This window comes from Nicotiana tabacum, chromosome 18, assembly GCF_000715075.1.
Source record: "Nicotiana tabacum cultivar K326 chromosome 18, ASM71507v2, whole genome shotgun sequence".
Taxonomy (NCBI): Eukaryota; Viridiplantae; Streptophyta; class Magnoliopsida; order Solanales; family Solanaceae; genus Nicotiana; species Nicotiana tabacum.
Genome location: NC_134097.1, coordinates 15,926,791 through 15,998,879, shown reverse-complemented (window position 1 = coordinate 15,998,879; position 72,089 = coordinate 15,926,791).

The window sequence follows — 72,089 nt, the reverse complement described above, 5'->3', positions numbered from 1 at the left end:
TTTCTGTATTGACTTGGCTCCAGATACTCAGCCTATATCTATCCCACCGTATCGCATGGCTCCGAAAGAATTGAAAGATTTGAAAGAACAATTTGAAGAGTTACTAGCCAAAGGGTTCGTCAGACCGAGTGTATCTCCTTGGGGTGCACCAGTATTATTTGTGAAGAAGAAAGATGGCACAATGGGAAAGTGTATTGAGTATCGCCAGTTGAACAAAGTTACTATTAAAAACAAGTACCCGTTGTCGTGTATTGATGACCTATTTGACCAGTTGCAAGGTGCTAGGGTGTTCTCTAAGATCGACTTGAGGTCGGGTTATCATCAGTTGAAGATTCGAGATTCGGATGTTCGAAAACTGCTTTCCGTACTAGATATGGTCATTATGAGTTTCTGGTAATGTCTTTCGGTTTAACTAATGCCCCGACAGTGTTTATGGATTTGATGAACAGGATATTCAGGCCATATATTTATTCATTTGTCATTGTCTTCATTGATGACATTTTGATCTACTCGCGCAGTAAGGAGGAACATGAGCAGCATATGAGAGTAGTGCTTCAGACATTGCGAGAACAAAAGCTATATGCTAAGTTCTCTAAATGTAAGTTTTGGCTAGAGTCTGTAGCATTTTTGGGACATATTATATCGGGCGAAGGTATTAAAGTTGATCCCAAAAAGATTGAGGCAGTTCAAAATTGGCATCGTCCTACTCCGGCGACTGAGATCAGGAGTTTTCTGGGTTTAGCAAGTTATTATCGTCGATTCGTGGAAGGCTTTTCATCTATTGCAGCATCTTTGACCAAATTAACCTAGAAGGGTGTTCAGTTCCGATGGTCCGATGATTGTGAGTCAAGCTTTCAAAAGCTCAAGACTGCATTGACTACATCACCAGTGTTAGTGTTACCTTCTGGTTTGGGAATGTATATAGTGTATTGTGACGCTTCACGCGTTGGCTTAGGTTGTGTACTTATGCAGGAAGGGCAAGTTATTGCATATGCTTCACGTCAGCTGAAGTGCCCCACGAGAAGAATTATCCAGTACATGATTTGGAGTTAGCTACGATTGTTCACGCTCTTAAGATTTGGAGGCATTATCTTTATGGGGTGTCTTGTGAAGTTTACACTGATCATCATAGTTTGCAGCATTTGTTCAAGCAGAGGGACCTAAATCTGAGACAGCGCAGATGGCTTGAGTTACTAAAAAATTATGATATTACTATTCTATATCATCCGGGCAAAGTAAATGTGGTCGCAGACGCCTTGAGTAAGAAGGCGGAGAGTATGGGTAGTTTGACTTTCATTTCAGCAGAGGAGAGGCCATTAGCTTTAGATATTCAATCCTTGGCTAACCGACTTATAAGGTTGGACATTTCAGAGCCCAGCTGAGTTCTTGCATGTGTTGTAGCTCAGTCTTCACTATTTGAGCAGATCAAGGCTCGTCAGTATGACGATCCACACTTAATGGTTCTTCGAGGAACGGTACTATGGGGTGGTGCCAAGGAAGTTACTATTAGAGCGGATGGCGTTCTGCAACTCCAAGATCGTCTATGTGTTCCTAATGTGGATGGATTGAGGAAAAAGATCCTAGAGGAAGCACACAGTTCTCGGTATTCTATTTATCCAGGTGCTACGAAGATGTATCGTCTACGAAGATGTATCGTGACCTGAGACAGCATTATTGGTGGCGACGGATGAAAAAAGGACATTGTTGAGTATGTAGCTAGGTGTCTAAATTACCAACAAGTTAAATATTAGCACCAGAGGCCAGGTGGTCTACTTCAGCAGATGACTATACAAGAGTGGAAATGGGAACGCATCACTATGGACTTTGTAGTTGGGTTGCCGTGGACCTTGCGGAAGTTTGATGCAGTTTGGGTCATTGTTGACAGGTTAACCAAGTCGGCACATTTTATTCCTATTGTGACCACGTATACTTCAGAGAGGTTGGTTTAAATTTATATTCAGGAGATAGTTCGGTTACACGGTGTGCCAATTTTTATCATATCAGATAGAGGTCCTCAGTTTACTTCACATTTCTGGAGAGCAGTACAGAGTGAGTTGGGGACCCGTGTAGAGCTCAACACAGCCTTTCATCCGCAGACCGATGGACAGTCAGAGAGGACAATTCAGATTTTGGAGGATATGCTCAGGGTATGTGTGATTGACTTTGGAGGTCAGTGGGATCGTTTCTTACCTTTGGCCGAATTTGCTTATAATAACAGTTACCAATCCAGCATCGAGATGGCTCCATTTGAGGCTTTGTATGGTTGGCGATGTCGTTCGCCCATCGGGTGGTTTGAGCCCGGTGAGACTAAGTTATATGGTACTGATTTGGTGAAGGATACCTTGGAAAAGGTAAATTTGATTCAGGAGCGACTTCGTACAGCATAGTCCAGACAGAAGAGCTACGCAGATCAGAAAGCGCGTGATTTATCATTTATGGTAGGTGAAAAAGTCCTCTTGAAGGTTTCTCCGATGAAGGGAATTATGAGATACGGGAAGAAGGGCAAGTTCAGCCCAAGGTTTATAGGCCCATTTGAGGTGTTGAGACGAGATGGAGAGGTTGCTTATGAGCTTGCATTGCCTCCCAGTCTATCGAGAGTGGGGTTCTAAAAGTTAAAATGACCGGTTGGGTCATTACATTCTCCACCTCTTAAACATACATTCGTCCTCGAACTGGTTTAGAATTGTACCTGGAGTGCTGAATAAGTGTGGATATGCTCCGCATGTTTTCCTCGGCCTTCTAAGTCACTTCCTTGACTGGTTGGCCCCTCCACTATATCTTTACTGCAGAAATTCTCTTGGACATCAACTGGCGAACTTGTTTATCAACAATGGAAAATGGCTCTTCTTCAAAACCAAAACTCTTATCTAGCTGAACTGTGCTGAAGTCCAACACATGTGATAGGTCGGCATGATACTTTCAGAGCATAGATACATGGAAATAAAACTTTCCATATGTTCTTTTAATGATTTATGACTTGCGGGGATGGTTGGTTCGGGATTTGGAAGTGTTTGGATTGAAATCGGAATACTTGGTTCCTTAAGTTAGCCTTAAAGTGCTATGTTTGACTTCGGTTAACAATTTGAGAAAATGACCCCGGAATAGAATTTTGACGATTCCAACAGCTCTGTATGGTGATTTTTGACTTAGTAGCGTGTTCGGAATTTTATTTGGAAGTTCGTAGTTAAATTAGGCTTGAAATAGATAAAATAGGAATTTAAGTTTGGAAGTTTGACCAGGAAGTTGACTTTTTGATATCGGAGTTGGAATCCAGTTCTGAAAATTTTCATAACTCCGTTATGTCATTTATGACTTGTGTGCAAAATTTGAGTTCGGACTTGAATTGATCGGTTTCGGTACATAATGTAGGAGTTGGAAATCTTAAGTTTCATTAAGCTTGAATTGGGGGATGATTCGTGGTTTTAGCATTGTTTGGTGTGATTTGAGGGTTCGACTAAGTTCGTATGATGTTTCGGGACTTGTTGGTATAATTGGTCGAGGTCCCGTGGGGCTCGGGTGAGTTTCAGACAACTAACGGATCCCTTTTGGCCTTTGGAACACTGCTGATAGCTGCTAATATTTTCTTCTGGTATCCTTATACGTGATCACGTAAGTTGGTCTGCGATCGCGTAGAGTAAGTTAGGCAGAGGTGGATTTGTTCTACGCGATCGCGTGAATGGGGTTGCGATCGCGTAGGATTTGCCAATGTGTGTATCGCGATCACGTGTCATTGTATGCAATCGCGTAGGGGAAATTTGAGAGGAAGTTGGGCCACGTGTTAAGCTACACAATTGCGTGAAGACGGATGCGATCACGTAGAGTCGGAACCTGGTGCATCGCGATCGCGTGGGACTTGATGCGGTCGCGTAGGGTTAATGTTTGGGCAGAAAAGTTTGTTCTACGCGATCGCGTAGAAGAAATCACTGGGCCGAGAGTTTAAGTTCTGAAAATGGGACTTCGTTTCATTTTCCATTTTTAACGATTTGGAGCTCGGATTTACGCGATTTTTGGGAAATTTTAAGATAAAACAACGGGGTAAGTATTCTTAAATCAATATTGGTTAAATTACCCGAATCCATCACTATTTTTATCATTTAATTAGGGAATTGAGTTGGAAAAGTTTAAAAACCCTCTTGGATAGATTTGACGATTTGAGGGCCGAATTGGTATCGGAATTTAGTGATTTTGGTATGGGTAGACTCGTGGTTGAGCGGCTAGATTCGAGCCAGACAGAGTTGGATAATCATGGGAAAAGGCCTTCTAGTGGATTAAATTGGAGCAAGACGAGGTAAGTCTCTTGTCTAATCTTGTGAGGGGGAAATTACCTCATAGGTGATTAAAATTAAATAATTATTGCTAATTGTGGGGGCTACGTACGCACGAGGTGACGAGAGTCCGTGCGTAGCTACTATTAATGCTAAAGTCCGGGTAGTTTAGGACTCAAAGCATGAATTACTTGTGTAAATTATATTCTTTGTTTAATTAATATTATTTGATATATATATATATATATTGTGAATTGTTAGATAAAAAAAATTAAAAGATGGAAATATCATATAAAAATATTAAAGGATGAAAATCTCATATATACTTGATTTTTCTTTTTAAATTAATTAATTGCTAAGAGAAATTGTTCTTCCTCCTGAATTTATCTTATAACAAATATACTCTCATTACGGAGGTACATAAAAAAATGTCCTCCTTTCTTCTGGAGCGGTCCGAACGCCTCGGCAGGATAGATGCATCTATGGATCGTGCCGCACGTCCCTCGATAGTGTACACGACACTATGGATCGGGCCGTACGTCCTCGGCAGAAATCATGCTTAATAATAATAATTACACGATACTTTAATTATTATTTGAGCTTGCGAAGCTAATTGATATATTGGAGAATCCTTGAAATTTTATGAATTATTATTCCTGCTTGTTAAGGAATTAATTGTTATTCCTGTAAATGAGATTAATTGATAAATTGGAAATTATTTGAATTTAAGGAATTTAATTAATATATTGAGAATTGTTGCATTTGAAGGAATTTGATTATTTCCGTTGCTTAAATAAATTATTGTAAATTTTGTAAATCATGTTGATTTAAATATCCTAGTTGTATTTCAATTATTATTATTGACCCATAGTGAGTGTCAAAGTCGGCCATCTCGTCTCTACCACTTCGAGATTAGGCTTGATACTTACTGGGTACACATTGTTTACGTACTCATACTACACTTGCTGCACTTTTTGTGCAGGATCTGAGACAGGTACTAGTGGAGGACCTATCATCACATACCCACGTCATCCAGAGGCATAGTGGTGAGCTGCCTTTCTGAGCCGTTCTGCAGCTACCAGTGTCTCTTCTGATATTTATATTCTGTCTATTTTATTTCAGACAGTATTTGGAGTTTTGTATAATCTACTAGATGCTCATTCACTTGTGACACCAGGTCTTGGCACACACATTGGTAGAATTTGGGTTTTATTATTTTTCTTGGTTTTAAATTTTTTCAATGTATGCTTAATTTATTAAGTTGGCTTGCCTAGCCGTAGTGTTGGGCGCCATCACGACCTATAGGTGAAATTGGGTCGTGACAGCCCGAGCAGCACCCAAGGCCACCGAGGCCTAGTCCAAACATGCCAACAAGTTTGTAAACATAAAATGGACTCGCTCACACCCTCGGAATGCGGAAAATAACATTAAAACTAAAAATCGCAACCCAAAACTAACAGAATCAACTTATGAACTTCAAATTCTTCCAACTTACTCCAAACAAGCCGATTCATACTTAAACTACTCGGAATGACACCAAATTTTGCGTGCAAGTCTTAAATCACCATACGGAACTTTTCCCAGGATCGGAATACGGAAGGACCTCGATAACACTAAAAACTACTCCAAACCAAATTTAAAGAACTTTAAAACCTTCATTGCGCCAACTTTGGACTTTGTGCGCTGAAACGCTCCCGAGTCATCTGAAACCCAATCTGAACATATATCCAAGTCTAAAATCATCATACAAACCTATTGGAACCGTCAAATCATGGTTCCGAGGTCGTTTACTAGAAATGTTGACCCAAGTCAAACTTACCCCTTTAAAGCCAATTTTTAAGGAACTAAGTGTTCCGATTTCAACCCGAACCCTTCCAAATCCCGAACTAAACGTCCCCACAAGTCATAAAATAGTAAAATCACATACAAGGATCTATAAAGAAAAACGATCGGTCGGGTCGTTACATATAGAGTTAGTAGAATGGGAAATAACTAGAGTTCCAATATTATACTCTTCCTTGGTGGAAGAGTTCTAGTTATATTCAACTTTTAACTCTTCCCTTATCTTGGATGAAGTTCTCTTCGAGTAAGGAGTCATTCTCCTTATCATTTATGCAACCTTTTAGATAAGAAGATATCAGATATAACAACTTAAGCTTATCTCCTTCACGTGCATTCCTTATGCTCGAATCTCCCCGTATCTGTGTACACTGTGTATGGACCTGGTTCATGCTTAAGTTTATTTGTCATTCATCAAAACAAACTTCACTTGGGCTAACGAATTCCCCCTTCTTGATGACGATAAACTCTGTACTTTACATAAGCATAGCCCCTGTGTCAACTCAGCTCAACATAAACACAATGTTAGAACACATTTCATTTTAAAGTCACAAATCATCAACGACCAGGTTCATTAGGTTATAAACATCACATTCCAAAGTAAGAAGCACTTCATTAGGTTATAAACATCACAGTCCAATGTAAGAAGCACGAACTATTTCCCCCTTTTTGGCATCATCAAAAAGTTGCATAATTATGTTAGATAACCAGATCTTAATAGAAATTACTCATAGCCACTGGAGCTACATCAAATGCAATCATGGAGTCAAGCATCAATTATCAATCTAATGATATTAGTCATCTAAGAAGCATCAACAAACAGTTAGAGTACAAAAACAGTTGATTATCATTGATACTAATCATCCATAAAGCAAAAACAAAAATAAAAATACTGGATCATGAGCAAAAAGAACAAAAAGAAATCCCATCCGGGTCACTGGCTTGTCTAACTAGGCTAGAAATGTTTCAAGGCTGGGAAGGACCAGGTTCTTGGTTTCTGGCCTAAAGTAGCTTCAACAATCATGAAGAATGCCATCATTCTTCTCCTTCTTATTTACAAGTTCAGCCTTGAGAGCATCCCTCTCAGTTTCTACTTCAGCCAGCCTCTTCTTCAGTCTCTCAATTTAAGCATCCCCAGCCCCATTTTTTTGCACCAAAGCTCGCACTTTGCAGTTCACAGGTACCTTTTTGGATGAACTGGGTTCTTTGGGAGTGGTGTGGACTTCATAGTCACAAGCAGTCAAAGTGTTTTCCCTAAAGCGATCCTTGCTTGTACCAACTTCCCATTTCTTGATGGGTCCCTTGAAGTGTGCAAATACAGCCGTGAGAATGAAACCATAGGGTAAAGCATGAGTTTTGGTGCCAGTCAGAACCCTATCAAGAAGCTGGATGATAAATGCAGGCCAATTTATTTGCCTTCTATTGTCCAGACATTCTATAAGGACCAGGTCCATGAATGTGGTAATGTGCCTCCTTTCCTACCTAGTCAGCACAACTTTGTTAACAAATTCGAACAAACTTCCTTGTAATGGCAAGGGAGGTAGGTAGATTCTATAGACTTGGACATTTCAGTTTCTTATAATCATTGTACCCTTTAGCAGGTACACCTAAGATCTCTCCCAATTCCTTGTCATCAAAACTCACTGTCACCACACTGGTGACTCTGCCATATTTGATCTCACAATTTGCTATGAGCTCCATAATCTCAGTTCTGGCAAGCTTTCCATCCATCTAAAGGACCATGTCCTTCCAACCCTGCAGTTGTAACTTTTCTAGCAGCATTATCATGCCTCCTCTTCCAAGTCCCTGAGGAGTTTACCTTTGAAGATGGTTCTTTTCCCAAACATAACCATCTTGTCCTTCTCTGCATCAAATTCTTCTTGTTTTTCACTTTCTTTTTCTTCCACCATTTTCACATTTCTAGACTTCAAGGTAGACCTGATTCTTCTAGCCAAGGTAGAGGGCTCTTCAGACTTTGTCTTTGAAACAGACTTCTTTGTGGAAGACTTGATTTTCTTTCCTTTTTGAGTTTCAACCTGCATTTATTCTGCCTCCTCTTCATCATGAAGAACCAGGTCCATCTCCTCAATTTCAACTGCCTCAACAGGCTCAACCACCCTCTTCTTTCCCTATGCATCAGCTTTTCTCTTACATTCTTCTAGGAACTTTTCCAGTTCAACCTCACTCTCCTTCTTCTGACTCCTTGTAGGAGGAGTCTCTACAGGGATAGAAGAGGCAACCTTTCTCTTCTTGTTTGCCCTACCAATACCAGGGACTTTAATTCCTAAACTCTTTTTCTTTATAGGATTATAACTGTCAGACACTTTTCTCAGTAGGTCCTCGAGGGGTTCCTGCACAGATCGAACAAGTTCTTGAATATTCTTCCCTAATCTAACCAACCCTCAGCATCTTCTCCAAACCTAATTCCCCCTTTTTCTCTCATACTTTCTTTTTTTCTAGCAGATTTCTCACTCCATACTACCATAGCTCATGTTTCTTCAGTCATGCCAACATGAGTAGGTGAAGATTCAACCACTCCTTTTTCCATTCCCATTCCCATCACATCGCCTTGATCACCCTCACTCTCTTTTTCTTTATTCTTTTTATTTTTACCACCCAATTTTCTAGACTCAATTGTTTCAACCCCAGCCACGATTCCTACAAACACAAACATATTTTCTAGATGTTACCTACTCTGTTTCAGATGAAAAAATTTCTTCCCCTCAGTTGCAGACTTGAAGGAATCTTCAGATTTTTGGGGTTGATCTGCCTGACTTGCCTTCAGTTGCTCATTGATTTTCTTGATTTGTTCTCCTGCAGCAACTACTTTTCAACCAATCATCTTAAATCTACCTTTCTTAGAAACAGGTGTGGTTGACGGTGTGGTTAAAGGAGTGGGTGTGGATTCTTTGGGTGGTGATGAGGGATTTTTAAAAGTGTTAGCCATTGATGGTTAAAGGATGAGATAAGATCATTATGTATGTTTGGAAGATGAGAGAAATTAGAGAGAATTATTTGGCAGCTGTGAATTAGAAGTGAAGAAATGACTTAGGCCAAACCAATTTAAAGAGAGATACTTTGATTGGGTAAAGACATCTTTTTCAGAAGTTCAGGAGTCTAATCCAACCGGGAGTCAGTTTGAAAAGACGTTGAGGACTCTCCCTAGAATCTAGGCACATATTGCATTTTTGGGACTTTATTTGGATGAAACTGGTTCATTTTGTATAATCGCAAGGAGGTTAGGATTAAATGGGACTCTCATTTTGATCATAATCCAAATATAATTATTTCAAAATATGCTAGGTGGAGAGTACGTACCATGTAATTTTGATGAACCAGGTTCTTCACTGAGAAATCTCTTGTGTAAGACTGAATTTTCCAAGAAAATAAAGATAATATCATTAGAGATTAATAAGACATTTTATCACATGGCACAAAATTTTGCTGATGAAAGTATGAGACTTAGCAAAATCTAATCTAATTATGTACAAAAATTCACAAATTTCCTAACCAAAATTTATGAGTTGGAACTTGTTCCTTTTAGGTGATCTCAATCATCCCTAATTCTAACATGTTCCTTTCAAAGTGATCTCTACTTAGAGATTTTGTGAAGATGTCAGCTATTGCTTATCAATAGCACAAAATTTCAGAGTGATCAAACCCTTTCCATAGTTTTCCCTCAAAAAGTGATGCCTAACATCTATATGCTTAGTTCTTTTGTGATGAACCGATTTCTTGGTCATACTAATTGTACTGGTGTTATCACAAAAGACGGGAATACAACCCATATCAATCCCAAAGTCCATTAATTTCTATTTTATCCACAATATTTGAGCACAACAGGAGGCAGCAACAACATACTCAGCTTCAGTAGTAGATAAAGCCACCGAATTTTGCTTTTTGGTAGCCCAAGACACAAGACATGAGCCAAGAAAGTGTGCCATACCTGAGGTGCTCTTTTCTATCCACAAAAAAACCTGAAAAATCAGTATCAGCATATCCCACTAAGTTGAAATTACTACCTTTTGGATACCATAGACAAAGGTTAGTGGTGGATTTTAAGTATCTCAAGATCCTCTTAACAGCAGTCAAGTGAGACTCCTTTGGATTTACCTGAAATCTAGCACAGAGGCCTACACTGAAAACAATGTCAAGTCTGCTAGCAGTGAGATATAACAAAGACCCAATCATTCCCCTATACGACTTCTGATCAACAGATGAACCAGGTTCATCTACATCCAATTTTGTGGCTGTTGCTATATGAGTATCAATTTCCTTGGAATCTTCCATTTTAAATATTTTAAGCAAATCTTTTACTTACGTCTTCTAATGGATCATAGTTCCAGTTGAATTTTGTTTAATTTGTAAGCCTAAAAAAAATTAAGGTCACCCATCGCACTTATTTAAAATTCACTCCCCATTAGTTTAGCAAATTATTTACTTAATTTATCAGTAGTTGCTCCAAAGATTATATCATCAACATATATCTGAACTACCAAGAGATCTTTAACTTTCTCTTTCAAGAATAAAGTATTGTCAATTTTACCTCTCTTGGAGCCATGCTCAAGCAAGAATTTTGATAATCTTTCATACCATGCTCTTGGAGCCTGCTTGAGCCCATAAAGTGCCTTGTCAAGCTTGTATACATGATCAGGACATTCCTTGCTTTCAAAGCCTAGAGGTTGCTTGGCAAACACTTTTTCCTTTAGATAGACATTGATGAAGGCACTCTTGATATCCATCTGATGGAGAGTGAATTCCATGTAAGCAGCAAAGGCTATAAGGAGTCGAATTGCTTCCAATCTTGCAACTGGAGCAAAGGTCTCATCATAGTCTATGCCCTCCTCTTGACTATATCATTGAACCACCAATCTTGTCTTGTTTCTTGTAACTATTCCATCTTTGTCAAGTTTGTTTCTAAAGACCCATTTTGTGCCAATTACAGATCTGTCCTTGGGTCTTGGTACCAGATGCCAAACTTGAATTCTCTCAAATTGGTTGAGTTCATATTGTACTGCATTCACACTGTCTGCATCTTGCAAAGACTCAGTAACATCTTTAGGTTCAATAGGAGATAAAAAGGCATCAAAAGCACAAAGATTCTTCAAAGAGGATCTGGTTTTGATTCTAGAGGTTGGATCAGTAATTATATTCTCGATGGGATGAGAACTTTGATACTTTTAAGGTTTCACAACCAGATGGATTCCCTTAGATGTTCCTTCAATGTTGTGTTGCTGAGGAACAAGTTTATAAACAGGTTCTCTCAATGTTTGAGGATCAATTTCTCTTTATTCTGTCCTCCCTATCAAGTTTCCCTAGGTGGAAGGACCTGTTCCATTACCTGTTCCTTCCTCTGATGCAGCTTCAGTCTGAGCTGTTGTTTCATTTGAGTTTCTTACCAGCACAATTGCTTCATCATCCTGTTCCTGCCTCTCAGAAAGAATGTTAGTTTCATAAAAAAAAAACCACATGTACACTTTCTTCTGAACACATAGTTCTTTTATTATAAACCTTATAAGCTTTACTATATGAAGAATATCCCAAGAATACTCTCTCGTTACTTCTGGGATCAAACTTACTTAGGGAGTCTTTACCATTAATGTGCACAAAGCATTTGCATCCAAATGCCCTAAGAAGGGATATGTTTGGCTTTCTACCTTTAAGTAACTCATAAGGAGTCTTCTCAATAATAGGTCTAGTCATGCTTCTATTTATGATGTAACATGCAGTATTCACAGCTTCTGCCCAGGAACTATGGGGCAGTTTACTAGGAAGAAGAATAGTCCTATCCATTTCTTCCAATGCCCTTTTCTTTCTTTCAAGTATTCTATTTTGTTATGGAGTCCTAGGAGAAGAAAAAATATTCTTTATGCCATGTTCAACACAAAATTTAGCAAATTTAGCATTCTTAAATTTAGTACCATGATCAGACATAATTGATGCAAGTTGATTAGCTAGTTGTTTCTGAGTTTTTCTAACAAAAGAAGTGAAAATGTCAATTGCTTCATCTTTAGATGTTAAATATAATGTCCAAGTAAACCTAGAGTAATCATCAACAAGCACCATCACATATATATTACTACCTCTGTTCAATGTTCTCATTGGTCCACAAAGATCCATATGGACCAGTTTCATCGTCCTGGTGGTGCTTACCACTTTCTTGCTTTTGAAAAAGGATCTTACCTGCTTCCTCTTTGCACAAGCCTCACAAACTTTATCTTCCTTGAACTTAATGTTAGGAAGCCCTATCACCAATTTTTTGGAGACTAGTTTGTTGAGTTGACTTAGACTGGCATGTCCAAGCCTCTTGTGCAAGAGGAGGAAATCATTATCCAACACACTTAAGAAAGTCAGTTCATTATCTAAAAGTGTGGATAAATGTACAACATATATGTTGCTCACTCTTTTCCCTGCAAAACTATCTTGTCAGTGGTAAGATTAATCATAAAGCATTTTGTAGAAGTGAATGCTACCATGTTACCTCTATCACATAATTATGATACACTTATTAGACTGTATTTTAGTCTATCTATCAAGTAGATGTTCTCAATAGAGTGAGAGTCAGTCTTACCTACTTTTCCAACCCCAATGATCTAACCTTTCTTCCCATTTCCAAATGCGACATTACCTCCTTTAAGGTCCTCAAGTGAAAGGAACTAGTTCTTGCTTCATGTCATGTGCTTTGAGCAGCTATTATCCATGTACCATAATTGGTTGTTCCCCTTTACTTGGAACTGCAAAAGGAAATCATGGGTTAGTCTTAGGAACCCAAACAAGTTTGGGTTCCTTTCTATAGGAAAAAGGATGAATCAAATTCTTTTTTGCCCAACTTGGTAACCTATTCTTCCCTTGGACAAATTCTTTGTTCTTTTGACTTGCCTTTTCTTTTGCGATGCATTCACTTTTATAGTGACCTATTTTACCACAGTGTGTGCAAATCGTGTTCTCAGGAAGTGTGAGGTGCTTGCTTTTGGGATCCCACTTAGGTGCCAGGTTCCCAAAGCCGAGTCCTCTCCTGTTGTTACTATGGTGTTCTTCTAGCCATGAAAGTGCATCGGATAACCTGTTCCATTTACAAGTTCTGTCTAGCTCATGCTTGACCTTGATTAGATCCTCCTTTAGGATTCTTACCTACTCATCCCTTTTATACAACTCATCTTTCATTTTCCCTAAATTTTCTTCTAGAGTGGGTTGTGTGTGATCAACTATCTTTTTACCTGTTCCTAATTTCAGTTTTATATTTTCAGATCTAAGCTCTAGGACAGTTGAGTCAAGTGCATGAACCTGATTCTTCAACACAGTATTTTCACTTACAGTTTCACTAACCCTATGTTCCAGGTTTTAGCACTTAGCCTTCAAAATCACACATTCTTTAGATGACTGTTTCTTTTCATTGCTTCATAGGCAATAAGATTTCTAATTAATTCATCCTGTGGGAAAGTGGAAATATTATTTGATTCCTGAATGGCAGTGATTTTTCTCTCCCAAGTTATAAGCAAAATCCTAGTCAGTATCTTCTCGACTCTATCTTCTCCAAGAATAATCCTTCCAAGAGGCTTTAGCTCATTTGTCAATGTAGTGAACCTTGTGTACATCTCTTGAATGGTTTCTCCTTCCTTCATAGCAAATTTCTCATATTGAGAATACAGTAGAGTTCCCCTGGATCTCTTCACTTGAGGTGTTCCTTCATGAGGCACTTGCAATGTGTCCCAAATTTGCTTAGCAGTGGTACAACTTTGGAGTCCGTTGTATTCATCTGGACCAAGTCCATAAACAAGCCATTTCTTGGCTTTGGCATTCTTCTCCCATTTCTTCAAGTCCCCAGCAGTGCAATCTGCTCTGGTCTTTGGAACATCTACTCCTTCAAAAAATTTCTTCAAGGTAGCTAGCGGACCATCTGTGATAATGTCCCATAGCTCATAGTCCTCTCCTATAATGTAATCTTTCATCCTGTTTTTCCACCAAGAGTAGTACTGGCCATAGAGAGTGGTGGCCTAGCAGTGGATCACCCTTCCCAATTTTTAGGTGGTGCACTCATGTTGATCTTCTCCTAAAGTGTAATCCTATTCAAGAAAAATCCGCTCTGATACCAATTGATGTTTTATACTTCAATGCCACACAAGAGGGGGGGAGGGTGATTTGTGTGGTGTTCAATTTTTGCGTGCACTAATTATAGAAGAACCTGGTTCTTCTATGTGTTCCTTATACTACTATTGCGGAAATAGTAAATACAAAAAGTAAAGAACACAAGTATTTTTATGTAGAAAATACCTAGCTCAAATGTAAAAAAACCACGACCTACTACTAAGTAGGATTTTTCCCAACACTTCACTAAATCACTGAGCCAAAACAATATTTACAAAACTCTTTGTAAACTTAAGGATTACTTCTAATCCCGTTGTATCAACCAACCTCTAACTGTTGCGACAACTTCAAGTTAAATCTAACTTTAATACACATAGTACCTAATACAATTGCCTCTAGGTAAAGCTGAAAGGTGCAATTTGAAAACACCTACTACAATGAAACTAGAATAAAAGACAGACACTTGAAACTGGTTCTTCTATCAAGTTCATGTAGCTTCAGGTTCACAAACTTGAATCATACAAGAGTTGCTTGCAAAATGCCTTGCTATTTTTCTCTCAACTCACGTTTAATTTCAGTATTTGTGCGTACCTGTAATATAAAAATATCCTGTAATTTATAGTGTTAGTAGAATAGGAAATAACTAAAGTTCCAATGCTATACTCTTCCTTGGTGGAAGAGTTCTAGTTATCTTCAACTTCTAACTTCTCCCTTATCTTGGATAAAGTTCTCTTCTGGTAAAGAGTCATTCTCTTTATCATTTATGCAACCTTTTCGATCAGGAGATATCAGATATAATAACTTAAGCTTATCTCCTTGACGTGCATCCCTTATGCTCGAATCTGTCCGTGTTTGTGTACACTGTGTATGGACCTGGTTCATGCTTTAGTTCCTTTGTCAATCATAAAAACAAACTTCACTTGAGCCAACAAACCTATTAATAAGTTCCAACCATATGTAAAATGTATCGATTAGCATACGAGGATGATATGCATGATTGTTGCATGTAAGAATTCATGAATATGCGTAGCTCCTTTCAAATCAGAAACCCGTTTATTTCTCACAACCTACGCATACACGGTCTAAGATAACATGAATAATTACGTGATTCCGCAGGGAACAAAACCAAATGGCACATCTGCTGGCAAATGAAGGAGTCAGTCTATTCTGTTTAATTATCCAGCAGTTCCTCCGTTAATTGCTTTTGCTATGTCTGTAAAAGCAGACAAAATAGGAACTTCTTTTGTTAGAACTTCTGATAATGTACTATATATTTTAGATGATCATAGTACTAATAATATCGTTACTTTTGTAATGATGCATAAATATTATATTATCTTTTTAGCCTAAAAAAAAGAAGAAGAAGTCATCCTTGGCTATTAAATAAGATCTTCTATTAATTTTAGATCCTCTACCCCAACCCCCAAACCTCCATCGATGTACTGAATTCACCATAGGCAATGGAAGAAGAGAAGGCATTGCAGAAAAGAGAAGAAATTCTCAAGTTAGCCATAGTGACCTGCCTGAAACCAAGAAAGAAAGGACTGTATCTCATCAATATATATATATATATATATATATATATATATATATATATATATATATATATATATATATATATATATATATATATGGGGTCTAAATTCTATTAATGAGATTTCCAAAATGGTTCAGGCAAGTCATACTTGGCTACCAAATAAGACTCCTTCCACTATGCTATACCTCTCTTCTACCTCTTTCTTCTCTCTTGATAAATTCAATTGAACACCACCAAAAAGATGAAAAACGGATATCGTCGGAAACATTTTTGGCAGACATTCTGAGGGGATGCCCGTTCAAAAATGCCTTTCTGGCGAGCCAATTTCCGAGGGGATACTCGTTCGGAAATTAACATTTTTAGTAGTGATAGAAGAACAAAAAGTCTAGCATAAAAGAGAAGAGCATGTCAAGTTAGCCAAGGAAATTGCCTGAAACCAAAGCAAAAATGGTGTTACCAAAAACCTTTTAAAATAATGGTCAATGTATCTGCTTCTACATTCTCTTCTCTCGGGATCTGTGTGATCGACCACTCCCTGAATTGGGTAAGCAAAGTTTAAACTTTAATCACATACTGTTGCATGCATTCCTTCTTTGTGAAGGTTTATATTAAATATCAAATTCGCTAATTTCAACTGCCAATTTGGCCAACCGGCCTGACAATTTAGGTTTGTAAAGGATATTCCGCAGGGAAAAGGTTGCCACAACGGCTATCGGGTGGCACTGAAAATAAGGCCTAAGCTTCCGAGAGGCGACTACGAGAGCTAATACCAGTTTTTCGAGATGCGGATAACGAGTTTGCACTCCTGAAAAGTTTTTGCTAACATGATAGACATGCAATTGCGTACCTTCATCCTCCCAGACTAGGATGGTACTTACCGCTACCTTTGAGATCGCTAAGTATATTAGCAGATGTTCACCTTCCCCCAGTTTTGATAGTAGCGAGGAGCTTGATAGATAATGTTTTAGGTCTTTCAAGGCTTGTTGACATTCCGTAGTCCATTCGAAATTGTTCTTCTTCTTCTGAAGTGAGAAAAAGTTTTGACATTTTTTGAGGATCGTGAGATGAACCAGCTTAGAGCGTCCAATCTTTCGGTTAGCCTTTGGACTTCCTTTATGCTTGTCAGCTGGTCTAGGATGTCCTCGATGGCTTTGATCTTGTTGGGATTTACCTCGATCCCCCTTTGTTTAACCAAGAAACCCAAGAACTTACCAGAGCCAACCTCGAAATGTGCATTTTTTGGGTTGACTTTCATGTTGTGCTTCCTCAGGATATCAAAGGTTTCCTGGAGGTGTTTTAAATGGTAACGTGCATTCGAAGTCTTGACGAACATGTCATCTATGTTGACTTCCATTATTTTACCTATTTGTTTCTCGAACATCTTGTTCGCGAGCCTCTGATAAGTGGCTCCAGCATTCTTAATCCCGTAGCGCATCACATTATAATAATATGTGCCAAATTTCATTATGAACGAAGTCTTTTCCTGATCCTTCGGGTTCATCTTATTGATTGTACCCGGAATAGGCATCGAGCAAACTCATTAACTCATGCCCGACCATTGCATCAATCATTTGATCAATGTTTGGAAGTGGGAACGAGTCTTTTGGGCACGCCTTATTTAAGTCTTTGTAATCTACATTGACACAACGTTCATTTCTCTTGCTGTCGGTTGATTTCCTCTTATTTGCTTAATTCCCTCTAGGGTCGAGAATTTCAGCAGTTGGTGATATATTGATGGTACGACCTTCATCTCATGTAACCATGGTCCTACCAAGAATTATGTTGTAGCCTATGTCACCGACCACCACTTCAAATAAGGTGGTCTTTGTAACCCCTTCGGCATTCGTGGGCAGCAAGATCTCCCCTCACGTTGTCACAATTGCCAAGTTGAACCTGACGAAGAGTTTTATTGGCGGAATGATACTTCCGGTTAATTTGGCTAGCTCCAACACTCTCCATTGAATGATGTTGGCTGAGTTTTCCGGGTCAACCAAAACATGTTTAATCTTAAAATCCAGAACATTAAGAGAAATTACCGGGGCATCGTTATACGACAGAAGAAGCCCTTTGGCGTCTTCCTCCGTGAAGGTGATGTCGTCTTTAACGACTTCCCGGAGTCTTTTGTTGTGGGTCACTGATACCTTCATTGTCTTGGCTACTAATAAAGTTACACCATTGATTTCATTCCCTCCGAAAATCATGTTGATAGTTCACCGAGGAGGGTCTTCCCCTATCTTTGAGGGTTCTCCTTTGTCCCGGTTCCGTCTGTAATTGTTCTTAGTTCGGATGCTCAAGAACTCCCTGAGATATATGTTCTTCAATATCATTGCCACCTCCTCGCGCATATGTCGGCAGTCCCTAGTCTCGTGGTCGTGATTCCCATGATATTCACACCATAAGGTGGGATCCCAAAATTATAATCTGTTAGCTTGGGAAATGAGGAATCTCGGGTCCCCGGTACCTCTTTTTCTTGTAGTGACCTATTGTTCCGGTCGCGATCGGTTCTTTTATCAGGAGCGAACCTATTGGAGGACCAGAACCATTTGCTGGCGTGTCCTTCGGCTCTCTCATAAGGCAAGAATCGACCTTTAAAAGACTGTCGGTCTTCTTCAAAATCATCCTTGAACTTATCCCGGTTCTTGTCTCGGTCCCATCCCTTGGTTGATGTCGGGAACCCGAGCTCATCATCTTCTACCCTTATCTTTGATTTATAATGGTTATGGACATCTGTCCATGTGGTCGCTTTGAACTCAAGCAGGCTTTCCTTCGACTTTTGGGAGGCATCGGAGTTTCTCAGGTTTAGACCCTTTAGTGATTGTGTCAGCTGCCCATTCGTCCGGTACAACCAGTAACAACATCCTTTCTTTCTGGAATCTGATCACGAACTCTCGCATCAATTCGAACTCACCCTGTGCGATCTTGAATATGTCTGCCTTCCGGGCTTGGACCTTTCTAGCCCTGGCATGTGCCTTTATGAATGAATATACGAGCATTTCAAAAGAACCAATAAAATGCTCGGGTAAAAGAGAATACCATGTCAGGGTCCCTTTTGTAAGGGTTTCTATGAATTTTTTCAGTAGAACCGACTCAATCTCATGCTGAGCCAAGTCGTTTCCTTTCACTACAGTTGTATAAGTTGTAATGTGCTTCTGAGGATCTGAAGTCACCTTGTACTTTGGTATGTCCGGCATCTTGAACCATTTTGGAGTCAATTTCGGTGCTGCGCTCGGCTTAAACGGTAATTGGGTGTATTTCTTTGAATTTGGACCCTTCAAAATTGGTGGTGCGCTCGGAATTTGATCCATTTGGGTGTGAAACTCCTTCGTGTTCTGATCCATCCGCTCGTTCATTTCTCTCACGAATCTCGTGAGTTTGGTTTCGAAGGGATCATTATCGTTGTCATTACCGGATCCGCTACCGGTTCCCCTTGCTCCGTCGAAGCCGACCTCACCTCTCAGGGTATTATTATCAACTTTTTGAGATGTTTGATTTGTTGGAGCGCCGGTAGGAACTGGGCCTCTCCCATTTGAATTGTTGGAAGCACATGATAATGCCTGCTTTAGTTCCGTCATGACCTGGTCCTGCCTTGAGAGATGGCCCATGATAGCTTTTTGTTGTTCTTTCAAGATCTTTACCGTTTTCGCAACATGCACGTCCTCCGTATCATCAAGAGTTGTCTCCTGCACATGTCAGGGATATTTACTGCCATGGACCGGAGTTTCGACGTCCCTCTTGTTGCGGGTGTCACTGATTGAATCCTTATGTTGAGGTAGATTTTCGTGTGCCTTAATAATGTGTGCGATGTTGACATCGTTAGCTGCCAATTTTGATTTTTTGCTAAGAAACAAAGAATCAAACGAGTTAGTAATAGATGCAGGGATCAACTCAATTACGCAACTGTCTAAGTCCCACGGTGGGCGCCAAACTGTTTACCCGTAAAATGGTACAATTGAATTTGTTGCATGGTTTATAGATAAACGAACTGATTTGACCCAAAATAATAAATAAAGTAGATTAAAAATAAGACTTTGCATTAAAATTAAAGGAAATGGCAGGCTTAGCTCCGGGAGCGATGCTTTTGAGGATAGAAATAAGAGCAATATAAACAAAAAATAAAGTTGTGTTATTTAGCTTGAGAATAGAATGTAGCATAAGTTTTGCCAAAGATTTCGTATCCCTACAATGACTGTTGAAACTACTATTTATAGCTATACCTAGAAAACAAGATGCTAGGATCAAGCCCCTCTTAAATGACAATAAAGGGGGCTATTGATAAATATGTAACGGTAGGCTATGAATGCCAAAATTCTCTTCAACGGCTGCCTATTTAATACTAGAGAATATTCTTCATTAAATACCATCTGGTGACAAACATTCAACCCGCTCACGTTGATCATTTTTCCCTCGGGGTTTAACCGGTGACAACTGCAGTTGCTATTCCCGGTCTTGGTTCTCACTTGATTTCTCTGTCATCTGTCTCCGGTTCCACGTGTCGCTCTATCATTCGATCATTTAATATATGCCAATTTTACCCTATACAGTACATATTAAGGGGAGCATCAGGCCTGGGGTTCATATTTGTCATAATACAAGCTCATGGCACGTATGTCTGGTTTGATCCAACAGACCTTATGAATTTATTTCTTGTGCTACGTCATCATTGAGTTCAAAAGTGGACCTACCATATAGTGACATATTCAAAAAGTTGCCAGCTTAAAAACTTGACCCCATTCTCATCGTCCCAACGTCTATCACGGGCATCACATTAGTAGAAAAAAAGGTTAAAAAAAACAATTCATTCTGTCAATTTTCGTCATCGATGTGCCACTAAAAATTCATATTTACGGTGCTCGTCTGTTTTAGAAATTGAGTCAATGCGAAACGAATAAATTAAGGAATAATGTCAAATGACTTCTCTTCACAATACGATTTATCACCATGTCGCAAGTTGAGATTTTTCTATAGGGTTTAGATTAAATGATCAGTGCAAGAGATGGATATTTCAATTGTAAGATTCTATGTTTGAAATATTTTCAATGTGTTATTGAAATTATTTGGAATTTTATAGTTTTTGGAGTTTTTCTTTCATATTACTCAATCCAACGGGGTTGACTGATTTATTCTAAGGTTTTTTTTATATAAATTGTCGGCTAAATTCACTGTTTATTTTTTTTAGCTGGTATACATAGACTATAGATTGATTATACATAATTATACACATACTATACATAAATTATACATATATTATGCATCAGTTGACTATTTTTAGTTTAAGCGATTTTGTGGACTCTTTGAAGGTCAATGTTGAAGATCCAAAGTAGGGAATTGTATCAGATGGCTTGATAATACAGTTTTAATGGATCACATAAGGAAAAACATGGGATTTTGTATAAATAGTCGGCAAAATATATTATTTAGTTTTCCTAACTCGATGTATAGATTATACACGAATTATATGCATATTATACATTCATCGACTTTTTTAAGTTTAAGCGGTTGGGTGAACGGCTATTTAGGTTAATTTTTCAAACAAAATCGTTGCATAACTATTGCAGCATTTAGTTAGCAGTATTAAATAGTATCAATATTAAGTGTGAATCTATGTGTTAATTTATGCAATATAAGAAATTTGACAGAGATTAAACTATTTAATGATATAATACCCTTTGTAAATTAAGTAACTCATGCATAAAATCCTCCTCTTTACTAATCATTGCATAACAACCTTTTCATTATCATAGTTTTGCCTCGGCCTATTAGCTAATTAGGAGTCGGTCTTTTCTGTTTATCTAGCAGTTCCACCGTTGTTTGCTTTAGCAACTGTAAAAGCAGACAAAGTAGGAACCCTTGTTTGTTAGAACTACTAAAGTCCTTGCTAGAACTTCTGATAATGTATATATTTTAGATGATCATAGCTCTAGTAATAGCGCTACGTACCTTTTGTAATTATGCATAAGTAATATATTATCCTTTTAGCCAAAAAGAAAAATAGAAGTCCTCCTTAGCTATCAAATAAGATGTTCCATAGGCAATGGAAGAAGAGAATGCATTGCATGAAAGAAAAAGATTATCAAGTTAGTGATCTTTCCAAAATGGTGCAGGCAAGTCATCCTTGGCTACCAAATAAGACTCCTTTCACTATGCTACACCTCTCTTATATCTCCTTCTTCTTTCTTCGTAAATTAACTTGAACACTACCAAAAAAAAAAGCAAACCGGATATCGTCGGAAACATTTCTGACGGGCGACGACCCAATTTCCGCCCCACTTGAAAACGAGGTCAATCATTCTTAATATCTGATCGAATTTTCACATAAGCACTAATAAAGAAAAGAAAAACAAAAGTAATAAGATATAGTGTTTTCTATATGTCTAATGGGTATCAAAATTGTTCTATAGAAGCTTTTACATGGATGCATGCACTTGTATGAACTCAATTTTATACTAATTTATTTTTAATATTGACACGCTCGACATAAGTAGGATCAGTGATGAGGTTAGGAAAACAGAAAATTCAAAATATAAAAAAGTAAACACTTGAAAAAGTTATCTGAATTTAATGTCTACTACGTTAACTTAAAAAGTAATTTTGACCTTATAGTATAATATAATTTTTCGACGAAGGGAAATCGAATAAACTCCCTTGCGCCTCCACCAGCTCCACACTGAGTAGGACAAAAACTGTAGGAGGTAATAATCTTCAGAGTGAAAGAATAATTTCATTTGATATTACTACAGTACTTGTTATTTTTACTCAAAACGAAGTCATGTCCTTTTCTATGTTTTGAGAAAAGCTATGTATTCTTAGGTGGTGCTAAAAAGAACCGAGCTAGCTTTTTAAACCCAAAAAGATGTCAAATTAATTCAAGAGAAGATGTTTAGGATACACTACTAGAAATCCGTTAAAAATCGACCAAAAAAACCGACCAACGTTGGTCGGTAATGGCCAAAATCCGACCAAAACGCGACCATTTACGTGTGGACGGTATATTTGTGGTCGGAAAGGCATACCGACCAAAGTACCGACCAACTTTGGTCGGTCAATTAAATTCAAAACAAAATAAATTGCAAAAAAAACCGACCAAAGTTGGTCGGTTTTTTAATTGTGTAATAAAAAGATTCACCATCTGGGAATCGAACCGGGATCTGTACTGTGGCAGGATACTATTCTACCACTAGATCATTGGTACATTTTGTTTTAAGACTGTCTTTTATTTGATTTATACTCTTGAATTGTATTTTCGCACGAAAATAACCGACCAAAGTTGGTCAGTTTTATTAAAAAGCAAAATTACCGACCTTAGATTATGTGGACCCCACTTACCTCCGTCTTCATACTTTGATGGAAAACAAGAATAATTGCTTTCAATATACATAGTGTTGCTTACAGTCATCTCTAAGCATTTAAACTACTATGACAGTTCAAATAGCAAGCTAGCATAGGAAAATTGGCATCTCAAATTTTGTGTTTTTTTTTCTCCTTCAACCTCAAAAATTTCCGCTACCATTTTCATCACTGCTACTGCCACCCCATAAGAACTCCGTCTACCTCCTCCACGTCTACTGTAGCTGCCTCCACCACCACACAAAAAAGCATACCAAGCAAATTCCTTCAATTTGTCTCCCTAATAAGCCCATCCGAAAATTTCTTCTCCACTATCTTCATTGTAACCATAAAGGAGGATTTTACATCTTTCAAAAAGTCTACAGAAATTTCAATGAAACAGAAGTTAAAAATAAACTGAAAAAGCTCCAGTTATTAATGAAATAAAATTACTACCATCTCCGGTTTACCTTTTTATGGAAAAAATTCAATTTTATTTGTAAACAATCTCATCACTTCTCCCTAAATCTCATCAGCCGCCACCTCCCCTCTTACCCGTAACCCCCTTCAGCCACCATTTCTATCACTTCCTAAAACCACCATTATAATCGTACGGCGAAATCCACAGCACCATAGCCACTTTCTCACCTTTTTCTTTCTCCCTCAAAAGATTATTTCTTTCGCATAACTAACAACCATAGATGGTCGTCGATCTCGTCGCCTCATTTATACCTTTTAATCTCCTTACCACCATTGTAACCACCCCAAAATTACCTATCTAAGAAGTCATTATATTTTGACAATGGGATCCGACTGCGGAGTCACCCTTGGCTATCCAATAAGTCGATCTTCTTTTCATCTTAGAACCCCTTTTTCTATTCATCTCTCAATGTATGGAAGACGAGAAATTGGTCTTACATGAAAGAGAAGAGCTTGCCAAGTTAGCTAAAGATGACCTACCGAAAACCAATATAAGAAAAGGACACCATCAATGGTGTAAATACCTCTCCAAAGGTTGAAGGCAAGTCATCATTGGCTACCAAATAAGCCTCTTTTCATCATGCTAGACCTCTCATCTGTCTTCTGATCTCTTGATAAAGGGTAACCTAGTAGACAAAGTATTCTGCGTTCATGCAGGGTTCTAGGGCCACCACCCCAACGGGTGCAATGTAGCCAGCCTATATTGTCGCAAGCATCGTGGTTGATTCCACGGCTCGAACCCGTAAGCTATAGGTCACACGAGTACAACTTTACCGTTGCTCCTAAGTCTCCCTATTCTCTGTCTTCTATCTCAATCTCACGATAAAGAGAAGAGCATGTCAAGATAGCCAAGGAGACTGCCTGAAACCAAGCACAAAAAGGCTACCAATACTAAATGGTGTAATCAAAACACCTTTCAAAATAATGGAGCAGGCAAGTCATCCTTGGCTACTAAACAAATATGACTCTCCTCTTCATGTAAGATCTCTCTTCTTTATTGAGATCATGATTACCATATGGCAAGTTAGCCATGTATTTATAGTCATAGCCAAAATAGTAATGGAGAACTAAGCATCTTTCTAGCATATAGCAGCTGCTTTATGTTTTTTCCCTTTTATTTCTTTGACTTTGTTCTCTTCAGCCACATTATCTGACTTCCCAAAGAGGAATAAGTTGTTTTCATTTGCAAGGGCACTTGCCCTCCGTTTATCTCCAACCAATAATTTTAGGGGGAATGTAATCCATACCATAGAACGATATGTCGTCCACCTATAACGGGTGCTCTAATAGCCAAATAGGTTTAGACTATAACATGTAGGGTTCGTCAGATATACCAACGCCGCTAAATAATTCCAGTCGTAGTTCAATTAATCTTTCTGCTTCCTCTATAAGAAGATACCTCGGCGATATAACAACGTATTTTTATTAGTTCTAGTCGCAGACAGAATGTAAATTAATCGGCTGATGACATGATAAAAAAGAAGATAAGTCCTTGGGAATATTGACTTTGTTATTAAAAGAATCTGGTAAATGGAATGTTGATCAAATCTATAAAATTGAAGAGTGCCCCAAAATAAATGGAAAAGAAAAATAAAGTTTCCATGCCACTACACAAGGTATTGGGAGTGACACATCTATATATGTTCATTGATGTTTATTGCAAAAGAAATTTAAAAGCATCTTTATTATAGAAAAAGTCTTGTGTCAGACCCTTTTAACATGAGACTTGGGGGTAATCAGATCTATTTGTCTTGCCTTACTTGAAAACAAGGTCAATCAATATTCATATATTATCCAATTTTCAACTCCATATTATAAAAGAACTAATAAAGAATAGAAATTAGGAATCAAAATTGTTCAATAGAAGCTTTTACATGGATATTGCACTTGTATGAACTCAATTTTATATACCAATTTTTTTTTTAAATAATATTTACAAGCTCAACATAAGTAGGATTAGTGGCAGTGTTAAAACTTTCAATAATTAAGGAGATCCAAAATATAAAGAAGTAAACATGCGATCAAGTTATCGAGATACACCATCTACTATATATGTTAACATAAAAAATAATTTTCATCTTGTAATATAGTGTAATTTTTCGACGGAGGGGATTCAGATGTATTCCCTTCCGCCTCCCGCAGCTCCATACTGTGTAGGACGAAGACATGTAGGAGGTAATAATCTTCAGAGGGACAGAACAATTTCATTTGATTTTTTTTTTGGTGCAATAATTTCATTTGATATTACTATAGTACTTACTATTTGTGCTCAAATTGAATCATGTTTTTTTCAGTGTTTTGAGAAATGCTATGTATTCTTAGGTGTTGTGAAAGAAGAACCGAGCTAGCTTTTTGTCACGACCCAACTCCATATCAGGTCGTGATAGCGTCCAACACCGTTGCTGGACAAGCCAATAGTGAACAACATAGTGATTTCCCATTTAGCTTTACTTATTTTAAAACATTTGGTAAATAAAGAATTTTGAAGGCAAACAAACGAAAACATCTAAAAGCAATTATAACTATTGAATTACAACCCAAAAGTCAAAGTCTACTAATACGTGCCAAGATCTAGTGTCACACGTGTGTGGGCAACTAGTAGAATATACAAAAGATGACTATCCTACTGTCTGAAATAGAATAGATAGATAAAAACAAAAGTGAAACTCCGGCATGCTGCTGAATGACTCAGAAGGGGCAGCTCACTGTGAAGTCTCAGTCCAAGATCAAGTATGCGTGCCGGGCGGGTAACTAGATGCACCAGCCTCAGATCCTGTACAATTAAGTACAGAAGTGTAGTATGAGTACATAAATAATATGTACCCAGTAAGTATCCCGCCTAACCTAGAAGAAGTAGTGACGAGGGGTCGACTTGACACTTACTAGGCAAATAATAATATAATTAAAGTACTATGCTAAGCATGGATATGATGAATGATACTATCAGTTCAATAACAGGAAGAGATAAGTCCTTCTTTCATAATTATAACATAAATTTCAGTAATACTATTTAGAAACTTACATTTCAAGGCATTTAAGCAGAATAAATCATGGAAACTTTCCTAATAATTAGCATGCGCAATTATGCCGGGGTCGTACGGCCCGATCCAATAAAAAGTTTAAACTGTGCACTGCCGGAGGGTCGAACGACATGAACCATAGATGCATCTATTTACTACCGAGGCGCTCGGCCCGATCCACAAATAACAATTATTTTTAAGAAAACACAAGTTTCTCATTTACAGTCAAGTATCTCATACAAACTTTCAAGTAAGTGTATTCAACCTCGTAAAATTCTTTTATCAGTTTCTATCATGACTAAGTGATTATATTAGCAAGTAAGGGCATAAATATTCCAAGTATAGCATGATACGGGTCCTAAACTACCCGGACAATAGCATAATAGTAGCTACGTACGGATTCCCGTCACTTCGTACGTACATAGCCCCCACAATTAGGTACAAACATTTATTTAATTCACCTATGGGGTTAATTCCCTCTTACAAGGTTAGAAAAGAGACTTACCTCGCCTCAAAGTCTACTTCCCAATTCAAGAACGCGCTCAAACCTCCAAATTTGATGCCAAACAACTCGAAGCTAGTCAAACATTACATAAGCTAATCAATCTATGGTCAAAAGTTCATAATTCCACCATTTAAGTGGTTACCCAACCTAAATTGCAAGATTCCTAAAATTCACCCCCAGGCCTACGTGCCCGGATTCTAGAAATGTTTAAAGAAAGTTGTTACCCATAACCTTAGGAACATAAATATGTAATGTTTACAAAATTTCATAACAAATTTCATGGTTAAATCTCACTTTTATCAAAAAACTAGGTTTTCATCTAAACCAGTAATTTTCACTAATTTACATGTTATAACCTACCCATAAACCATGTATTTAACTCATATTTGATAGGAATTACTTACATCAACTAGTTTATGGAGATCCCCTCTCTAACTAGCTCCAAAATCGCCCCCAAGAAGAGTAAGAAGTGAGCAAAAGTGCTCGAACCCCGATTTAAAAATCACTTCCCTTCAGCGATTTTCGCACTTGCGGTTCAATTGGCGCACCTGCAATTCCGCTTCTGCTTTGTGTTCCAAATTCCAACTTTGTCCGAGCCTCGTCCGATTGACACTTAGGGCCCCCGGGGCCCCGTCCGAACATACCAACAAGTTTGAAATCAGAAAACGGACTCGTTCGAACTCTCGGAACGCCCAAAACAACATTAAAATTAAGAATCACACCCTAAAACCAATTGAATCAAACTTAAGAACTTCAAGTTCTTCAATTACTTCCAATGCGCCGAAACATGCTTACACTACTCGGAATGACACCAAACTTTGCGCGCATGTCTTAAATGACATTACGGAACCATTCCCGGTCTCAAAATTCCGTTTGGACCTCGAGAACACCAAAATCCGCTCCAAACCAAATTTAAAGAACTTCAAAGTTCTTCAGGAACCAACTTTCACTATTGGGCGCCAAAACGCTCCCGGGTCATGCAAAACCCAATTTGAACATACGTCCAAGTCCGAAATCATCATATGAACCTATTAGAACCGTCAAATTCCGATTCCGAGGTCGTTTACCCAAAATGTTGACCAAAGTCAAACTTGGCCTTTTAAGCCAACCTTAAGGAATCAAGGGTTCCGATTCCAACCCAGATTCTTCCAAATCCCGAACCAACCATCCCCACAAGTCATAAATCTTATTTAGGGGAACGGGGGTTCTAGAAACAAAAATAAACGGTCGGGTTGTTACATTCTCCACCTCTTAAACAAATGTTCATCCTCGAACAGGTTTAGATTCATACATGAAGTGCTGAATATGTGTGGATATCTGCTCCGCATGTCCTCCTCGGACTCCAGGTCGCCTCCTTGACTGTTTGGCCCCTCAACTAAACCTTTACCGTAGAAATCCTCTTGGATCTCAACTGGCGATCCTGTCTTGCAACAATGGCAATTGGCTCCTCCTCATAACCCAAGCTCTCATCTACCTGAATAGTGCTGAAGTCTAACACATGCGACAGGTCGGCATGATGTCTCCGGAGCATAGACATGTGAAAAGCTGGATGAACCCCTGATAGGCTGGGAGGTAAAGCAAGCTCATAAGCAACCTCCCCAACTCGCATCAACAACTCAAATGGGCCTATAAACCTTGGGCTCAACTTACCCTTCTTTCCAAATCTCATAATACCCTTCATCGGCGAGACTTTCAGCAGAACCTTCTCGCCTACCATAAATGATACATCAAGCGCATTCTGATCCGCGTAACTCTTATGTCTGGACTTCGCTATGCAAAGTTGCTCCTGAAACAACTTTACCTTTTCCAAGGCATCCTTTACTAGATCAGTACCATATAATCTAGCCTCGCGAGGCTCAAACCACCTGATGTGAGAAAGACATCTCCGACCATATAAAGCCTCAAATGGGGCCATCTCGATGCTTGACTGATAATTGTTGTTGTAAGCAAACTCAGCCAAAGGCAAAAAGAGATCCCACTTTCCCCTAAAGTCAATCACTCATGCTCTCAGCATGTCTTCCAATATCTGAATTGTCTGCTCTGACTGCCCGTCGGCCTGTGGATGCAATGTTGTGCTGAGCTCTACACGGCTCCCTAACTCACTCTGTACGGCTATCCAGAAATGTGAAGTGAACTGAGGGCCTCTATCTGATATGATGGAAACAGGCACACCGTGCAACTGAACTATATCCCGAATATAAATATGGGCCAACTTCTCTAAGGTATATGTAGTCACAACCGAAATGAAGTGTGCCAACTTGGTCAATCTGTCGAAAATGACCCAAACTGCATCCTTCTTCCGCAAGGTCCGCGGCAATCCAACTACAAAGTCCATAGTGATGCACTCTCATTTCCACTCAGGTATAGTCATCTGCTGAAGTAGGCCACCTAGCCTTTGGTGCTCATACTTGACCTGCTGGCAATTTAGTCGCCTAGCTACATACTCCACTATGTCTTTCTTCATCCGTCACCACCAATAGTTCTATCTCAGGTCACGATACATCTTCGTAGCACCTGGATGAATAAAATACTGAGAACTGTGTGCCTCCTCTAGAATCCTCTCCCTCAAGCCATCGACATTAGGAACACATGGACGGCCCTGGAGTCGTAGAATACCATCATCTCCAATAGAAACCCCCTTGGCACCACCCTGTAGTACCGTCCCTCTAAGAACTGCCAAGTGCGGATCATCAAATTGTCGAGCCTTGATCTTCCCTAATAATGAAAACTGAGCAACAACACATGCAAGAACTTGGCTGGGCTCTAAAATATCCAACCTCACAAGTCTGTTAGCCAAAGACTGAATGCCCAAAGCTAGTAGCCTCTCCTCCACTGAAATAAATGCCAAGCTACCCATACTCTCTGCCTTCCTGCTTAAGGCATCCGCGACCACATTTGCCTTCCCCGGATGATAAAGAATGGTGATGTCGTAATCCTTCAGTAACTCGAGCCATCTACGCTGCCTCAAATTGAGATCCCTTTGCTTGAACAAATGCTGTAAGCTGCGATGAACGGTATAAACCTCACATATCTTAAGAGCATGAACAATCGCGGCTAACTCTAGATCTTGCACAGGGTAATTTTTCTCATGAATCTTCAGCTGACGCAAAACATATGCAATAACTCGCCCCTATAGTATCAATACACAACCCAAGCCAATGCGTGAAGCGTCAAAATATACCGTATACTTCCACGAGCTGGAAGGCAACACTAGAACTAGTGTTGTAGTCAAAGCTATCTTGAGCTTCTGGAAGCTCGCCTCACAATCATTGGACCAACAAAACGGAGCACCCTTCTGGGTCAATCTAGTCAGAGGTGCTGTAATGGATGAGAAACCCTGCATAAACCGGCGATAATAACCTACCAACCCCAGGAAACTCTTGATCTCGGTCACCGAAGTGGGACGAGGCCAACTCTGAACTGCCTCAATATTCATGGAATCCACCTTAATACCTTCTCCTGATACAACATGGCCCAAGAATGCCATAGACTCTAGCCAAAACTCACACTTCGAGAACTTAGCATATAGTTTCTGTTCTCGCAAAGTCTAAAGTACCACTCTCAATTCTTGCTCGTGCTCCCCCGGGATACGTGACTAAATCAAGATGTCATAAATGAATACAATAATGAAGGAACCAATATAAGGCCTGAATACCCGATTCATCAAATCCATAAATATCGTTGGGGGTATTAGTCAAGCCGAAGGACATCACTAGAAACTCATGATGACCATATCTGGTATGGAAGGCAGTCTTCGGAACATCTGAGTCCCGAATCTTCAATTGATGGTACCCTGATCTCAAGTCGATCTTAGAAAACACCCTAGCACCCTGCAACTGGTCAAACAAATCATCGATTCACGGCAACAGGTACTTGTTCTTCATGGTAACCTTGTTCAACTCGCGGTAATCAATGCACATCCGCATATTTCCATCTTTCTTCTTCACAAATAACACTGGTGCACCCCAAGGTGATACACTTGGTCTCACAAACCCCTTTGCTAACAACTCCTCTAGCTGCTCCTTCCACTCCTTCAATTCTTTTGGAGCCATACGGTACGGTGGGATAGATATAGGCTGGGTGGCTGGAGCCAAATCAATAGAGAAGTCAATATCACGATCTGGCGGCATGCCTGGAAGGTCAGAAGGAAACACATCGGCGAACTCCCGGACTACTAGCACTGAATCAAATGTCGGAGACTCTGCGGTGTCCCAAACATAATCTAGATACGCCAAACAACCCTTCTTGACCATATGTCGAGCCTTCAGAAAAGAGATGACTCGACTAGTTGTACTAACCAAGGAACCCCTTCCACTCCAATCTCGATAATTCCGGTATCGCTAAGGTAATAGTCTTGGCATGACAATCAAGAACGGCGTGTTATGGGGATAACTAGTCCATGCCCATGATGACCTCAAAGTCGATCATATCAAGCAACAGAAGGTCAGATCTAGTCTCGTAACCACAGAACATGACCACACAGGACTGGTAGATCCGGTCGACAACCACAGAATCGCCCACATGAGTGGACATATAAATATGAGTACCCAAGGACCTACGAAGAATATCCAGAAAATGAGCGAACAGAGATGACACATATGAATAGGTAGACCCTAGATCAAATAATACCGAAGCATCCCTACCACATACAAAAATAATACATGTGATCACGGCATATGAGGTCAATGCATCTGGTCTGGCCTGAAAAGCATAGAATCTGGCTGGAGCGTCAGCGGGCTGACCCCCGCCTGACTGAACAGTAGTTTCCTGGCGTCTACCTCTAGGATGGCCCCTACAAGCCTGCCCTATGCCTCTGCGCGGCTGGACAATCGGTACTAAAATCATGGGCTGTTGGCCCTGCTGCACTGTCTTACCCCGAAGCCTGGGACAGAATCTTCTCATGTGACCGAGATCTCCACACTCAAAATAGCCCCTCGGTGCGGCGATCTGCTGCCCTGATATCTGACCCTAATGGCCTGTCGATCCATTGGAAGAAGCCTGAATAGCCGGTGGGCGGTATGAACTCTCTGGCATGGCACTAAAATAGGAGCTGGAAAAACTCTGGTGACCTGAGTACCAACGGGAAGAACCCTGGATGGCTGGGGGCGGTAAGAACTCTCTGGTGTGGCGCTGAAATAGAGGCGCACTTGAGCACCTCGAAGAGGTGGTGGTGATGAATATGGGGGCTTGCTAGGCTGACCCCTCCCAAACTGACCTCTGCCCTAGTCGGGGTAGCTCTAAACTCTCTAGAGAAATGATCCCTCTTGTCCTGCTGCGTCTGCTCTCTCTCTCTCTGACGGTAGCCCTCAATCCTCCGGGAAATCTCCACTACCAGCTGATAAGAAGTCCCCATCTCAACCTCTCAGGCCATATTGGCCTTAATACCGGAGTGCAGCCCCGCAACAAACCTCTGCACTCTATCTGTATCCGTAGGACATATCATAAGTGCATGGCGAGACAACTCATAAAACCTCACCTCGTAGTCAGTCACTGACATCTGACCCTAATCAAACTGATACCGCAACTCTTCCGTCTCCGAGGGTGGAATATACCTATCCAGGAAAAGCTGTGTGAACTGGTTCCATGCCATGGGAGGAGAACCCGTTGGTGTGCCATGAAGATAAGACTGCCACTATCTACGGGCCCTGCCCTCCAGCTGGAAAGTAGTGAAGTCAACCCCATGAGACTCCAGTATCCTTATGTTGTGCAGTCTGTCCCTGCACCAATCAATGAAATCCTGGGCATCCTCATGAGGCTCGCCTCCGAAGACAAGAGGGTGTAACCTAGTCCATCTATCCAATAACTTATGTGGATCACCATCCGTAGTCAGTCTAGGCTCAGATGCAGCCGCCGTAACTAGCAGGGCTCCGCCCACAGGTAGTGCACCCGGAGTCTAATAAACCGCAGCTGCATGTAGTCAGTCTAGTAGTAGGGGTCTGTGCTCCCCCTCCTGCCTGAGATGTGGCTGGGTCTGCTGGAAATAAACCAACCTGAGTCATGGTGTCCATGAACCGCATCATACGGCCCATGACCTCCTGAAAGCCCGGTGTTGTCATGAAATCTACCGTGGATGGCTCTGACTTATGAGACCTACGTGAACCTAGTGCTTCGATACCATATTGTCATGACCCAACTCCATGTCAGGCCGTAATGGCATCCAACACCATTGCTGGACAAGCCAACTGTGAACAACTTAGTGATTTCCCATTTATCTTTACTTATTTTAAAATATTTGGTAAATAAGGATTTTTAAGGAAAACAATCGGAAACATCTAAAATCAGTTATAACTATTTAATTACAACCCAAAAATCAAAGTCTACTTATACGTGCCAAGATCTCGTGTCACAAGTGTGTGGGCAACTAGTAGAATATACAAAAGATCACTATCCTACTGTCTGAAACATAATAGATAGATAAAAACAAAAGTGAAACTCCGGCATGCTGCTGAATGGCTCAGAAGGGCCAGCTCACCGTGAAGTCTCGGTCTAAGATAAAGTACGCGCGCCGGGCGGGTAACTGGATGAACCAGCCACAGATCCTGTACAATTAAGTATAGAAGTGTAGTATGAGTACATAAACAATATGTACCCAATAAGTATCCCGCCTAACCTCGAAGAAGTAGTGACGAGGGGCCGACTTGACACTTACTAGGCCAATAATAATATAATTAAAGTACTATTCTAAGCATGGATATGATGAATGATACTGTCAGTTCAACAACAGGAAGAGATAAGTCCTTCTTTCATAATTATAACATAAATTTCAGTAATACTATTTAGAAACTTACATTTCAAGGCATTTAAGCAGAATAAATCATGGAAACTTTCCTAATAATTAGCATGCGCAATTATGCCGAGGTCGTACGGCCCGAGCCAAAAAAATATTTAAAATGTGCACTGCCGGAGGGTCGAACGGCGCGAACCATAGATGCATCTATTTACTACCGAGGCGCACGGCTCGATCCACAAATAACAATTATTTTCAAGAAAACACAAGTTTCTCATTTACAGTAAAGTATCTCATACAAACCTTCAAGTAAGTGTATTCAACCTCGTAAAATTCTTTTATCAGTTTCTATCATGACTAAGTGATTATATTAGCAAGTAAGGGCACAAACATTCCAAGTGTAGCATGATACAGGTCCTAGACTACCCAGACAATAGCATAATAGTGGCTACGGACGGACTCTCGTCACCTTGTATGTACGTAACCCCCACAATTAGGTACAATCATTTATTTAATTCACCTATGGGGTTAATTTCCTCTTACAAGGTTAGAAAAAAGACTTACCTCGCCTTAAAGTCTACTTCCCAATTCAAGAACGCGCTCAAACCTCCAAATTTGACGCCAAGCAACTCAAAGCTAGTCAAACATTACATAAACTAATCAATCTGTGCTCAAAAGTTCATAATTCCACCATTTAAGTGATTACCCAACCTAAATTGCAAGATTCCTAAAATTCACCCCCCATGCCCGTGTGCCCGGATTCTAGAAATGTTTAAAAAGAGTTGTTACCCATAACCTTAGGAATATAAATATATGATGTTTACTAAATTTCATATCGAATTTCGTGGTTAAATCTCACTTTTATCAAAAACCTAGGTTTTCATCTAAACCAATAATTTTAACCATGTATTTAACTCACATTTGATAGGAATTACATTCATCAACTAGTTGATGGAAATCCCCTCTCTAACTAGCTCCAAAATCGCCCCCAAGAAGAGTAAGAAGTGAGCAAAAGTGCTCAAACCTCGATTTAAAACATCACTGCCCTTCAGCAATTTCTGCACCTGCGGTTCAATTGGCACACCTGCGATTCCGCTTCTGCGGACAAACCTCATCTCGCTTCTGCACCCAGGTGACCGCACATGCGGGCACGCATCAGCGACACTGGGTTGTGATTTGGTGATTGGGTTGTTGTTCTTGAATATATTAAGAGAGCTTTCATATAGTTGTGATTTTATTCTTTAGAGTGTTTAATCGAAAGAGGACCATCCTAATAAATATTATTGCAGTGTATGCCTAAGTTTATTATGGCGATTCTTTGAAGTAATCGAGAGAGCCTTTTGAGTTATCGTTTAAATTAATATTGAAAAATATTCGCGAGACGTTTCTCTTAGAACATTCCTACAAATAGATTCTTGCAAGTTTTACCGCACTTCACGTTAGTTTATTTAAAAGATTTAAATTTAATCGAGAGAGGAGTCTGAATCAAAAGTATAAGCTAATCACCTATTGAATTCGTGAGAATCGATAGAACCTCAAGAGTGATATATAACAATATCATATCCAGAATAACAATCTTGCACCTATCATGTCAAAACCTTTATTTCTCACATTGATAAGAAACTAACACTGGTAATCTCTAGTTCTTTGCCATAAATTGTCAATTGCTTTACCACTACTAAAAAATCAGGTTTTAGCGACGGACAAATTCTGTATCTAAACAGAAAAATCCGTCTCTAATCTCATTTAGCAACAGATCTAATTTCATTTTTTTTGTAGTGTACTTTAGTAGTTAATTGTAGTGCGTAATCATTCCAATCAAGTTTTGATCATCCTGAATAGCAGTTAAACTAGGAATTTCTAGAGCATTATTTAAATCCAGTCCCTATGGAGACGATAATCATACTATACTATCTTTGGCTAGCAAGGTGCTTTTACAGATACCGGCTTATGCTAAATTCTTGACAGAGATATTGTCCAAAAAGCGAAAAATGAAAGAGACATCGGTTGTCAAGTTCACAGAGCATTGTAGTGCCATTCTGCAAAACAAGCTCTCTCAAAAGTGTGGAGATCTAGGGAGTTTCACTATACCTTACTCTTTAGGAAGTACTAAATATGTAAAATCTTTGTGTGATTCAGGTGCTTCCATTAACCTTATGCCTTTTTCTATTTTCAGGAAATTAGAGGGAGAGATTGGAGAAATCAGTGGTAGTTCTCATCGTGTTTGTGCTTAAAGAAATTGGTATCTTGAGGTTATTATGTTGTGAAGTTTGGGATTTAGTTCAACACAAATGTGGGGTTTAATGTGTTAATGTATATGTATTAAAGTGCTTAGGGAGATGTAGTCATTGTATCTAAATGTATCCTACCCGTCCTCTATCCTACATTACAATCAATTAAAGTCCTACATGATCCTTGACTAAATGAGCACATATTAGTACAGTAATACACTACCAGCAAGCCTATGGTACGTCTTCTATAGTGCATGAATTCTATTTCTAAGAGTGAGTTAATTCTTTCTATCTTGAGTTCCTATTTGTCCTTGAAATTTATGGCGTAGGGAATTACTCTCTATCTTGGGTGTGAGGGCATATGATTTGCGAAGGAAAGGTAATGTCTTTGGCCTCCATGTTAGAGTAAGTGAGTAGGTTTTTTGAAAATACGTGGCGCGTGTGAGTCAAGTCTTGAGGTTAGGATGTTATGATAGGGTGCTTGGTTTGCTTTAAATATTCTTGGCATAATGCGTTTGGGAAGTTGTCTGATAAGAAGGTCATCTCTATGTGAAGTGTAGTTTGATTGTTTGAGGACGAGCAATGGTTTAAGTGTGGGATCTTGACAGTAGGCTAGAAACTCAAATTTTAGTCATAGTTTGCACTCTAATTACTAAATTTTACTTGTATTTGAGCTAAAATGATGGTGAATTATATTATTATGTATTTTATGCCTTGCATAAAGTGATTACGAGTTAAAAAGATAATCAGGATCTTAATCGAACAAGTTGGAGCTTTGAAGTTTGAGTAAACGCCCAAGGGATTAAACCAGGATCGTGTTCGGGGGTCGAGGACCAAGTCTGGATATCAAAGATCGAAGATACAATTTTACTCTATAAAAAATGCACAACCGCGCAACATGGGGCAGCGTGATAGTGGTTTGTGCTATTGTCTATCAGAAACTGCTCTCTAAACTTCCCATTAGCAGCCCGCGTGGGGCGGCGCATGGCGCGGTGTGCCTGTACAATGTTCTCAGAGTATTTTCCTATTTCAGCTTGGAAAGGGTAGTTTCATCCGGGCCTACTTCTATATGGTATAAATACACCAAAACGACGTATTTGAAGGGACTTTTGACCTTGGAAGCTTTGGGAGAGCATCGGAGGCTACAAGACACATGATTTCATCATCTTTCCATCAATTCAATACGGGAGTTTGGATTGAAACGTTAGATTGATGCTTTCTCACTCTTTAATTATATTTGTGATGACTTGCTCCATAATTATGGAGTAGTTTACTGTCATGACCCAAAATCTAACCATGGTCGTGATGGCGCCTATCGTGTTACAAGGCAAGCCTATTTCCTAAAAAATATAACTATTAAATTGATTATAAGCGTCTAAATTAACTCTAAATATAATTATAGAAAATATGGAAACGAGCCCCAAACATCGGGGTGTCACTAAGTCATGAGCGTCTAAATCTATGAACTAAGAAATAAAACTGTAAAACTGTCAATACGGTCCAAAAGAAGAAATTATAAAAGGAGTAAAAAGGTCCTGCGGACGCTAGCAGCTACCTTGCAGTCTCCAACGATAGTCAGCCTGAACTCAACGATCCCGCGCTCTAACTCAACTGGATCTGCACATAAAGTACATGGTGTAGTATTAGTATAGCCGACTCAGTATGCAGTAACAGCAAAAGCAATGAATCCTCCCAGCAGTGTCACTCCATCACTCAGCACCCAACACTCAATAGGTACCTGCGCTCACTGATGGTGTGTACAGACTCCGGAAGGGCTCCCAAAGCCCAAGCGCTAAGCACGGACAAATCACGTGGTGCACGGACAACTCACGTGCCATAATATCAATCCCTGGATCTGCACGGTCAACTCACGTGCTACGCGGACAACTCATACGCTATGGAATCAATACCTGGATCCGCACGGATAATTCACGTGCCTCAATCAAATGCCTCACAACAGGCCCTCGGCCTCAGTCAGTCATGTACCTCTCTAGCCTCACCATCATCAACAAATAAGGGAAACACAGCCCACGTCAAGTATCATAGCATATCAGCAAAATAATAGGGACTGAGGTAAACATGTACAATAATATCTATGACTGAGTGCAATTAATGTGAGCATGAATAAATCCTAAGCATGATCTCTAACATGAAGGCAAAAAAGTTCAAAAACAAATAAACACATAACCACAGATAATAGCCATTAGGCCTCACAACCTCTCGGGACGGACCAAGTCTCAATCCCTCGGGGTGCACACCCACACGCCCGTCACCTAGCGTGGGTATCACTTCCAAACAATCACGTGATGTCAAATCTCCGGATTTATACCCTCAAAGCCAGAGTTAAAACTATTACTTACCTTAACTACGTAAAATCCTACTCCGTGATGCCCTTGTCTCTGGACTTGGTCTCCAAAAGCTCTGAATCTAACAAAAATCAGAATACTAATATCAACATAGGCTAAAGAAACGAATTCCACAATAAAAACTACATAAATAGGCCAAAAATCTGAAATCGACCAAAACCTGGCCTCCAGGCCCACATCTCGAGACCATTATAATAAACCTCATCCTCACCCGAGTCTAACCATATAAAATTTATCAAAATCGGACTCCGTTTAGTCCCTCAAATCCGCACTTAAAACTCTCCAAAACTCAAATCCTAACTCCCTCAATTTCACCATAAACCCCTACTAATTTCATGGCTAATCAGTGGAAAAACATCATAAGCGCATGTAAATAAACCCAAGTGACTTAACTCACTGATATCTCGTGATTCTCCCTTGAAAACACTTCCGTAGGTCAAAAATCCGTTCAACAATGGAGAAAAAGGGAAAACATTCGCGAAGGGTTACTTTTATAGGTTTTGCCCCAGGGGTTCCGCACTTGCGACACTATTCTTCGCACCTGTGCGGCCGCACCTGCGGTCCCAGGTGCGCACCTACGGACATCACTTAAATGCCAACCCCTCGCCTGCGGACATCACTTAAACACCAAGCTTCGCGCCTGCGCAACCTCCTTCGCACCTGCGGGCTCGCAGGTGCGACACTCCTTCCGCACCTACGCCAACTGCCCAGCTGACCAATTCCACATCGGCGATAAGACTCCCGCATCTACGACAATCGCACCTGCGGTCCCCAATCCGCAGGTGCGGACACACCAGAAGACTGTGCACCAGCAGATTTCTAGCAATTGAACTTCACAAATTTCAATCTGTTAACCATCCGAACCACACCCGAGCCCCTCCGGACCTCAACCAATAATTCCCACAAGTCATATATCACTACCTGAACTTAGCCGAACCTTCAGAACACCCTAAACAACACCAAAATACCAATTCAGCATCTGATTCAAGCCTAAGAACTTCTAAACTTCCAAAATTCGCCAATGATGTCGAAACCTATCAAACCACGTCCGAATGATCTCAAAATTTTCACACATGTCACAAATGACACTACGAACCTACTCCAACTTCTGAAATTCCATTCTGACCTCGATATCTAATTTTCCACTGCCGACCAAAATCTTCAAATTTCTAATTTTCCCCAATTCAAGCCTAATTCTACCACGGACCTCCAAATTACATTCCGGATACACTCCTAAGTCTAAAATCACTCAATGAAGCTAACTGAATCATAAAAATCCAAGTCTGAACTCGTTTACTCATAAGTCAACTTCCAGTTGACTTTTCTAACTTAGCTTTCTAACTAAGAGACTAAGTGTCACATTTCACTCCAAAACTACTCCGAACCCAAACCTACCAACTCGATACAACTCAACACAAACTGAACAACACATAAACAAACTCTCAGAATGACCGACCGGGTCGTTACATCCTCCCCCTCTTAAACAAACGTTCGTCCTCGAACGAGTCTAACAGAAGAACATACCTGAAATCACAACATCTGAAGCAATAATGTCTAGCCTGGCTGGGAGGGCATAGAAACGGTCCTGACCACCCCTGATCTGCCTCCCCCTCTCAGGCAACCCACAACTGACTGGGGTCCGCCCTAGCTGGCTGAACTCCACCCCTAGTTGGCTGGGTGGGTGGTAGAGAAACAGGTGCTAGTGTCGTCGGCTGAGTACTCCACTGTGGAGTCCCACCCAACAGCCTAGGGCAATATCTCGAAATGTGACCAAAATTCCCGCACTCAAAACAACCCCTCATCTGACGAAACTGCTGCTCCTGATGCCCAAAAGAATTACCCGATGATACCTGAGTGGGTGGGGTATAATGAGAACCCTGCACTGGCAATACACTGAATGATGACTGCCTCTGCTGAAATTGGACCTACTGAAACTGACCTCCCTGAGGAGCACCACTGAAGCAACCCTGACCACGAGGCCTCTTAGCCTCCCTCTTGGCCCTCTCCTGTCCTCGAACCATCTCAATCTATCGAACAATGTAGACAACCTCATCAAAGGTAGCCTCAGATACTCTCTCCCTGGTCATAAGCAATCGAAGCTGCAAACCGAGGCCATTTATAAACCTGATGATCCTCGATCAGTCTGTGGGAACCAACCAGACGGCATGACGAGCTAACTCAGAGAACCGCATCTCATACCGTGTAACAGACATCTCACCCTGGAGAAGCTGCTCAAACTGCCTGCGCATCTCCTCTCTACGAAACTCAAGTACAAACTTCACCAGAAAGAGAACAGAGAACTGCTGCCAAGTAAGGGGTGTTGCGCCAACAAGCATACGCCTCTCGTAAGTCTCCCGCCATCTGAGTGCAGCCCCAGAAAACTGAAAGGTAGTGAATGAGACCCCACAAGTCTCCAGAATACCAGCAGTACGGAGTATCCTCTGACACTTATCCAAAACGTCCTGAGCATCCTCTCTCTCTGTGCCACTGAAAGGTGGTGGCTGGAGTCTCCCAAACCTCTCCAACCTACGCTGATCATCCTCAGGCATAGCAGGAACAACATAATCTTTTACAGCTGCAACCGGCTGGACTGGTGGTGCCTCCGGTGTTTGAAGTCCCTGAACAACCTGCTCGGGTGTGCAAGCGATGGGAGTCTGAGTGCCTCCCTTAGCCTGAGAAGTGGTCGCAGTCGTCGAGATAGAGACCGCTTGAGCAAGGCCGGTACATGCTGTCCGAATCTGAGCTAGGGCCTCCTGAAGGCGTGGATTCACAATAGGCAAAGGTAGTGCTTGAGCTGGTGCATCAGCAACTAGAACCTGGTCCTAATCTGGGGCAACTGGTGGATCTACAAGTACTTCCCCAACTGTTGTACGGGCTGCACCTCTGCCCCTACCTCGGCCTCGGCCTCTCGCGGCCCTGGCTGGTGGTACTGCTGGCTAGCCCTCCTGACCGGTAGCACGAGTCCTCACCATCTATGAGAGAATGAAACAACAGATATTTAGTTACTAGAATCAACAGATTCGCACGACAAGAATTCAAAAAGGTGGAGTTTGCTAAAGGTTCTGTAGCCTCTCGAAGATAAGTACAGATGTCTCCGTACCGATCCGCAAGACTCTACTAAACCCGCTCATGACTCGTGAGACCTATGTAACCTAGGCTCTGATACCAACTTGTCATGATCCAAAATCTAACCATGGTCGTGATGGAGCCTATCGTGTTACAAGGCAAGCCTATTTCCCAAAATAATACTACTAAATCGATTATAATAATTTAATAAAACATTTCCAACGTTTGAATTTTTCATAAACTAAATCAACTCTAAATATAATTATAGAAAATACGAAAAAGAGCCCCAAACATCGGGGTGTCACTAAGTCATAAGTGTCTAAATCTATAAAATAAGAAATAAAACTATCTAACTGTCAATACAGTCGAAAAGAATAAATGATAAAAGGAGTAACAAGGTCCTGCGGACGCTAGTAGCTACCTTGTAGTTTCCAACGATAGCCGGCCTGAACTCAACGATCGTCGCGCTCTAACTCACCTGGATCTGCACTTAAAGTGCAGGGTGTAGTATGAGTACAACCGACTCAGTAGTAACAGAAATAACTAAGGAACTGAGTAGTAGAGATGAGCTAAGTAGAATAATTCAATTATTTCTTTATCACAATTTAAAATAAACAGGTAAATTCCATATTTAATTGTGTTCCCAAAACCAATGAAATGTGCAAAATTATAGGAATGCTGGATGTTGGACTCCCGAGATAAAATCCGACTAAAAAAGGAGTAGTCTAAACAAAAGGCACATAATCTTACAATGTGCGGTCCGTAGAATTCCATCTGCGGCCGCAATCAAAGAAAGAAAACTCAGCAGACTTTTGAGCTAATTGCGGATCGCACATGAATTGTGGGGACACAAAAGCTAGGCTAGGATCCAAGATCAGAGAGATGACAAAAAATCCAAGTCCAAAGCTTCCTCGAATTGCGGTCCGCACAAGATTTGTTTACAAAGTAATTAACGGGTAAAATACAGCAACGACAAAAGCAATGAATCCTCACAGCAATGTCACTCTATCACTCAGCACTCGGCTCTCGGCACTCGCACTCAGCACTCAACACTCAATAGGTACTTGCGCTCACTGGGGGTGTATACAGACTCCGGAGGGGCTCCCAAAGCCCAAGCGCTAAGCATGGAAAACTCACGTGCTGCATGGACAACTCACGTGCCATAATATCACTCCCTGGATCCACACGGTCAACTCATGTGTTGCACGGAGAACTCACGCACTATGGTATCAATACATGGATCCGCACGGACAACTCATCTGCTGCATGTACAACTCACGTGCCTCAATCTAATACCTCACAACAAGCCCTCAGCCTCACTCAGTCATGTACCTCTCTAGCCTCACCATCATCAACAAATAAGGGAAACAGAGCCCACGTCAAGTATCACAGCATATCAGCAAAATAATAGGGACTGAGGTAAACATGTACAATAATATCTATTACTGAGTGCAATTAATGTGAGCATGAAAAAAGCTTAAGCATGATCTCTAACATGAAGGCAAACAATTTCAACAACAAATAAACACATAACCACAGATAATTTGCTATTTGTCTTATAATTTTATATTAATTGTCGCATTTATTGGGGAAATTTCTTCTATAAGAATTGGTAAATGGATATATTGGAGGATCGGGTTGTATGCCGCAAAAGAATTGATTGAAATGGATATATTGGAGGATCGAGTTGCATGCCGCAATAGACTTATTAAAAAGTCCATATCGGAGCATCGGGTTGCACGCCGCAACAGACTTATTAAAAGCCAATATTTGGGGGATCAGATTACACACAGCAATAGACTTGTTTAAAAGTAAATATATATACTTAATTAAAAATAATTATATGAGAGGATTGAAAATGAATATATTGTGAGAGCGGGTTGCGCGCTACAACAGAATTGAATGTGAATATATTGTGAGAGCGGGTTGTATGTGAATTGAATGTGAATATGTTGTGAGAGCGGGTTGCACACTGCAACAGAATTGATGGAAATGATAATTGGTTTTGACTGCTGAATTGTCTTCAATTATTATAAATGAGTTACCTGATTTATTTCTATGATTGTTGTTGTTACAAATATTGGGTACAAATAATGTAAGTGACCCGCCTTAGCCTCGTCACTACTTCGTCGATGTTAGGCGCAACACTTACCAGTACATGGGGTTGGTTGTACTGATACTACACTCTGCACTTCTTATGTAGATTTTGGAGTTGGTCGCAGCGGCGTACCATAGAGTTGCTCGGATTTCAGCTACTTAGAGGAGACTTGAGGTATAGCTGCACGACGTCCGCAGTTCTGAAGTCCCCGTCTACTTTACTTTAGCTGTGTGTTTATTTTCAGACAACTTTATTTTATTCAGGACCTTATTTGTACTACTCTAAAAGCTCGTGCACTTGTGACACCAAATTCTGGGATAGTAGTTAGACACCGTTGTTTTTATGGATTATTCACTATATTTTAGACTTTACTTCCGCAATCCTTCTTTGTTATTAATAAATTTAAAAATTGTTTAAAAATTGGTTAATATTATTCTAACGTTGACTTGCTTAGAAAGTGAAATGTTAGTCGCCATCACGGTCCGAAGGTGAGAATTTCGGTTCGTGACAGTGCACTGATTATAGAAGGACCTGGTTCTTCTATGTATTTCTTATACTACTATTGCGGAAATAGTAAATGTAGAAAGTAAAGAACATAAGTATTTTTACGTGGAACATACCCAGCTCAAAAGGTGAAAAAATCACTACCTACTACTCAGTAGGACTTTGCCCAACACTTCACTAAATCACTGAGCCAAAAACAGCATTTATAAAACTCTTTGTAAACCTAAGGATTACCTCTAATCCCGTTGTGGCAACCAACCTCTAACTGTTGCGACAACTTCAAGTTAACTCTAACTTGAATAATCAAAGTACCTAATACAATTGTCTCTAGATAAAGCTGAAAGGTACAGTTTGAAAACACCTACTACAATGAAACTAGAATAAAAGACAGACACTTGAAACTGGTTCATCTATCAGGTCCATGTAGCTTCAGGTTCGCACACTTGAATCACACAAGAGTTGCTTGACAAATGCCTTGCTATTTTTCTCTAAACTCACGTTTAACTTCATCGTTTGTGCGTACCTATAAAATGACAAAATCCTGCAAAATGAGGGTGGAGCGCATCTCCGGCCTCCACGCACCTGCGGCCCTTTTATCACAGAAGCAAGGCCGCTTTTACGCATGCTTATCCGCTACTGTGGACCACTGGCAAAATGCCCAAAGCCGCTTTTGCGGCCAAGAGCTCACATCTGCGACAAAAAGCACGCAGGTGCGGGCACACCAGAACTCATTGACCAACAGCCCCCTTTTGAGTTCTAACTCGATCCGTGCAACGCCCGAGTAGCATCTGAGGCCCCCGAGGCCTCGTCCAAACATACCAACACGTTTGTAGACATAAAACAGACTCGTGCACACCCTCGGAATGCATAAAACAACATTAAAACTAAGAATCACAACCCAAAACCAACAGAATTAATTTATGAACTTCAAATTCTTCCAACTTACTCCGAATGAGCCGATTCATACTTAAACTACTCGGAATAACACCAAATTTTGCATGCAAGTCTTAAATTACCATACGGAACTATTCCCAGGATCGGAATCCAAAAGGACCTCGATAACACCAAAACCTACTCCAAACCAAACTTAAAGAACTTTAAAACCTTCATTACGCCAACTTTGGACTTTATGCGCCGAAACGCTCCCGAGTCATCCAAAACTATATCTGAACATATGCCCAAGTCTAAAATTATCATACGAACCTATTGGAACCGTCAAATCATGGTTCTTAGGTCATTTACTAGAAATGTTGACCCAAGTCAAACTACCCCTTTAAAGCCAATTTTTAAGGAACTAAGTGTTCTGATTTCAACCCGAACCCTTCCAAATCCCAAACTAACCATCCCCGCAAGTCATAAAATAGTAAAAGCACATATGAGGAGTCTTATTTAGGGGAACGAGGATCTAAAAAGAAAAACTATCGGTCGGGTCGTTACATATAGAGTTAGTAGAATGGGAAATAACTAGAGTTCCAATGTTATACTCTTCCTTGGTAAAAGCATTCTAGTTATCTTCAACTTTTAACTCTTCCCTTATCTTGGATGAATTTCTCTTCGAGTAAGGAGTCCTTCTCCTTATCATTTATGCAACATTTTCTATCAGAAGATATCAGATATAACAACTTAAGCTTATCTCCTTCACGTGCATTCGTTATGCTCGAATCCCCCCGTGTCTGTGTACACTGTGTATGGACATGGTTCATGCTTAAGTTTCTTTGTCAATCATCAAAACAAACTTCACTTGGGCTAACAAATTCCCCCATCTTGATAACGATAAACTTTGTGCTTTTCATAAGCATAGGCCCTGTGTCAACTCAGCTTAACATCAACACAATGTTAGAACACATTCCATTTTAAAGTCACAAATCATCAAGGACCAGGTTCATTAGGTTATAAACATCATAGTCCAAAGTAAGAAGCACTTCATTAGGTTCTAAACATCACCGTCCAAAGTAAGAAGTACGACCTATCTCCCCCTTTTTGGCATCATCGAAAAGTTACATAATTATGTTAGATAACAAGATCTTAATAGAAATTACTCATAGCCACTGGAGCTACATCAAATGCAATCATGGAGTCAAGCATCAATTATCGATCTAATGATATTAGCCATCTAAGAAGCATCAACAAATAGTTAGAGTACAAAATCAGTTGATTATCATTGATACTAGTCATCCACAAAGCATAAGGAGAAATAAAAACATTGGATCATGAGCAAAAAGAACAAATAGAAATCCCATTCGGGTTACCGGCTTGTCTAACTAGGCTAGAAAGGTTTCAAGGCTGGGAAGGACCAGGTTCTTGGTTTCTGGCCTGAAGCAGCTTCAGCAATCATGAAGAATGCCATCATTATTCTCCTTCTCCTATGCAAGTTCAGCCCTGAGAGCATCCCTCTCAGTTTCTACTTCAGCCAGCCTCTTCTTCAGTCGCTCAATTTAAGCATCCTCAACCCCACTTGTTTGCACCAAGGCTCGCACTTTGCTGTTCACAGGTACCTTTTTGGATGAACCGGGTTCTTTGGGAGTGGTGTGGACTTCATAGTCACAAGCAGTCAAAGTGTTTTCCTTAAAGTAATCCTTGCTTGTACCAACTTCCCATTTCTTGATGGGTACCTTGAAGTGTGCAAGTACAGCCGTGAGAATGAAACCATAGGGTATGACATGAGTTTTTGTGCCAGTCAGAACCCTATTAAAAGATGGATGATAAATCCAGGCCAATTTATTCACCTTCCACTATCCATGCATTCTATAAGGACCAGGTCCATGAATGTGGTAATGTGCCGTCTTTCCTGCCTATTCAGCACAACTTTGTTAACAAATTCGAACAACACTTTATATGGCGGCTTCATCTCACTTTTGTATATAGACTTAGGCTGAAGCTCTTCTTTATTATCACCAAACTTCCTTGTAATGGCAAGGGAGGTAGGGAGATTCTCTAGACTTGGCCATTTGAGTTTCTTATAATCATTGTACCCTTTAGCAGGTACACCTAAGATCTCTCCCAATTCCGTGTCATCAAAACTCACTGTCACCCCCTTCACCACACTGGTGACACTGCCATTTTTTATCTCACAATTTGCTATGAACTCCACAATCTCAGTTCTGGCAAGCTTTCCATCCATCTGAAGGACCATGTCCTTCCAATCCTGCAGTTGTAACTTTTCCAGCACCATTATCATGCCTCATCTTCCAAGTCCCTGAGGAGTTTACCTTTGAAGATGGTTCTTTTCCCAAACATAACCATCTTGTCCTTCTCTGCATCAAATTCTTCTTCTTCTTCACTTTCTTTTTCTTCCAGCATTTTCACATTTCTAGACTTCAAGGCAGACCTGATTCTTCTAGCCAAGGTAGAGGGCTCTGCAGACTTTGTCTTTGAAACATACTTCTTTGTGGAAGTCTTGATTTTCTTTGCCTTTTGAGTCACAACCTACAGTTCTTATGTCTCCTCTTCATCACGAAGAACCAGCCTCACTCTGCTTCTTTTGGCTCCTTGTATCTTTTTCTCTTCTAGGAGGAGTCTCTACAGGGATAGAAGAGGCAACCTTTCTCTTCTTGTTTGCCCTAGAAATACCAGGCACTTTAATTCCTGAACTCTTTTTCTTTTTTGGATTGTAACTGTCAGACACTTTTCTCATATGGAACAAGTTCTTGAATATTCTTCCCTAATCTAACCAACCCCTAAGCAGCTTCTCCAGACCCACTTCCCCATTTTTCTCTCATAATTTCTTCTTCTCCAGTAGATTCCTCACTCCATACTATCATATGTTTCTTCAGTCAAGCCAACGGGAGTGGGTGAAGATTCAACCACTCCTTTTCCCATTCCCATCACATCGCCTTGAGCACCCTCACTCTTTTTTTCTTTATTCTTTTAATCTTACCACCCAATTTCCTAGTCTCAATTGTTTCAACCCCAGCCATGGTTCTTACAAACACAAACCTATTTTGGACCAGATGTTACCTGCTCTGTTTCAGACGAAATAATTTCTTCCCCTCAGTTGCAGACTTGAAAGAATCTTCAAATTTTTTGGGGTTCATCTGCCTGACTTTCCTTCAGTTGCTCGTTGATTTTCTTGAATTGTTCTCCTCCAGCAACTACTTTTCAACCAATCATCTTAAATCTACCTTTCTTAGAAATATATTTGGTTTATGGTGTGGTTGAATGAATGGGTGTAGATTCTTTGGATGGTGATGAGGGATTTTCATAAGTGTTAGCCATTGATGGTTAGAGGATGAGAGAAGATGATTATGTGTGTTTGGAAGATGAGAGAAGATTAAAGGGTATTGTTTGGCGGTTGTGAATTAGAAATGAAGAAATGACTTAGGCCAAATCAATTTAAAGAGAGATACTTTGATTGGGTAAAGACATCATTTTCAGAAGTTCAGGAGTCTAATCAAATGGGGAGCCAGTTTGAAAAGATGTTGAGGACTCTCCCTAGAATCTAGGCACTTATTGCATTTTTGGGACTCTATTTGGATGAAACTGGCTCATTTTGTATAATCTCAAGGAGGTTAGGATTAAATGGGACTCTCATTTTGATCATAATCCAAATATAATTATTTCAAAATATGCAGGGTGGAGAGTACGTACTATGTAATTTTGATGAACCAGGTTCTTCACTGAGAAATCTCTTGTGTAAGACTGAATTTTCCAAGAAAATAAAGATAATATCATTAGAGATTAATGAGATATTTTAGCACATGGAACAATAGTATACTGATGAAAGTATGAGCTTGAGCAAAATCAAATCTAATTATGTACAAAAATTCAAAAATTTCCTAACCAAAATTTATGAGTTAGAACTGGTTCCTTTTACGTGATCTTAATCATCCCTAATTCTAACATGTTCCTATCAAAGTGATCTCTACTTAGAGATTTTGTAAAGATGTCAGCTACTTGCTTATCTATAGCACATAATTTCATAATGATCAAACCCTTTTCATAGTTTTCCTTTAAAAAGTGATGCTTAACATTTATGTGCTTAGTTCTTTTGTGATGAAACGAGTTCTTGGTCATACTAATTGCACTAGTGTTATCACAAAAGATGGGGATACAACCTACATCAATCCCAAAGTCCATTAATTATTATTTGATCCATAACAATTGAGCACAACATGAGGCAGCAGCAACATACTTAACTTCAGCAATAGATAAAGCCATCGAATTTTGCTTTTTGGCAGCCCAAGACACATAATATGAGCCAAGAAAGTGTGCCTTACCTGAGGTGCTCTTTCTTTCCATAAGAAAACCTGCATAATCAGTATCATCATATCCCACTAAGTTGAAATTACTACCTTTTGGATACCATAGACAAATGTCGGTGGTGGTTTTTAGGTATCTCAAGATCCTCTTGACAGCAATCAAGTGAGACTCCTTTGAATTTGCCTGAAATCTAGCACAAAGGCCTACACTGAAAACAATGTCAGGTCTGCTAGCAGTGAGATATAACAAAGATCCAATCATTCCCCTATACAACTTCTGATCAACAGATGAACCAGGATCATCTACATCCAGTTTTGTGGTTCTTGCTATATGAGTATCAATTTCTTTGGAATCTTCCATTTTAAACCTTTAAGCAACTCTTTTACTTACTTCTGTTGATGGATCATAGTTCCAATTGAATTTTGTTTAATTTGTAAGCCTACAAAGAAATTAAGCTCACCCATCATACTCATTTCAAATTCACTCCCCGTTAGTTTAGCAAATTCTTTCCTTAACTTATTAGTAGTTGCTCCAAAGATTATATCATCAACATATATCTGAACTACCAAGAGATCTTTACCTTTCTCTTTCAAGAATAAAGTATTGTCAATTTTAACTCTCTTGTAGCCATGCTCAATCAAGAATTTTGATAATCTTTCATACCATGTTCTTGGAGCCTGCTTGAGCCCATAAAGTACCTTGTCAAGCGTGTACACATGATCAGGACATTCCTTGCTTTCAAAGCCAGAAGGCTGCTTGGCAAACACTTCTTCATTTAGATAGCCATTCAGGAAGGCACTCTTGATATCCATCTGATGGAGAGTGAATTCCATGTAAGCAGTAAAGGCTATAAGGAGTCGAATTGCTTCCAATCTTGCAACTGGAGCAAAGGTCTCATCATAGTCTATGCCCTCCTCTTGACTATATCTTTGAACCACCAATCTTGTCTTGTTTCTTGTAACTATTCCATCTTCGTCAAGTTTGTTTCTGAAGATCCATTTTGTGCCAATTACTGATTTGTCCTTGGGTCTTGGTACCAGATGCCAAACTTGAATTCTCTCAAATTGGTTGAGTTCATATTGCATTGCACTCACCCAGTCTATATCTTGCAAAGCCTCAGTAAAAGTTTTAGGTTCAATAAGAGATAAAAATGCATCAAAAGCACAAAGATTCTTCAAAGAGGATCAGGTTTTGATTCCAGAGGTTGGATCAGTAATTATATTCTCGATGGGATGAGAACTTTGATACTTGTAAGGTTTCACAACCATATTGATTCCCTTAGATGTTTCTTCAATGTTGTGTTGCTGAGGAATAAGTTTATAGACAGGTTCCCTCAAGGTTTGAGGATCAATTTCTCTTTATTCAGTCCCCCTATCAAGTTGCCCTAGGTGGAAGGACCAGTTCCATCACTTGTTCCTTCCTCTGATGTAGCTTCAGTCTGAGCTGTGGTTTTATTTGAGTTTCTTACCAGCCCAATTGCTTCATCATCATGTTCCTACCTCTTAGAAAGAATGTTAGTTTCATCAAAAAACCACATGTACACTTTCTTCTGAACACATAGTTCTTTTGTTATAAATCTTATAAGCTTTACTATATGAAGAATATCCCAAGAATACTCCCTCATCACTTCTGGGATCAAACTTACTTAGGGAGTCTTTACCATTAATGTGCACAAAGCATTTGTACCCAAATGCCCTAAGAAGGGATATGTTTGGCTTTCTCCCTTTAAGTAACTCATATGGAGTCTTCTCAACAATAGGTCTAGTCATGCACATATTTATGATGTAACATGCAGTGTTAACAGCTTCTGCCCAGGAACTATGGGGCAGTTTACTAGAAAGAAGAATAGTCCTATCCATTTCTTCCAATGTCCTTTTCTTTCTTTCAACTATTCTATTTTGTTGTGGAGTCCTAGGAGAAGAAAAATTATGATTTATGCCATGTTCAACACAAAATTCAGCAAATTTAGCATTCTCAAATTCAGTACCATGATCAGACCTAATTGATGCAAGTTGATTAACAAGTTGTTTCTGAGTTTTTCTAACAAAATAAGTGAAAATGTCAAATGCTTCATCTTTAGATGTTAAAAATAATGTCCAAGTAAACTTAGAGTAATCATCAACAAGCACCATCACATATCTCTTACTACCTCTGCTCAATGTTCTCATTGATCCACAAAGATCCATATTGACCAGTTCCATCGTCCTGGTGGTGCTTACCACTTTCTTGCTTTTGAAAAAGGATCTTACCTGCTTCCCTCTTGCACAAGCCTCACAAACTTTATCTTCCTTGAACTTAATGTTAGGAAGCCTTATCACCAAGTCCTTGGAGACTAGTTTGTTGAGTTGACTTAGACAGGCATGTCCAAGCCTCTTGTGCCAAAGGAGGAGATCATTATCCAACACACTTAAGCAAGTGAGTTTATTATCTAAAAATGTGGACAGATCTACAACATATATGTTGCTCACTCTTTTTCCTTGCAAAACTATCTTGTCAGTGGTAATATTAATCATAAATTATTTTGTAGAGGTGAATGCTACCATGTTACCTCTATCACATAATTATAATATACTTATTAGACTGTATTTCAGTCTATCTATCAAGTAGACGTTCTCAATACAGTGAGAGTCAGTCTTACCTACTTTTCCAACACAATGATCTTACCTTTCTTCCAATTTCCAAAGGAGGCATTATCTCCTTTAAGGTCCTCAAGTGAAAGGAACTGGTTCTTGCTTCATGTCATGTGCTTTGAGCAGCCATTATCCATGTACCAAAATTGGTTGTTCTCCTTCACTTGGACCTTCAAAAGGAAATCACGGGTTAGTCTTAGGAACCCAAACTAGTTTGGGTCCCTTTCTATAGGCAAAAGGATGAATCAAACCCTTTTTAGCCCAACTTGGTAGCCTATTCTTCCCTTGAACAAATTCTTTGTTCTTTTGACTTGCCTTTTATTTTGCAGTGCATTCACTTTTATAGTGACCTATTTTACCACAGTGTGTGCAAATCTTGTTCTCAAGAAGTGTGAGGTGCTTGCTTTTGGGATCCCACTTAGGTGCCAGGTTCCCAAAGTCGAACCCTCCTCTGTTGTCACTATGGTGTTCTTGTAGCCATGAAGTGCATCGGATGACCTGTTCCATTTACAAGTTATGTCTAGCTCATGCTTGACCTTGCTTAGATCCTCCTTTAGGATTCTTACCTGCTCATCCCTTTTATACGACTCATCTTTCATTTTTCCTATATTTTCTTCTAGAGTGAGTTGTGTGTGATCAACTGTCTTTTTACCTGTTCCTAATTTCAGTTTTAGATTTTCAGATCTAAGCTCTAGGACAGTTGAGTCAAGTACATGAATCTGGTTATTCAACACAGTATTTTCACTTACAGTTTCACTAACCCTAAGTTCCAGGTGTTTGCACTTAGCCTTCAAAATCACACATTCTTTAGACAACTGTTCCTTTTCATTGTTTCATAGGCAGTAAGATTTCCAATTAATTCATCCATTGGGAGAGTGGAAATATTATTTGATTCCTGAATGGCAATGATTTTACTCTCCCAAGTTATAAGCAAAACCCTAGTCAGTATCTTCTCGACTCTATCTTCTCCAGGAATAATCCTTCTATGAGACTTTAGCTCATGTGTCAGTGTAGTGAACCTTGTGTATATCTCTTGAATGGTTTCTCCTTCCTTCATAGCAAATTTCTTATATTGAGAATACAGTAGAATTCCTCTGGATCTCTTCACCTGAGGTGTTCCTTCATGAACCACTTGTAATGTGTTCCAAATTTGCTTAACAATGATACAACTTTGGATTTTGCTTTATTCATCTGGACCAAGTTCACAAACAAGCCATTTCTTGGCTTTAACATTCTTCTCCCATTTCTTCAAGTCCTCAGCAGTGCAATCCGTTCTTGTCTTTGGCATATTTACTCCTTCAACATTTTTCTTCAAGGTAGCCAGTGGACCATCGGTAACAATGTCCCATAGCTCATAGTCTTCTCCTATAATGTGATCTTTCATCTTGTTTTTCCACTAAGAGAAGTACTGGCCATTAAAGAGTGGTGGCCTAGCAGTGGATTGCCCTTCCCGGTTTCCAGGTGGTGCACTCATGTTGATCTTCTCCTAAGGTGTAAGCCTCTTCAAGGAGAACCCGCTCTGATACCAATTGATATTTTATACTTCAATGCCACACAAAAGGGGGGAGGGTGATTTGTGTGGTGTCCAATTTTCATGTGCACTGATTATAGAAGAACCTGGTTCTTCTATGTGTTCCTTATACTACTGTTGCGGAAATAGCAAATGCAGAAAGTAAAGACCACAAGTATTTTTATGTAGAAAACACCTGACTAAAAAGGTAAAAAACCACGACCTACTACTCAGTAGGATTTTTCCCAACACTTCACTAAATCACTGAGCCAAAATAACATTTACAAAACTCTTTGTAAACCTAAGGATTACCTCTAATCCCGTTGTGGCAACCAACCTCTAACTATTGCGATAACTTCAAGTTAACTCTAACTTGAATACTCAGAGTACCTATTACAATTACCTCTAGGTAAAGCTGAAAGGTACAATTTGAAAACACCTACTACAATGAAACTAGAATAAAAGGCAGACACTTGGAACTAGTTCTTCTATCAGGTTCATGTAGCTTCAGGTTCGCACACTTGAATCACACAAGAGTTGCTTGCAAAATGCATTGCTATTTTTCTCTCAACTCACGTTTAATTTCAGCGTTTGTGCGTACCTGTAATATGAGAATATCCTGCAATTTATAGAGTTAGTAGAATAGGAAATAACTAGAGTTCCAATGCTATACTCTTCCTTGGTGGAAAAGTTCTAGTTATCTTCAACTTCTAACTTCTCCCTTATCTTGGATAAAGTTCTCTTCGAGTAAGGAGTCCTTCTCCTTATCATTAATGCAATCTTTTCGATCAAGATATATCAGATATAACAACTTAATCTTATCTCCTTCATATATATCCCTTATGCTCGAATATGCCCGTGTCTGTGTACACTGTATGTGGACCTGGTTCTTTCTTGATTTTCTTTGTCAATCATCAAAACAAACTTCACTTGAGCGAACAAACCTATTAATAAGTCCCAACCATAAGTAAAATGTATCGATTATCATACGAGGATGATATGCATGATTGTTGCATGTAAGAATTCATGAATATGCGTATCTCTTGTCAAATCGGAAACCCGTTTATTTCTCGTAGCCTACGCATACACGGTCTAAGATAACATGAATAATTACGTGATTCTGGAGGGAACAAAACCAAGTGGCACATCTGCTAGCAAATGAAGGAGTCAGTCTATTCTGTTTAATTATTCAGCAGTTCCTCCGTTATTTTCTTTTGCTATGTCTATAAAAACAGACAAAATAAAAGTTTCTTTTGTTAGAACTTCTGATAATGTACTATATATTTTAGATGATCATACCACTAGTAATAGCGTTACTTTTGTAATGATGCATAAATATTATATTTTCTTTTTAGCCTAAAAAAAGAAGAAGAAGTCATCCTTGGCTATTAAATAATATCTTCTATTAATTTTAGATCCTCTCCCCCCACCCCCTAAACCTCCCTTGCTGTACTGAATTTACCATAGGCGATGGAAGAAGAGAAGGCATTGCATGAAAGAGAAGAAATTATCAAGTTAGCCATAGTGACCTGCCTGAAACCAAGAAAGAAAGGACTGTACCATCAATATGTATATGGGGTCTAAATTCTATTAATGAGATTTCCAAAATGGTGCAGGAAAGTCATACTTGGCAAACAAATAAGACTCCTTTCACTATGCTATACCTCTCATCTATCTCTTTCTTCTCTCTTTGTAAATTCAATTGAACACTACCAAAAAGATGCAAAACATATATCGTCGGAAACATTTCTGGCAGACATTCCGAGGGGATGCCCGTTCAGAAATGCCTTTCCGACGAGCCAATTTTCGAGGGGATGCCCGTTCGTAAATTCACATTTTTAGTAGTGATAGAAGAATAAAAAGTCTAGCATGAAAGAGAAGAGCATGTCAAGTTAGCCAAGGAGACTGCCTGAAACCAAAGCAAAAATGATGTAACCAAACACCTTTTAAAATAATGGTCAATGTATTTGCTTCTACGTTCTCTTCTCTCGGGATCTGTGTGATCGACCACTCCCTGAATTGTGTAAGCAAAGTTTGAACTTTAATCACATACTGTTGCATGCATTCCTCCTTTGTGTCGAAAATTTCATATACTTAGTTTACTACTAGTTGGGAATCACATTTGATATCTATGATCTCATAGCCAAGTCCCCGGGCTAGTTCAAGTCCTGCAATCAAGGCCTCATATTCGGTTTTATTGATAGTTAATGGAAAAGTTTTTATGGCCTGCCTCAGGGTTTTCCCCAAAGGCGTGATTAGGACCACCCCGAGCCTGGACCCTTTCACATTGGAAGCTCCGTCCAAGAACAAGGTTTAAACTCCTGATGTTGTTTTTGACATAATTACCGCTTCTTTAGTGGCCAAAGGAAGCAATCCAGGAAAGAAATCGGCAACAAAGTCGGCCAAAACTTATGATTTAATCGCAATTCCAGGCTTATATTCAATATCAAATTCTCTAATTTCAACTGCCCATTTGGCCAACCGGCCTGACAGTTCAGGTTTGTGAAGGACCTTCCATGGGGAAAAGGTTGTCACAACGGCTATCGGGTGGCACTGAAAATATGGCCTAAGCTTCAAAGAGGCGCCTACGAGAGCTAAGACCAGTTTTTCGAGGTGCGGATAACGAGTTTGCACTCCTGAAATGTTTTTGCTAACATGATAGACATAAAATTGCGTACCTTCTTCCTCCCGGACTAGAACGACACTTACCGCTACCTCTGAAATCGCTAAGTATTTTAGTAGTTGTTCACCTTCCCCCGGTTTTGATAGTAGCGAGGGGCTTGATAGATAATGTTTCAGGTCTTTCAAGGCTTGTTGACTTTCTGTAGTCCATTCAAAATTGTTCTTCTTATTCAGAAGTGAGAAAAAGTGTTGACATTTTTTCGAGGATCGTGAGAGGAACCTGCTTAGAGCGTCCAATCTTCCGGTTAGCCTTTGGACTTTCTTTATGCTTGTCAGCTGGTCTAGGATGTCCTTGATGGCTTTGATTTTATTGGGATTTAACTCAATCCCCCTTCGTGTAACCAAGAAACCCAAGAACTTACCGGAGCCAACCTCGAATGTGCATTTTTCGGGTAGACTTTCATGTTGTGCTTCCTCAGGATATCAAAGGTTTCCTGGAGATGTTATAAATGGTAACCTGCATTCAAAGTTTTGACCAACATGCCATCTATGTAGACTTCGAAAGTTTTACCTATTTGTTTCTCGAACACCTTGTTCGCGAGCCTCTGATAAGTGGCTCCAGCATTCTTAATCCCGAAGGGCATCACATTATAATAATATGTGCCAAATTTCGTTATGAACGAAGTCTTTTCCTGATCCTCCGGGTTCATATTATTGATTGTACCTGGAATAGGCATCGAGGAAACTCATTAACTTATGCCCGACCGTTGCATCAATCATTTGACCAATGTTTGGCATTGGGAATGAGTCTTTTGGGCGCGCCTTATTTAAGTCTTTGTAATCTACACTGACACAACAATTATTTCTCTTGTTGTCGGTTGATTTCCTCTTACCTGCTTAATTCCCTCTGGGGTCGGGAATTTCAGCAGTTGGTGATATGTTGATGGTACAACCTTCATCTCATGTAACCATGGTCTACCAAGAATTATGTTGCAGCCCATGTCACCGTCCATCACTTCAAATAAGGTAGTCTTTGTAACCCCTTCGACGTTCGTGGGCAGTAAGATCTCCCCTTAGGTTGTCACAATTGCCAAGTTGAACCCGACGAGAAGTTTTATTGGCGGAATGATACTTCCGGTTAATTTGGCTTGTTCCAACACTCTCCATTGAACGATGTTGGCTATTGGCTAAGCTTTCTAGGTCAATCAAAACACGTTTAATTTTAAAATCCAGAACATTAAGAGAAATTACCAAGGCATCGTTATACCACAGAAGATGCCCGTCGGCATCTTTCTCCTGAGCCAAGTCGTTTCCTTTCACCGCAGTTGTATAAGTTGTGATGTGCTCCTAAGGATCTGAAGTCCCATCCCACTTTGGTATGTCCAGCATCTTGAACCATTTCGGAGTCAATTCCGGTGTTTCGCTCGGCTTAAACGATAACTGAGTGTACTTCTTCGAATATGGGCCCTTCAAAATTGGTGGGGGGCTTGGAATTTGATCCATTCGGGTGTGAAACTCCTTTGTGGTCTGATCCATCCGCTTGTTCATTTCCCTCATGAATCTCATGAGTTTGGTTTTGAAGGGATCATTATCGTTTTCATTTCCGGATCCGCTACCAGTTCTCCCTGCTCCGTCGAAGCCGACCTTACCTCTCAGGCTATTATTATCAACTCTTTGAGATGTATGATTTGCAGGAGCACCGGGAGGAACTCGGCCTCTTCCATTTGCATTGTTGAAAGCACATGATAATGCCTGCTTTAGTTCCGTCATGACCTGGTCCTACCTTGAGAGATGGCCCATGATAGCTTTTTGCTGCTCTTTCAAGATCCTTACCGTTTTCGCAACGTCCACGTCCTCCGCATCATCAGGAGTTGTCTCCTGCACATGTCGGGGATGTTTACTGCCATTGACCGGAGTTTCGACGTCCCTCTCGTTGCTAGTGTCACTGATTGAATCCTCATGTTGAGGCAGATTTTTGCGTGCCTCAATATTGTATGCTATGTTGACATCGTTAGCTGCCATTTTTGAATTTTTGCTAAGAAACAAAGAATCAAACGAGTTAGTAATAGATGCAGGAATCAACTCAATTACTCAACTGTCTAAATCCCATGGTGGGCGCCAAACTGTTTACCCGTAAAATGGTACATTTAAATTTGTTACGTGGTTTATAGACAAGCGAACTGATTTGATCCAAAATGATAAATAAAGTAGATTAATAATAAGACTTAGCTTTAAAATCAAAGGAAATGGCAGGCTTAGCTCCGGGAGCGATGCTTTTGAGGACAGAAATAAGAGCAATATAAACAAAAAGTAAAGTTGTGTTATTTTGCTTGAGAATAGAATGTAGCATAAGTTTTGCCAAAGATTTCATATCCCTACAATGACTGTTGAAGCTACTATTTATAGCTATACCTAGGAAACAAGATCCTACGATCAATCCCCTCTTAAATGACAATAAAGGGGGCTATTGATGAATATGTAACGGTAGGCTATGAATACCAAAATTTTCTGCAACGGCTGCCTATTTAATACTAGGGAATATTTTTTATTAAATGCCATGTGGTGACAAATATTCAACCTGCTCAAGTTGATCATTTTTCCCTCGGGGTTTAACCGGTGACAACTGCAGTTGTTGTTCCTAGTCTTGGTTCTCACTCGGTTTTTATCTGTCATCTGTCTCCGGTTCCACGTGTCACTCTATAATTCGATCATTTAATATATGCCAATTTTACCCTATACAGTACATAATAAGGGGAGTGTCATGCTCGGGATTCATATTTGTCACAATACAAACTCATGGCATGTATGTCTGGTTTGATCCAACAGATCTTACGAATTTATTTCTTGGGCTACGTCATCATCGAGTTCAAAAGTGGACGTACCATAAAGTGACATATTCAAAAAGTTGCCAGCTTAAAAACTTGACTCCATTTTCATCGACCCACCCTCTATCACGGGCATCACATTAGTAGAAACAAAGATTAAACAAATATATCATTTTGTCCATTTTCGTCATCGATGTGCCACTAAAAATTCATATTTACGGTGCTCATCTGTTTCAGAAATTGAGTCAATGCGAAAGGAATAAATTAAGGAATAATGTCAAATGACTTCTCTTCACAATACAATTTATCACCATATCGCAAGTTGAGGTTATTCTGTAGGGTGTAGATTAAATGATGTATACGATCGAAATAGATTTAGGCCTTCGCACGATTGATCGGGGTCGAAACATAATGGATCAAAGAAAGTCTTTGTAATATCGAGATGCGTTCCAAAATTGGTACAAACAAGCTTCAAATTTCGAGTATAGATCGAACACCGAGTTCGAAGTCATTATCGAGCTCGGGTCTGAAATGAACTATGATGAGATGATTTTGAGCTTAAGAGGTAGAGGCTAACGGGTATAATAACCTGATCCCGAAACCTTGGAACTAAGTGTTCCAATTCCTTCCAAAACCTCACTGGACCCGAACCAATTACCCCGGCAATTCATACAACAACTGTAAAGTACAATTTGAGAAGTAAATTGAGAAACGGGATTGTAATACTCAAAACGACCGGTCGGATCGTTACATAGTCACAGTGTTTTTACTTTTTTTAATGGACCTTACGTGACAGAATCTAAATTAGTCGGACGATGACATGATAAAAAAGAAGATAAGTCCTTGGGAATATTGACTATGTTATTAAAAGAATCTCGTAAATGGAATGTTGATCAAGTCTATGAAATTGAAGAGTGCCCCAAAATAAATGGAAAAGAAAAATAAAGTCTCCATGCCACTACACAAGGTATTGGGAGTGACACATCTATATATGTGCATTGATGTTTATCGCAAAAGAAATTTAAAAGCATCTTTATTATAGAAAAAGTCTTGTGTCAAACCCTTTTAACATGAGACTTGGGGGTAATCAGATCTATTTGTCCTGCCCTACTTGAAAACAAGGTCAATCATTATTCATATCTTATCCAATTTTCAACTCCATATTATAAAAGAACTAATAAAGAATACAAATTGGGTATCAAAATTGTTAAATAGAAGCTTTTACATGGATACTTGCACTTGTATGAACTCAATTTTATATACCATTTTTTTTTTAAAAAGATTTACAAGCTCAACATAAGTAGGATTAGTGGCGGTGGAGATCCAAAATATAAAGAAGTAAACATACGATCAAGTTATCGAGATACACCATCTACTATATATGTTAACATAAAAAATAATTTTTATCTTTTAATATAGTGTAATTTTTCGACGCAGGGGGTTTAGATGTATTCCCTTGCGCCTCCCGCAGCTCCATACTGTGTAGGACGAAGACATGTAGGAGGTAATAATCTTTAGAGTGACAGAACAATTTCATTTGATTTTTTTTTTGGTGCAATAATTTCATTTGATATTAATACAGTACTTTCTATTTGTGCTCAAATTGAATCATGTTTTTTTCTATGTTTTGAGAAATGCTATGTATTCTTAGGTGTTGTTAAAGAAGAACCGAGCTAGCTTTTTAAACCCAAAAAGATGTCAAATTATTTCTAAGAGAAGATGTTTAAGCTATGGTCTAAGCCCAAACGGTCTCAACGGTCAAAATTCAAAAAACAAAACTTGCCCGTTGGGCTTTGAAAAATCTGGCCGTTGGCCTTTAAGAAATAGCCGTTGGCTATTTACAAAATAGTCATTTAACCCTCTCCAGCTTTGTTTTAACCCCAAACTTTTTATAATTATACTTTTTCCCTATTTTCAACTATAAATACCCCCTCATTCTTTCATTTTTCTCACAAAATCATCAATCTCTCTCTAATTTTCTTCTATAATTATTACTATTGCTTACTTTATTGCTACAATTTGTGAAAGATTTGTGAAGTTGGTGAATTGAAGTCTTCAAGTCTTCAACGATAATCAATTTTCAACAAGTTATTCGTCATATCGGTAAACTCGTTCCAACTCATAATATTTAATATTATAGTTTTTTTGTTTTATTTATTTTCTATTATTTGATTAATTAAGATAGCTTCCTTAGAAAAATTTTTTGGTAAAAATAAGGGAAAATCCAAGAGTGGCGAATCTAGTGGCCAATCTGTTCCTCCTCCACTCGGTGATTATAGAGCTTCTATGAGGGAGAGCTTGAAAAAATCAGTACTTTTCAGAGATTGGATCCGTTCGGAAAGAAAAAATTTTAGACTTGCTGAATCACAACCAGAGGTAGACGAAACTTACGAAGAAATGCTAGCTGAACTTGCGGAGGATGCTGCTTCGCGCGGAAACGGTGATGACCAAGCTTCTTTTTCGCCACCACCAACAAAAATTCCTCCGGACCTTGATGGATTTATGAAGTTTGTTAGAGATACCATGTAACTTGTATGACCAAAAATTAGTATGTACTATGTAACTTGTATTTTGGCATATCTTGATTAGTTTCTTTTCTTCTCAATGGTGGTATTAGCACCTTGTTGTTCTCATTCCATGGGGGGAAGAAGACTAAGAAAGATATTGCCATATTTGTTTAATGCTATAATAAAATTATAACTCATTGCTTTGAATATCTCTTTACAATATTTTTGTCTTTAAATTTGAATTAAACAATTTAGGCCACAATTCTATAATAAAATTTATAAGGAATTGCCTTAGATATTTTTATTAACATCTTTTTTTCTCTAATTTCTATAAAAAGAATTTTAAAAAAAGTATTATGTCTTGAATTCATTCTATAATTGCTACATGCTTATTTGAATTATGTGTCTTAATTGCTACTTGACTTTTAGCACATTAAATATTAAATTGCCTACTTTCTCCCTGATTTCCACAATTAATTGCTACTTGTCATTACTTGTTTCCCAAATAAATCACAATTATTGTATGTTTTGTTGCCTAATAATTTTCTATTAAATGTGGTATTTATTGGAGTATTTTTACATTTAAGAGTTGTTAAATTATATTGTTGGAGCGGGTTGCATGCCGCAACAGATTTATGTTAAGTTTATATTGTTGGAGCGGGTTGCATGCCGCAATGGAATTATTGAAAGTTTATATTGTTGGAGCGGGTTGCACGCCGTAATGGATTTTTATTGAAAGATTATATTTTTTGATCGGGTTGCTCGCCACAACGAATTTTATTCTATGTTGTTGGAGCGGGTTGTACGCCGCAAAGGAAATTAATTGAAGGTTTATAACTGCTGAATTGACTTCAACTATTGATATGATTTATCGGTCTTACTTCTTTTCCTGTTATTATTATTAATCCTGTTATTATTATTATTATATTGGTCTTACAAGTTAATGTAAGCGACCGCCTTAGCCTCGTCACTACTTCGTCGCGGTTAGGCTCGGCACTTACAGAGTATATGGGGTTGGTTGTACTCATACTATACTCTGCACTTCTTGTGCAGATACCGGAGTTGTTCCCAGCGACGTACTGTAGATTCGCTCGAATTTAGCTATCAGAGGAGACTTGAGGTATAGCTGCACGACGTTTGCCGCATTGAAGTCCATGTCACGACCCAAAATTTCATATGTCATGATGGCGCCTATCTCAATACTAGGCAAGCCGAAAATCTCAATAAACCACCATTTCTTTTAAATTTGAAAACAAAATAATTAAATTCAGCGGAGGAAATCTCACAATTTCAAATATAACATTCCCAAAATCCTGTGTCACTGAATACATGAGCGTCTAATATGAATACAATGTTTGACTGATAAAAACAAAAAAAACCATTGTATGAAAGTATAGAATAGTACAATAACTGAAGGAAAGAGAGACAAGGTTAGCGGACGCTAAGCAACTACCTTAATAGTCTCCAACTGATAGTACTCTGAAAGCTAACAATCTCCATGTCCGAAAGCACTTGGATTTGGACACGAGGTGCAAAGTGTAATATGAGTACAAGCAACTCAATAAGTAATATGACATCTCAGTAGAAAGACCTCATGTAAATACCGGTCACAAATTATCCGGTCACTCGATACTGTTTATGGCCAATCCAGCCCAGGGGTATTCCAACCCGTATATATATACACATCGACTGACAGTCAGTCCTTCAGTACCGTATAAGGCTAATCCACCCCTGGGGTAATTTATCCCAAAATGTAAATGATACGGACAATACAAATAAGTAAGGCACGTTCATGCCTTGGGAAATATCCATCCTGAATATATATATAATCAGTAAGTAAGGCAAATCCATGCCCTAGGAAGTCCATCCTGAATATATATAATCATCTACGCTCACTAGGGGTGTGTACAGACTCCGGGGGGGCTCCTTCAGCCCAAGCGTAATACAAAGCCAATGTGGCCTACTGCAGGCGGGCAGTCCCGATCCGTATAATAACAAAGCCTATAAGGCCTGCTGCAGGCGGGCATCCCTGATCCATAAAATAGTAAAGCCAATAAGGCCTACTGCAGGCGGGCAGCCCCCGATCCAGAATAATAATAATATATAAAGCCATTCTGGCCTGCTTGTCACGACCCCAAATTCCCTCTGTAGGATGTCGTGATGGCACCTAGTCTCTAAGACTAGGTAAGCCTATCAATGCGGAATAAAAATTTAAATCTGAAATAAATAAACTACAATTCAAACAATTTCAACTCCCAAAACCCGGTAGAAATAAGTCACAAGCTTCTAAGAATTTATCCTCAATGTCTCTATATATATCAAGGTCTAAAGAAAATAAGGAAGCAACACAATAATGATAGAAGGGGACTCCGGAGTCTGCAGACGCTGGCAGATATACCTCGAAGTCTCCGTGCACAAGTAACTCACTGATGTCAGGACTGGTAAGGAGTACTTGGATCTGCACAAAAAGATGTACAGAAGTGTAGTATGAGTACACCACAGCGGTACCCAGTAAGTGCCAAGCCTAACCTCGGTAGAGTAGTGACGAGGTCAGGTCAGGCCCAACTGAAAAATAATAATTGCATGGTAATATGTTTAACAATGTAATAAAATAAAATAACAATGTAAATGAATCAAGTAGCATGTCACCATTTAATTACACAAAATAATGGCAAATAATATTTCGTGGAATCAAAACAGAATTCCTTTCAACTTTATAAAATCACAACAAATAATCAAAGGCAACTATGGCCATAAATCAATATAAACAAGGGCACTCACGAGGTACCGCCTCGTAGTCCCAAATCATAAATAAATTCACAATATCTCATTTCCTTATCTCACCGCGGGAGCCTTCACAATTTATTTTAAAGAAAATATTATTCCCAAAATAGCATCCCGCGTTTTAGCTATCCTTATCACACCGCATGACTTCTAGTAGTTCCCCTACTAGCCATGCGTATCAAGCCACCCTTATCTCACCGCATGCGTTTCAATACCCAGACCTTATACCACCGCATGCGTATCAATATCACAATATGCACCTCAAGTGCTCAAATAATTTAACTTGCGAAAACAATTCAACAACAATATTTTTCCACAATAAAGAGCTCACGGCTCATCCCAAAATAAATCATCAATAATATTTTTTCACAATAAAGAGCTCACGGCTCCATCACAATGAGTACAAAAATCTTACGAAAATATTCAGGAATAAATAATTCAGAAAAATAATATTTCGAAATCTTTAATACGTTGCTTTTATATCAATCATAAAAAAATGTCAAATATTTCATATTAATATTATTTAATTTAAAGAATATCAACTTTCAAATAATGCACAGTATAAAAGAAACCAAGTTTCAACTAAACAGGTAAAACAATTAGCATAAAAAGGTCAAAAAAATTTAATGTATATATCTCAGATCAATGATGAAGAATATAATAAGATAAAATAATTTAATAAATGTGCAACACTGATCTACACAATTTAAAAATATAGTCTTTCACATTTGACCCATGTACACACTCGCCACCTCGTGTACACGACTTTCAACACATTTCAATAATCACATCAATACCAATCCTAGGGAAAATTTCCCCCACACAAAGTTAGACAAGTCACTTACCTTAACTTGCTCCAATTTAACCAAGTAGTATGCTTTTTCCTCGATTTTCCAATTTCGGTCGACTCGTATATAGTCATAATTAATTTGATACAGTCAACAAAAATTATAGAATTAATTCTATAAGAAAATACTATATTTTTCAATAAAAATCCGAAATTAACTCAAAAATGGCCCGTGGGGCCCACGTCTCGGAATCTGGCGGAAGTTACGAAATATGAACGCCCATTCAACCACGAGTCTAACCATACCAAAATGACTAAATTCCAATAACTATTCGACCCTCAAATCCTCAAATCTACCCAAGAGGGTTTTTAAAATTGTCCAACTTAAATCACCAATTAACTGATAAAAACAGTGATGGATTTGGGTAATCTAACCAAAGTTGAGTTAAGAGCACTTACCCCGATGTTTTCTCTGAACATCTCCCAAAACGCGCCTCTATCCGAGCTCCAAATCGTTAAAAATGGAAAATGGGACGAAGTCCCATTTTCAGAACTTAAACTCCCTGCCCAGGCTTTTACTCTTCGCGATCGCGAACATCCACACGTGATCGCGAAGTACAAAATTTCGCTGCCCAGATTTAACTCTACGCGATCGTGAAGCACAGTCTCCGCAAGCCTACGCGATCGCAAGCCTTCTCACGCGATCGTGAAGCATAAAACTCAGCAGCCCTCAATTAACCTTATGCGATCGCAAACAACGCCACGCGATCGAGATGCACAACTTGCCAAACCTACGCGATCGCGTCCCAATCATTGCGATCGCGAAGAAGGTTTAAAATACCAGAAATCAGCAGCTACTAGCAATGCCAAAATGAAGGAAAATACTCTGAATACCATCCGAAATACTCCCGAGCCCCTCGGGACCTCAACCAAATATACCAACAAGTCCTAAAACATCATACGAACTTAGTTGAGTCTTCAAATCACATCCAACAATACTAAAACACGAATCACACATAGATTCAAGCCTAATGAACTTTGAAACTTTCAATTTCTACAAACGACGCCAGAACCTATCAAATCACGTCCGATTGACCTCAAATTTTGCACGCAAGTCATAAATGACATAACAGAGCTAAAAGAATTTTCGGAACTGGATTCCGACTATGGTATCAAAAAGTTAACTCCCCGGTCAAACTTCCAAGCTTAAATTCCTATTTTAGCCATTTCATGCCTAATTTAACTACGGACTTCCAAATAAAATTTCGAACACGCTCCTAAGTCCAAAATCACCATACGGAGCTGTTGGAATCATAAAAATTCCATTCCGGGGTCGTTTTCTCAAAATGTTGACCGAAGTCAAACTTAGCATTTTAAGGCCAACTTAAGGAACCAAGTGTTCCGATTTCAACCTGAACACTTCCAAATTCCGAACAAACGATCCCCGCAAGTCATAAATTTATAAAAGCACATACGGGGAGTTTCATTTAGGGGAACAGGATTCTAAAAGTAAAATGATCGGTTGGGTCATTACATTCTCCACCTCTTAAACAAACTTTCGTCCTCGAACAGGTTTAGAATTATACCTGGAATGGTTAAAAGATGAGGATAACAGTTGTGCATCTCAGGCTCGGTCTCCCAAGTCGTCTCCTCGACCGGATGACCCCTCCACTGAACCTTCACGGAAGCAATGATCTTTGACGTCAGCTTTCGAACCTGCCTATCCAAAATAGCCACTAGTTCCTCAACATAAGATAAATCATTGTCCAACTGAACCGAACTGAAGTCTAACACATGAGACGGATCGCCGTGATACTTCCGGAGCATAGAAACATGAAATACCGGATGAACTACAGAGAGACTAAGTGATAGTGCAAGTTGTAAGCCACCTCTCCAACTCTCTCAAGAATCTCAAAAGGCCCAATATACCTAGGGCTCAACTTGCCCTTCTTTCCAAACCTCATCACACCCTTCATAGGCGAAACCTGGAGCAACCCTCGCTCACCAACCATGAATGCAACATCACGAACCTTCCGATCCGCATAACTTTTCTGTCTAGATTGGGCTGTACGAAGTCGATCCTGAATCAACTTAACATTTTCCAAGGCATCCTAAACCAAGTCTGTACCCAATAGTCTAGCCTCCCCCGGTTCAAACCAACCCACTGGAGACCTGCACCGCCTACCATACAAGGCCTCATACGGAGCCATCTGAATGCTTGATTGATAACTGTTGTTGTAAGCAAACTCCGCAAGTGGTAAGAACTGATCCCAAGAACCCCCCAAAATCTATCACACGCGCACAAAGCATATCCTCCAATATCTGAAAAGTGCGTTCGGACTGTCCATCTGTCTGAGGGTGAAATGTTGTACTCAACTCCACATGAGTACCCAAATCTCGTTGTACAGCTCTCCAAAACTGTAAGGTAAACTGTGTACCCCGGTCAAAGATGATAGATACCGGTACACCGTGAAGTCTTGCAATCTCGCGAATATATACCTGAGCCAGCTGCTCTGAAGAGTAAGTAGTAATCACAGGAATGAAATGAGCTGACATGGTCAATCTATCAACAATCACCCAAACTACATCGAACTTCCTCTGAGTCCATGGGAGCCCAACAACGAAATCCATAGTGATCCGCTCCCATTTCCATTATGGAATCTCTAACTTCTGAAGCAATCCACCCGGTCGTTGATGCTCATATTTTACTTGTTGACAATTTAGACACCGAGCTACATACCCCACTATGTCTTTCTTTATCCGCCTCCACCAATAGTTTTGTCTCAAGTCCTGATACATCTTTGCAGCACCCGGATGAATGGAGTATCGCGAACTGTGAGCCTCCTGGAGAATCAACTCGCGCAAACCATCTATATTAGGCACACATAGCCTGCCCTGTATCTGTAATACATCGTCATCTCCAATAGTGACTTACTTGGCATCATCGTGCTGAACTGTATCCTTAAGGACCAGCAGATGAGGGTCATCATACGGACATTCCCTGATACGATCATAAAGAGAAGACTGAGAAACCACACAAGCCAAAACTCGGCTTTACTCGGAAATATCCAGTCTAACAAACTGGTTGGCCAAGGCCTGGACATCCAAGGCTAAAGGCCTCTCTGCTACCGGTAAATATGCTAAGCTGCCCAAACTCTCTGCCTTATGACTCAAGGCATCAGCCACTACATTGGCCTTCCCAGGATGATAGAGAATGGTAATATCATAATCCTTAAGCAACTCCAACCATCTCCACTGCCGCAAATTAAGATCCTTCTATTTAAACAAATGTTGTAGACTCCGGTGATCGGTGTAGACCTCATAATGGACACCGTACAAATAATGCCGCCAAATCTTCAAGGCATGAACAATAGATGCTAACTCAAGGTCATGTACAAGATAATTCTTCTCATGCACATTTAACTGTCTGGACGCATAGGCAATCACCCTACCGTCTTGCATCAACACTGCGCCAAGACCAATACGCAACGCGTCACAATACACAGTATAAGACCCTGAACCTGTAGGTAATACCTATATTGGGGCTGTAGTCAAAGCTGTCTTGAGCTTTTGGAAGCTCTCCTCACATTCTTCGGTCCACCTGAATGGAGCACCCTTCTGGGTCAATTTGGTCATAGATGCAGCAATAGAAGATAAACCCTTTACAAATCGGCGATAATACCCTGCCAAACAAATAAAACTCTGGATTTCCATAACTGAGGATGGTCTGGACCAACTCTGCACTGATTCAATCTTCTTCGGATCTACATTGATTCCTTTGCACGAAACTATTTGACCCAAAAATCCCACTGAATCAAGCCAGAATTCACACTTTGAAAATTTTACATATAACTTCTTTCCTCTCAAAATTTGAAGCACAGTCCTCAGGTGTTGTTCATGATCTTCCCAACTCCGGGAATACACCAGAATGTTGTCAATAAACACAATGACAAAAGAATCAAGATAGAGTTGTAATACACTATTCATTAAGTGCATAAATGTTGCTGGGGCATTGTTCAACCCAAAAGACATCACAAGGAACTCGTAATGACCGTACCAAGTCCTAAAAGCAGTCTTCGGGATATCTGGCTCCCGAATATTCAACTGATGATAGCCTGAACGTAAGTCGATCTTAGAGAACACTCTGGCACCCTGAAGATGATCAAATAGATCATCAATACGTGGCAATAGATACCTGTTCTTCACTATAGCCTTGTTCAGCTGGCGGTAATCAATACACATCCGCATAGAACCATCCTTCTTATTCACAAATAAGACAGGAGCACTCTAAGGCGATACACTGGGTCGAATGAAACACTTATCTAGCAACTTATGTAATTGTTCTTTTAATTCTTTCAACTCTGCTGGGGCCATACGATATGGTGGAATAGAAATGGGCTGAGTACCCGGTAATAAATCAATGCCAAAGTCAATATCCCTGTCGGGTGGCATACCCGGAAGATCTGCTGGAAATACATCAGGAAAATCCATTGCTACAGGAACTGACTCCATAGTAGGAGTATCAATACTAACATCTCTCACATAGGCTAGATACGCATCACACCCCTTCTTAACGATTCATTGAGCTTTAAGAAATAAAACAACCCTACTAGGAACATGATCTGAGGTACCTCTCCACTCTAGCCGCGGTAGACCTGGCATAGCCAACGTCACCGTCTTGGCGTAACAATCAAGAATAGCATGATAGGGAGACAACCAGTCCATGCCCAAAATAATATCGAAATCCACCATACTGAGCAATAATAAATCAGCTCTGGTCTCAAAATCGCTGATAATAATTAAACACGACAGATACACGCGTTCCACAATAATAGATTCACCCACGGGTGTATATACATAAACAGAAGAACTCAAGGAATTACGTGATACGCCCAAATACGAGGCAAACTAAGATGACACATAAGAATAAGTGGAGCTTGGATCAAATAAGACTGATGCATCTCTATGATAGATCGGAATAATACCTGTGATAACAGAATCAGATGCAACGGCATCTGTCTTAGCAGGAATGGCATAATGTCTGGCCTGGCCTCCCCCTCTAGGGTGACCTCTACCTGTTTGACCTCCACCTCTAGCTGGATGTGCAGGTGGAGTAGCAACTGGTGCAGTAATCATGGCCTGAGAAGCCTGAGGGCCCTGTGGAATAGGTGGGGCCTGAGAAATCTGTGGAGGTGTACCTCGCCTAAATCTCGGGCAATCTCTCATAATATGATAAGTGTCACCACACTCAAAACAAGCCCTCGGAGGATGTGGCTGCTGGGACTGGCTGGGGCCTGATCGACTAGACTGCCCGCTGAAAGCACCCCGTACAGGAGGTACAAAAGACACTGGCAGTGCATAATATGGAACCTGAGGTCTAGGAGTAGCCGGAATACCACTGGAAGCTGGAAGTGCTGAATGAATAGGATGGCTCACATAACTTCTACCGTGACGGGTTGCAACTGGGGTACGAGAATTATTATATGTGCCAGAATCTTGGGGTGTCTTAGTTTCCCTTTCTTCCCTCTCCCGAGTCCGCATACCTTCCAATCTCCTAGCAATTGATATCACCTGTTGGTATGTGATTTCCATCTCTAGCTCTCTGGCCATACTGTATCTGATATTAGGGTGGAGACCCTCAATAAATCTGTGAACCCGCTCTCGAACAGTAGCAACCAAGGCTGGTGCATGCCTCGCCAAATCACTGAATCGGACCGCATACTCTGACACGGTCATAGAACCCTGGCGTAACTGCTCAAACGTTGTGCGCCATGCATCCCTAAGACTCTGAGGAATATACTCCCTTAAGAACATATCTGAAAATTGAGTCTAAGTGAGTGAAGATGCCTCCACGGGACTATCCAACTCATATGCCCGCCACCACTGGTAGGCTCCTCCTCTAAACTAGAATGCTATGAAAGAAACCCCACTGGAATCTGCAATACACATAGTACGACGCATACAGAGACATTCCTCCAGAAAACCCTAAGCATTCTCTGAAGCTAAACCGCTGAAAGTGGGAGGGTGGTACTTCTTGTACCTCTCGAGCATGAGCTGCTCCCCCTCTGAAACTGATGTCCTAATCTCAGGATGAATTGGGACAACTGGCTGCACTGGTATAACCTCTGGGGCATGGTCAACTTGGGCCCGTGGCTATGGAGTACGGGCGGCGGGAGTCTGCGCTCCTCCCCCGGCCTGAGATGTGGCAGGAGCAAGTAGAATTAACCCTGCCTGAGCTAACATGCCAAACATGCTCAAAAACTGGGCAAGAGTCTCCTGAAATGCAGGAGTAGTAACAGGCGTCTCAGGTGCTTGCTCTCTAAATGGAGCTACTGGTGGCTCTGGTGCAGCTGCTCGTGCAGGTGCTCTGGCTACACCGCGTGGTATTCCTCGGCCTCTGCCCTGACCCCTACCTCTTGCGGCTCCAACAGGGGGCGCGGGTGTCTGACCATCGGATCCAGTTGTGCGTTTCCTCACCATCTGTGAGAGAATAGAAAGACAATTATTTAGAATTTTGAAATCAAAAAAGGTGCACGATAAGGAAATCAAAGAAGTGAATATTTCCTAACAGTTCCATAGCCTCTCGAAGATAAGTACAGACGTCTCCGTACCGATCCGCAATACTCTACTAAACCTGCTTGTGACTCATAAAACCTATGAACCTAGGGCTCTGATACCAATTTGTCACAACCCCAAATTCCCTCCGTAGGATGTCGTGATGGCACCTAGTCTTTAAGACTAGGTAAGCTAACGATGCAGAATAAAAATTTAAATCTGAAATAAACAAACTACAATTCAAACAATTTCATCTCCCAAACCCCGGTAGAAATAAGTCACAAGCTTCTAAGAATTTATCCCCAATGTCTCTATATATATAAAGGTCTAAAGAAAATAAGGAAGCAACACAATAATGATAGAAGGGGACTCCGGAGTCTGCGGACGCTGGCAGATATACCTCGAAGTCTCCGTGCACAGGTAACTCATTGATGTCGGGGTTGGTAAGGAGTACCTGAATCTGCACAAAAAGATGTGCAGAAGTGTAGTATGAGTACACCACATCGGTACCTAGTAAGTGCCAAGCCTCACCTCGGTAGAGCAGTGACGAGGTCAGGTCAGGCCCTACTGAAAAATAATAATTGCATGGTAATATGTTTAACAATATAATAAAATAAAATAAAA